The sequence below is a fragment of the Thamnophis sirtalis genome, unplaced genomic scaffold (genome assembly GCF_051295495.1).
Source record: "Thamnophis sirtalis isolate CommonGarterSnake01/CBP01778 unplaced genomic scaffold, rThaSir2_p1.2 scaffold_6, whole genome shotgun sequence".
Taxonomy (NCBI): Eukaryota; Metazoa; Chordata; class Lepidosauria; order Squamata; family Natricidae; genus Thamnophis; species Thamnophis sirtalis.
The window spans coordinates 68,687,791-68,740,638 of record NW_028261386.1 but is presented as its reverse complement, the minus strand read 5'-3'; the positions used below and the strand labels follow the sequence as shown (position 1 = coordinate 68,740,638).

Sequence of the window (52,848 nt, the reverse complement as noted above, 5' to 3'; positions counted from 1 at the left end):
AAAAATGTGGAAAAGTCATGCTATGGTTATTGGTCTCTTGTCACTTCACTGTGGTTTGTACCTGGAAAATGAGCTAGTCTTTGAAAGCTTTCCTTGGTAATAGTTCTGAATATTCATCAAAGATTTCTTTGCAATTGAGAATGAGGCTTCTGATTATTCAAGGCTGACAGTCTAGTTATAGTACAAGCTGTGCCATTAAAAACCTCTGCAAGTACAGCTACATTATTTATTCACCTACAGCCAAAATAGCTCTATAGTTAGTATATGATGTCAGTAGATTGTTTGGATCCCTGGAAAATAGGCCGGGAATCGCCTCTCACATGATACATGAAGTCAGTGATAAGTGCTTCTCTTCCGTGACTGAAAAACTAGAAATGGGCAAGGTTCAAGAGAGTCTGGGACGTGGAAAGTATTGCTCAGGATCTCAGAATAAAATCTGGCATTTGGCATGTTCAGGATGCTGCTTCACCCTCCACATATTCAAATCTTGGTGTGCTGCTTTGACCCAAATGATTCAAACAAACAAAACAACTGCATACAAGCATTCCAGAGATTTTGAACATGAAGGTTTGTTTTTGCCTTGTCTTTTTTTAAAAAAATATTAACTGAGTGAATTTAAAGTTAATCTGTAGTCGTTTATTTTTAGTAGCATTCTTGCAACAATTAGAACCTGCAAGAAAATGATTCTACAACACATGTATATATGTCCTGACTTTTTAACCATTTGCAATCTCAAAATTCAGGATTTAAAGAGTATTATTCTGAGCTGACCTTCATAAGAACGTTGATAAAATATAAGCATTTGTGAAAGTAACACACTTCCCAACCTGCTGTCCTCCATGTATGTTGTATTCCAAGTTCTCAAACTCACTTCCAGGATGGGCCAGCAAGAGTTGACATGCACTTTTGAGTGTGTGTATGTGTGTGCGTGCGTGCGTGTATGTGTGTGTGTGTGTATACACGCCCTGGGATTGTCTGGCGATCTTCCATCTGAACACTAACAGGCCTTATCCTACTTAGCTTTGGAGCCTATACATATTCAGCTATTTCTGCCATTTCCCAATTTTATGGCTGACTGCAATGCAAAGAATTCATAACTAACCAGCACTCTTGTTCTTGGGCCAAAAGCTAAACTATATATTGATAATTCTCCTCAAGGAAAATATCTAGTTACTAAAAAATGAGTCTTACAAATTTCATCTTTTAAAAATTTCCTCAGAGCAAGCAGTCCAGGAAGAAAGAAAGCTGCACCAAAAGGTTTTATATGCCAGTCAGTCATGATTAACTGTGATGGATTTACATATATAAAACGCAACCTTGATTTAACAAGCAACACTGCACCATTTTGTTCCAATATTTTGGCACTGGGTCAGTCAATGATTGTTTCATCATTTTTAGATGTTACCTGTACAGATGAATATAAACATTTGAATACACAACGTTCCATTATCAGAATGTATGTTTATGCTTAGTGAGAGTGAAGCAAATGAGATAAGGTGCATTTAAACCCTAGGAGGAGAGGGGATTTAAAAAGACAAGGGGAAATGCAATCAGTAAGTTGAATAGACTTCTTTAGTAAGAATGATAAATGAGGGAAAGCTACAGAACCCTGCAGAACCAGAAATAAATATTTAGTTGTTGATTTCTGGAATCTCCTGCACTGCAAAGTTAGTTCTCTATCTCATTTACTTTATAGTTCCTTTTCAGATGGATTAAAAATGATAGCCTAATTCAATCACCTCTCTTTAGGTCACAAAAGGATATATATCTCAGGACATCTATGGGGAAGAACTGGCACTCTTCTTTCAAAGCACCACTCCAGCTGCCAACTGCCTCCTCACAAGATTTTGAGAGGCATTGCCTCAGGAGTCCACCTCCAGAGAATTTCAAAGTTAAAAGCATTGAGAAATTATCTAGATAATTGCAGATCGAAAGCAATATACTTTATGAGGAATTTTCCACTGTGGCCACCTGAAGGTAGAACCTGCTATTTCTAATTCTAAAGCCAGCATAGACTTTATCACACAGGAGGACCTTCATTCAACTTTCAGGTTTCAAAGGCATGAAGTCTTTAGGCATTTTAAAGGTTAATCAAAATTCAGGATTCATGGGGTTTCTTCTGATGACTCAGAGGAACAGACAAATTAGTCTGCTGAAGAACATAAAAATAAAAGTATCCATGAAAGCTAATTCTTATTCTTGTGTCTACCTCTCCAACTCATATTTATTTCCACCATTGCATATGTTTTCACAGCGAGCTCAGTATGACTCTGCATGTGCAACTATCTGCCTCTAACCCAGGACAAAATAAGTGGTGCTGCAATATCTCTCGTCCAGTGGGATAACTCAATTAGACCATGCTTTCTTTGGACCTATCAACCCCATATTGAGGTGATTTCAAATGACCTATTCTTCTCCATGGAGAGACTCGTCCCATTAATGCCTAGGTCATCCTTTGCAAGGCTTTTAGCTGTATCTGCCATAGTTCCATATTAGCAGAAGCCTGTCTAATATTTACTGCTTTTCATTGTCATAAAAAAAGGTTTTGTTTGATCTGCACTGTGTTTGGGCAAAAATTCTGTTTACCTGGAAGAACTTTGCTTGATTTCAGTACCATAAGAACTTGTGAATGCCTCCATATCTAAGGTATTTTGTTTGCTTATGAAAGCTAATGATGATACAGAACTTGAATTATCGCTTCTTAAAATCAGTTTTACATGCATTCATTTACTTTTAGCCTTGGGTATATCTTCAAGGTATTACAAGATGCTTTAAACAAAGAGTATTTGTCTACATAAAAGGGATTCCCTTTATAAGAACAGAGGAACATACACAGTGTCTTTTATTAAAAGAAATTGTTCACTGAAATTGATGCATGGTATGCTTAACCGTGACTATCCACCTTCTTGAGTCTGCAAAATACACTGAACCATAAAGTAACCCAATGTACTGGCTTTGCATACAACCAGTTCAAATGTCATTGCATCGTGAGTGATTCAGTGACTATGTAAACCCAGCCACTGAGAAAGTACAGCATTCCCATCACAGAGGTTTCCCAGAATAGGATGAGCAGGATGGCCCTTAGCCAGTCCTTTCGAAGCCAAACAGGGCGGGGAGGGGACCTCATAAGGAGATATGCACCAATGGCATTTCTTCCACCAGAGCCCTTGAATAGCAATCCCCAATTAGTATCAACCAGCGCAGGGTTGGTTCCTGTACCAGTTGGTACTGGTTCTCTTCATGTGCACTTTGCTTCGGCATGCATTGCTCACGCATGTGCAGTTGACTGAAAATTGTTCTGCGCACGTGCAGAAACATGCCAGCAATGGCATAAGAGACTGAGGAACCGGTTTGGGGGTGTCGCCAGCCTGGGTCACTGCTGATTCTGCGACCCAGGCCAGATCACCACTACCGGTTCAGCTGAACCGGGAGCAACCCACCTCTGAACCAGTGGGGCTGGACTAGAACTTCCGTATTCTCTAGCCAGCATAGCCGTTGAGTAGGAGGAGGAGAATTGGTAGTTTGGGCAAGCTCTGTACATGATCCATATAAATAATTTTCCTGAGAACTGCACTCAAAGCCAGGAATCATTCCCTTTTCCTTAGTTTTTCAGAGGTCATGTAAACTAGCATTTAAGTTATCAGGTCATCGTAATTCTCTAAGTCACATTTCCCTCCTTTCAAGGAAGATCCCATTCTCTTCCTCTTCCCCCACACCTGCCCCGGAAAGGAGTCCCAAACATGATGGCCTGCTCCAAGCTGCCCCAGGATCAAGCCACGTGTATGATAACAGCACCTATTAAATGGGATGTTTGCCCAGGGAAAAAAAGGTTCACTTCTTGCAGAACCACTTTTCAAAAGGATGGAATGAATTGCTTTAAAGTCACCTCATGCAATTATTTCAGGACAGCCAGCTTTAACAAACATTTTATTTTTTTTATTTTTTAAATATTTTTATTAAGCTTTTTTAAAACATTAAAAAACAAAACACAAATTTCCACTCATTACAGCGACTTCATATCAGTATCGTCAATATTATTCATATTTGCATAAGCTCCATTTCTATATGCTCTAATGTTTATGTTTGTTTATGTTTATTTAATTTGTATGCTGCCCCACTCCCGAGGGACTAGGTGGGGGCTAACAACCAAAGGAGGGGGGGGATACAAATAGGACAAAAGACAGACAGAATAAAAACAACAACAGTCATAACGATTCAAGTGGGGCTGGAAATTCATCATATATTATATAATATATTCTATGTTGTATAATATCATATAATAACTTAAAACATACTAATATTTACAGATTTATACAGTGTTATCATATTTGTTGTAAATACTACTTAGTTTTTATACAGTATCTCACATCTATTGTCCAACCATTTATACCATCTGTTCCACACTTTATAGTACTCTGATTCTTCTCTATCCTTCAGTTCCATGGTCAACCTATCCATCTCTGGACACTCAATTAAAAAGCATTTTAAATGATTTTGTGGCATAACATTCTACCCATAAAATCTGAAGAAGGATCAGGAAGAATACGGAAACATGTGCTTCCCCACTCCCCATCCCCATACCGAAGGCACTATGCAGGGCAGACAGGGTCAGACCAACTGGGAATGGAACAAATTACAGCAGAAAATAAGAGGAGAATACACCATCAGAGTTGTCACAAGAATCCACATGAATCCTTTTCTTCTACTGTCTTAAATATAATAGAGCCAGTTGCTATAGAAACTAGTGTAAAAGCTCCCTCACAGCAAAGCAGGGAGGCAAGGTCGAGAAATGAAAGGGACTATAGTATTTTAAAGCCATTTATAAGGGATACTAAAGAATGAGATTAACAAAATTCATCATTTGTACCCAGGCTCTATCACATTGTGATTTATATCACAGGGAGTGAAATGAAGAGGTACAAGTCATACTGGTGAATTATAAGTTTGCAGTAGAGTGAATTTAACACAAGGTTAGACATTTTCGGCAATCGACTGTTTACTACAATCCGGCTATTAAGCACTTGTTTTTCAGAACTGTGCACTGTCATGGTCAGAAAGTAATAATAATTTATTTCCCACTACTCTGAAAAAATGGATTGTTTTCTACATCTTTAGAAGTTAGTAGAGATTTAACTTCAGTCTTCAATGTACACCCATATCTTCAGAAGATATATATCTTCCTTAGGCACTGAAGGTGGCTGGGTGACTTTGAGCCAGTCGCTCTGTCTCAGCCCTGAACTGGGTAATTGAAAAACTTATATTTGCCAACTTGCCTGGAACTAGCATTGTAGATTACAGTCTGTAATTTTCACTGAATAGGCCTTTCAGTGGATTGCTTAAGGATGATGAAGACGATGATATGTTATAGATGAGATGCTTCTTTGTTTGACATTCTACAGTAGGGGTGGGGAATCATGGCCCATGCTGGCTCAGGAATTCTGGGAGTTGAAGTCCACAAGTCAAAAAAGGCCATGGTTCCCTGCCCCTGTTCTACAGTGAAAGTTATTAGGTTCTCATGTGCGTTGGGAGAGAACACTAGTGGTATTCAGCCAGTTCTGACCAGTTCTGGCAAAACGATAGCAGAAATTTTGAGTAGTTCGGGGAACTGGCAAATACCATCTCTGGCTGGCTCTGCCCTCATCTATTCACAGAGTCCCAGCTGATTGGCTGGGTCTTCCTCTGTTGCCCTGAATGGAGCTGGAAAGCAGGTTAGTGGGGTGGGGAGGGAATAGAGATTTTACAGTATCCTTGCCCTGGAGTGGGGTGGAAATGGAGATATTACAGTATCCTTGCCCTGCCACATCCACCAAGCCTTGCCCACCAAGCCATGCCATGCCCACAGAACCAGTAGTAAATTTTGAATCCTACCACTGGGAGAGTTATCCTTTGAGTTACACATGCTGTCCTAACTCATCAACCGTGATTGCTGCGCATAAGCTTAAGGACAATCTACTTATCAACAGAAGTGTTGGACATGGCTATAAGCAAAGGCATCCCACAAGGCAACCAGTCAGTGTATCATTATAAATATATTAAGTAATCTATCAGAATACAGTGTACCTCATTGTCAGTCATTGTCAGAAATTGAAAATAGAGAAAAGTTAATTAATTTCCAGCTGAAGCTATACATGTAGCTTTCATTGTTACTCTATCCAATTTAAGAGGGTTAATCCAGGAAGATGGAACTTTTCAGTTTAACATATCCAGAAGGCATCTACATGCAGAAGGATGAACTAGATTTTAATACCATTTTTAATACAAAAAAATCAACATGTTTACAAATTTGTTTGGATTGACACTTTGCTCTCCCAATACATATGAAATATGATAGGTAAGAATCCATATTGTCTTTATCCACAAAGGGAGGCAGAAGAAAGAGCAGAAAAAAGTAGTTTCTAGCAAGAATAAGACAGATACTAATCTAGCCTTCTTTGGCATGCACCACACTGCTGGCACATTGAGCCTGCTGTGCTACACTTGAGAGACCCAAATTGCTATTCAAGTCACAGTGCCAGCGATAAAAGTTAGAAGGATAAAGCCCAAAGGAACATGTATCTTCTGACAGGGAAACTTTGAGTCTGCTCACCCCACCAGAATAATGATTAGCGCCTGTCATGCTCAGCCAGAGCAACTATAGTTGTTGTCACTTCTGCTGAAGCTTTTGAAAAGCAAAGGCTGGAGCCCCCAATTTGCAGTCTCCAAAGTATCTGAAATCATGAGCATCTTTAATATGATTGTCAAAAGCTTGCAATCACTTTGAACTTCACCCTTCCAAAACAAATGGACAAACAACTACAACCATATTGGCAAAATTTATTTGTTGCATGCAAGACTGCAAATATGTCAGTCAAGTTCTCTGTTGTGTATCTATAAAGCTGTGCATCTCCTGAATGGCTGAACCAAAGAGTTAGGATGCTGTGCTACATTTCATTCAACAATTCATTGGCTACTGATAGTCATTGCTCAACATAGTCCAACCTGTCTTAATATGCACAACACAAGATATGTAAAAATATGGTTATGGAATGATATGGAGAAAACTAGAGATTTGTTATACTCCATTACTTTAAAACTGTCTCAAGATTTGCATGTCAACCACACACACACACACACCCAATTGCAGGTCATTTCATATGCAGTATTCATTCAAAGCACATGGAAATCAGCTTTCCCCAACCAGATAACCTCTAAATATATTGGCAGCACCCAAAATTTCAAGTCAGAGTGTTGAATGGCTTTGGAAAGTCTTAGACTTGTAATCCAACATATCTAGTAGATATTAGATTGGACTGGCACAAAGCAAATATCTTTCTCTGAATAAAGTTGAAATTTGGTTAATGTAGTTTCCTGCTTTTTCCCGTCACATTTCTCTCTTTTCAAAGCATTAAAGAATCATAGAGCTGAAGCTATGCTGGCCACCAAATCCATCTCCTCCCAAGGTCAGAAATTTAAATGAAAGCATCCCTGACAGATGGCTATCCTGCTGCTGCTTAAAATCAGCCTCCTGCCTTCCTTTCCTTTTTTGTGGTCTATTATTTATACAAATGTTACCCTGCCTTTCTGCCTGAAGAGAACTCAAGGCCATGAGTATACCAATAAAAAAGCAGATTTTTTTTTTAAATGATAAACAGTTGTAACAACTATTAACCTATTCAAACTACAAAGATCCATCCAAAGAAGTCTTTATTTCTTTCTTGAAAACAGAAATATTACTTTCTGTGGAATTGTGCTGAGGCTCCAAACAACTTTGGAGAACCAAACTTGGAAGATAAAGGCACTGAATTAGGGCCTCTTCTGTTGATCTTATGGATCTGGATGTGCATAGCAAGGTAAGTAGATTCTAATCTATTTAAGAAATTAAAATATTAAAAAACAAATTCAATACAGAATACATAAAACAATATGCTTTTGCTTTCCCTGTGCATTTAGATATTCTTCAAGGAAGCCTCGTGTAGAATGCATTGCAGCAGTTAAGCTGGGAAGTAATCAAGGCAAAGATAACTGCTGCCAGGTCAAGAAACATAACAAAAATATATATTACAGAAATATAAATGGGCAAATGCATTCCTAATCATATGGAAATGCAGAGATTTGCTTAGCACTACCAAACTATTAGTTGAATGTACACAGGAAGTGGAAAGTCCTTCCAGAACAAACTGAACCAAACCCCAGAACCTCATTTCCCATTGATCTACAAACCTCTGCGTTGCTTGTACTCATATGGATCAATGGCAGCTAGCCTTGATGGCAATGTGACTGCCTCTGAAGGCCATCTGCTCGGAGACAGATGGACTTCATTGTGCCATTGTTTGGCCAATATAAGAAAAGTCTGCAAGTTAGATGGGCCAGAGTTCCAATCCGGCAGGGGCAATGGTAGGGGTGGGCTGCTGGGTGTTGCATGGGTTCAGGCGATCCTCTAACTAGGATTCTGCCCAGTTTGGTGAACCCCCAAATGCAATCCCTGGCTGGCCACACCTATCCTGTCCCTCTCAGGAGTTGCCAGGCGGCCCGTTCATCATGCCAGGTAAGTGTAGGGCCCGCACGGAGGCTCGGGGATGGGGGAAAACGGGCCTACCGGAGGTTCCAGAAATCTGGAAACGGGCCTGTTTCTAGTCTCCAGAGCCTGGGAGAAGCAGTTTGTGTCCTCCTGGAGACTCGAGGAAAGCCTCCAGAGCCTAGGGAGGGCAAAAAACATCTCCCCACACACCGTGGTGCAGGAGGCTGACTAGCCACACCCACTATGGCCACGCCCACCCAGCAACAGGGCAGTGAACCCATTGCTGCAATTTTTGAAGCCCACCTCTGGGCAATGCTTATGTTTTTATGTTCCCATTCAGCCCTCATCAAACTTACACACAGAAGGGAATTAATTAACTGCTTCCTTGGAGATAGAACAGAGTTTAATACAGGATCACTGACATTTTGGGTATGCTTGTTCAATCAGTTCTGTATCCAGCAAACAGCAACATAATCTAAGCTACATTTTGATAACATTCTCTACCAAAACCTCATGGAAGACTTTGTCAAAAGTTTGGCTAGAGTCACAGTATACTATGTCCACCGCATTCCTCTAGTCAATTAAAAGGTCACTCTTTCAAACAAGGAGATCAGGCTAGTTGCCATGGTTTGGAATCAAGAACCAAGCAATGTGGGTTTTTTTTAATGATTTAATGATTACAGACTGACAAGTTAACACTGTTTCAGAATTTTGCCTGTACTGATATGTTTAGTTATCCAGCACATACCTACCTATCAGAGGTGGGTTGCTCCTGGTTCAGCCTGGTTTGGCCGAACCGGTAGTGGAATTCATGCCTGGGTCGCAAAACCAACAGTGACCCAGGCCTGCACGTCCCCAAACCAGTTCCCTCACCGCTGCTGGGCCACCACCATTTTGGTTTTTAGTGACTGCGTGTGTGCAGTTCACTGCAAATTGTTCTGTGCATGCACAAAGAACAATTTACATTGAACAGTGCACACACATGCATTGCACACAGGTTGCAAACTGGTAGTAAAACCAGCAGCAACCCACTCCTGCTACTTACTTACTTACCTATTTATTAGTTTGTTTATATCCAGTCTTTATTATTTTTATAAATAACTCAAGGAAAAACCTGGGTTGGTGTCTGAAGGCTCTTGGGTGTGGACAGGACAAAAGAGTCTTTTGCCGAACCCAAGTTGATGTTTGCTGAGAAGGGTGCTCTATTAGTTCCAGTTATATCTCTGGATTGGGTGGCATTGCCCCTAAAGGGGGGTCTAAAATTTGGAGTTTCTCCTGAACTCACAACTCACACCAGAGGTACTTTGCCCAATTTTGTAGTGGCCGATTTGCTGGCAAATTAGAGTCATCATGTATTTATTTAACAAATTTAGACACTGCCATCTCACTAAATGACTCTGGGCGGTCAGACACCATGTAACAGCTGTGTCAAGAGGTTTCCAAATACAATTTGAATTACCAATTCTAACCTATAAAGTCCAATACGAGTTGGCTCCGAAGTGCCGTCAGAACAGCCTTCTCTACACAGAATCAACTCATTCAATGTGTGCTCCCTAACACAATCTTTAAATAGTCTCCCATTACCAAGAAATTAAGGGAACTCCTGGAGGACTAGAACTCACAGTCCATCCGTCCCCCAAGTTAATCAACTAGACCTTTCAACCTTTGCATTCCACTCATCCCACCAGGGTTCAGTAAAGCCTGCAAAATTGTAATTGCTTTCCTGCATTGGGACTTCTAATTCTTGCTGTTTGTACCCTAAACACTGCACATTAATATAAAGACATTGGAATTTTTGAGCCTTGCAAACTGATTTATCCTTTCCTAGATTTACTATACTGTTCATTAGTGGGTGCCTCAGCAGCCTGTATATCCCACCGGTCCTATTCTTAGGACTTGATGTCACACTATTTTCTAGGTTGTCTTCTCCCTCTACCACAAGATACAATTTAAAGGCTCTGGAGTCAGGTCTGAAAGATGTCTTCAATTCTTCCTAATTTTCACGAGGTGCGGATGATCTCATGCTGGTAGTACTATGCTTATTTGTTTGGTCATCTCGAGCACTATGTCTTTTCTGTTGTAACTACTTACATGCTTACTTATTTGTTGCAGAATGCAGGCATAAGCTAGGACACACTCAGTTGTGTGGCTGGCAAATCTTCCCTGATTCTGAGAGAGCCTCTTTTAGGAATTAAGATCTGGATTGTGCCTTTTGCACTATAGGAAAATGAGGTCATATTTAAGGCAGCTGCAGATGAGCTATTTCTGGCTTGGGACACTTGGAATCAACACTGCTGTTAACTCCAGATGGACATCAAGTGAAGTCCATCTGTGTGATTTCTAAGTTCTTTGAGTCTCTGAGCTGGGGACTTTGTCAAAAAGAGATGTGCTGTGTGATGAATCAGTCAGCTTTTGTTGTCTGGAGCTGGACTCTATGACGAGTGGCAAGACTCATCTTCTTGGGAATATCTCAAACTTTAAAGGGCAGTTGAATGCAGCTGAAAAGGGCAGAAACATAATTTTCAGAAATACTTGTTTCTGGATCTATAATTATATGCATGAAGGGTTCACACTGTCCATTTAACTAATTAATAAGTAGTCAGATATATCAGTGAAAGCGTTATGATCTTTGAGCAATCATGAACAGATATTATAAACCAGAACTCCTTGTTCATGATTCAGTCTGATCTAAAGGTGCATCAAAAATGTATGCGAAAATAATCTATGTTGCAATTATATATTTAAAGCCTTTAATTTCTTAGTGACAAAACAATGAAAAAAACCCAAACTGTAGACTGGAAGAAATTATTCTGTAATTAACACCAAAGCTAGCACATATAATGTGAAAAGGAATTTAAAAACATCAGTATGTTTTCAACCATAGTTGCATCTAGACATTGAATGCATTGGGAGAAATCATAGTATGAATTGCCTACAATGTTCAGGATAAAGCCTTATGTGTTGCTTTATGTGGCTAATTTGTAAAGAATAAGAAAATATTTGTTAAATATTTGATGATACAATTAAGTCTTATTAATGTAGTGGCCTTTATTTTGCAAATTAAAATGCACAAGAATTCATTTTTATCACAACAGGTCTTTATTTGTCATTTTACTTTGCTAAGTATTTGATTAATATTAATATGGAAGAGCTGCTTTTTAAAAAAACAACAACCGCCAGTTAATACTTTAGACGGAGTAGCTATGTGGAAATAGTATTAATGGGTTTCTATTTATGATACATACTAGTGCTAAATATTATTTTTGATATTTTTATTGCCACCCAGGACAAATACAGTTCATTATAGATGAGGAATTGTTTAATCTTCCAGCTACATGCAATAATCAGCAGAACAAATTGTTTTTAGTGCAACTCTGGTATTGGTCTCCCTCTGCCTTCTTCATCCCACTCAAAATGCCTAATATCAGCTTTTGTTTCCTTTTGGTTATTTTTCATGTCTTTTTAATGTTGCTCCCACTAGGCCAGGTTGCTAAAAGAATGCTAACAATAAAAGCTCTGTGTATCAAGTTGGAGTGAGGAATGGACTGAACTGAAGAGACAATGGCTTTTTCATGGGCTCCTTGTAGAAAAGCCAGCAAGTTGGATTCTGAATTATGATTGCCATGGCTTCTACACTTTGCAAGCAAGTGACATATCAAACACAGCAACAGGAAAGAGCACTGTGATTGTCGACTCGTTGATATTGCAGGGATAGATCTTAGAACTGGAAAATCACCCTAAAATTGACAATTGACCAAGAGAAAACAGAGAAGACTGAGTGCAGGTGCACATTATATTCAAAACTGAACTGCAAGTTTAAACATTGCCCTTCCCACTGTCTAAGGAAGAATTTAATATATCAAAACCTACTATTTCAAGGGACAAAAGAGTTCCAGATGTTACGTACAGTTCAGAGAGCCAGTTTGGTGCAATGGTTAACGTACCAGGCCAGAAACCAGGACTAAATTCTAGTTCCCTTTCTGGCACAAAACCAGGTGGGTAACTTTAGGCCAGTCACTCTCCCACAGCCCTAGGAAGAAGGCAAGGGCAACCCAATTCTGAAATCTTGCTAGGAAAACTATAGGGACATGTTCAGGCAGTTGACAGGAATGAGAAGACTCAAAGGCAGCAAATATAGACATATACACACATTACCATTATGGCTGAAGTGGAAATCACACTCAGACAAAGGATAAAGAGTAGTACTCTTGTCCATCAAGCAGTGATTTGATCATTACTGAAAAAAAGATATTTATCCACCAGAAACCTCATTAGGATCACATGCAATGTAAAACCAAAATTGCACTCATGGAGATTCATCATCCTTGTAGAACAGGCATGTCCAACCTGAAGCCCATGGGCCACATGCAGCCCCTAGACAGATAATAAAAATAAAAAAATGGGTGTCAAAGTCACAGCCTACAGGCTGGATGGGTCACATGCTGGCCACCCCCACCCCAGGAAGATGGGGTGAAGGAGGAAAAGTTGCAATATGTCACATGACAACATGACGCCATGAGTTTGACACCTCTGTATTAAAAGATAAAGAAAGTTTGTTATTTATATGCATTGATATATAAATATATAATATATTTTATATGGATCCCAAGACAATTCCTTTTCACTCAATGGGGCCCAAACAAGCCAGAAGGTTAGACAACAAAGAATACTATAGAGCACTGCACACTAGAACAACTAGACACAAGAACAGTTTTTTCCTGAACTCTGTTACTCTGCTAAACAAATAATTCCCTCAACACTGTCAAACTATTTACTAAGTTTGCATTACTATTACTATTAATCTTCTCATTGTTCCTATCACACATCTCCTCCCACTTATGACTGCATGACTGTAACTTTATTGCTTGTATCCTTACAATTTATATTTATTGTTTCCTAGTATGTTTCCTAGTATGATTTGATTGTTTACTTGTACCCTATGACTATTATGTAGTGTTGTACTTTCTGATTCGTGATGAATGAATCTTTTCTTTTATGTTCACTGAAAGCATATGCATCAAAGACAAATTCTTTGTGTGTCCAATCACACTTGGCCAATGAAGAATTATATTCTATTGTGGAGATTACTGGAGAGCCGTATTCAAAAAAGAGTCTGGTGATCTCTTTGCCTTCCACGGATGAAATATGAAATTATGCCTCCTCTAAATTTTTGTGCAATATATTTCTTCTCTCTGCTATGGCCTGTTTCATTGCTAAGAATTTTTAGTCTAGGTCTAGACTAAGAAGCCCTTTGAATCTGCAACCTAGCAGCTGCCCAGCGCATCTTTAGTAGAAGGAGGGAGAGAAAGGTGGGAAAGAAAGATGAAGGTTGAATATGCAATAATGATTCATGCACTGCATTTATCATTTGTCTCTCATAGTTTTCCATCACTGTAGCCCCGAGTACTGTAATTACTTCCATTAATGGTTTCTTCTGTCAATAGAGTAGTAAGGCCCTCCCCAAATAACCATTACCTCAGAAAAATATATATCTCTCTCTTTCTCTCTCTCTCTCCCCTCCCTCTCCCTCCCTTCCCCTCTCCCTCTCCCCCCACTCTCTGCCTTAGCCACCATGATATCCTTGCAGATTCAGGTTATTCTTGATATAATATCCTATGTTATATACTCCTTTTCCATTTTTTAAACTTGTCCTTTTTGTTTCATATATTCATTTCAGAAACAGTACCTGAAAATTTTTGTTCTGTTTGTCAAAATAAATTTGGTGGGACCATGTTGTCTGTCCATTTTTTCCCTGTTTGGTGTTGCTTGTATTTGGTTCGTAATTAGCATATTTTTATAATTTTATAATTTTACATTCTTATAATTACTCTTTTGAATCATTTTTAAATATCTCTATTCATGGAATGGATAGAATTCCTCCTACATTTTTTCTTAGCCTTTTGAAGTCCTCCCTCTTCAAATTTAGGTTTCATACTTACCTCTTACCTACCTAACTAACTACTTAACATATCATACATTACCTACTATCTCTCTACCAACATTTGTACATCTGATCATTTCTCCAAAACTGCCCTCACTTTTCAGAACTCTAAAGATAATTTCTTTTCTTTTCCTTCCCTTCTTTCTTTCTCTTTCTTTTTTCTTTCTCCTTCTAAGTTATGTAGCTGCTATCTTGTGTGTGTGTGTGTCTGTCTGTCTGTCTGTCTCTGTCTGTGACTGTATGTATGCATATTTGTATATGCATATCTATATGTGATACACATAGATACACAAAAATCTGTGCATCTTGCAAGGAATTAAAAATAATAAGAAAACTTTGACACATACGCAAACTTGGCCTGATACAGTTAATTTCCCAAAACAAATGTTGCAAGGGGAAGAATGCTATTTTCCATGCCCTCCAATTGGTGCATTGATGGAGCACTGAGCAGCTGAACAAAAAGACAGAGTGAGGCAGTGAGGATCTTTCCATGCCCACAAAAGTGGAATTTCAACAAATGTGCTTTAAAGAAGTAAAAAAAAAATGCCAAAGGAACAAGAGACTCTAAAGAAAAAGAAAGTAGTATAAAAGCAGACTAGAAAGAGTATTGATGCTTTTGAACTGTGGGGTGGTCTTTGTGTCTCTGTGTCAAATTCTCTGTGGTCAAGTTCCAGAGAATACCAAGGAGAACCATAAAAACAAACATAAGGATCATTGAAAAATTGAACCCAAGAGTTCTCCCTCCAGGCATAAATAACCAGACTCAGATTACCATATTTTAGACACATTAAGTGACAACAGAGCTGGGATTCACTTACCTTCCCTACCGGTTTGCAAATGTGAGCGCGTGCATGCGCAGTGCTCATGCATTATATTCGGCCGGGGAGGCAGAGCCTCCTGCAGCAGCCGCTACCAGAAAGAACCAGCTGAATACTACCTCTGGGTGACGACCTAGCTCTTTGGATCTATACTGCAAGATGAAAAGAAAGAAAAGATGAGGATAATTAACAGCAAAGTGGATGGTCTCAATTACAATGGGGACAGGTACACTATTGGAAGACATGAAGGACCAGACTTGGGACAGATCATCTATGTGGTCACTTGGAAGTAATATTGATGTAATGGCACTTTATCATCAAGGGAATGGAGACAAGGCAGCAGTCTTAACATACTCCAAATGTTTTAGATTATTATATTGACAAATATTTTGGTCTGTCCTGAATAAAGCAATCCAGAATTATGGAAGTTATATTCTGAAATTCTAAAGTTGTATTAAGAAACGTAGGAAGAAACCCAAAACAATCCAGAGAAAACTCAAAATGTTCCATTTGGATAGGATGCTAGCTAACCTCGAAAAAGCTATCAGAAATTGAGAGTGGGGGAGAGAGAGAAGTAGCAGTATGAAATATACTAAAAGAGGAAAGCCTAAATAGCAGTAGCGCTTAGATTTACCATATTTTTGGAGTATAAGACACACTTTTCCCACTTAAAAGAGGGTGAAAATTTGAGTGTGTCTTATACACTGAATGTAGTCCCGCCTACCTGCCGGTCCCCACCCTTTGGCCTCTGCCTCCCAGCAATTTGCCTCCTTGCAGCAAACAGCCAGTTTCAGTTTTGATTAGCACAAGTAGCTAATTGTCAGTTAGATCAGCCTCCCGACCATCAGTGTTTCAGGCTGCAGGGATTGCCATTGCTATTGTCGCCGCTGTACATCCCGTTTTTGGCTTCCCTTTTTCCACCCATTCTGATCCCCACTGTCCGGAACGGGTATAAAAAGGGGCGCACAGAGGCCGAAAATGGGATGTGTGGAGGCTGAAAACGGGGCGCGTGGAGGCGGCAATAGGCTGTGGCAATCCCTGCAGCCTGAAACAGCTGATCATTGGGAGGCCGATCCAACCAACAATCAGCTGTTTGTGCTAATCAGGCTGTGCTGAAATTGAAACTGAAACACTCTGTTTGCTGCAAGGAGGCAAATTGCTGGGAGGCAGAGGCAGATTTCTTTTCCTTGTTTTCCTCCCCAAAAGCTAGGTGTGTCTTATATTCTGAAAAATATGGTATATAGCAATAGCACTTAGACATATACTGCTTCACAGTGCTTTACAGCCAAGTCAGCTATTGCCTCCAACAATCTGGGTCCTCATTTTATCGACCTTGGAAGGCTGGAAGGCCGAGTCAACCTTGAGCCTGGTGAGATTTGAACTGCCAAATTGCAGTCAGCCAGCAGTCATATGCCACTTCATAGTGCTTTACACCCCTTCTAAGCAATTTATAGAGCCTGCATATTGCCCTCAACAATCTGAGTCCTCAGTTTACCGACCTCAGAAGGATGGAAGGCTGAGTCAACCTTGAGCTGGTGAGATTCAAACTGCCCAACTGCTGTCAATAGGCAGTCAGCGGAATTAGTCTGCAATACTGCATTCTAACCAGTGTGCCAAATAGATAATACCATAATATAGTATATCCCTTTGAAAGATTACTGTCATGTTTAAATGTACTTGCTGCAGCCTTGAGAAATAAGGGGTCATCTTTGGCTTTATTTAGGTTACATGACAAAGCATTAATAAATAATTTCCTAGCAAGGCAGGGAGGCACCAGAAATGTCACCTAGGCACAAATAAGCAAGGAGCCAAACAACAGGCAAGTCCAGGCATTTAATTGGGGTGTGTGCTTGGGGGGAGGAGTTGTGTGTGAAATATCATCATCTGTAAACCACAGGAAAATTCAATCTATAAATCAAATATAAACCTTCCAAAGGTTTTTAATTACAGACATTACTGATTTGGAGCAGAATCCTATACGTCTAGTGAGTAATGAGCTTTACCAAGTTTGAGGGTGCTTACTTCCTGGTGAGGATAGGACTGCAGTTTAAAATTAAAGGTTTTGTAACAAATACTAAACATGATTGTCCATTTACATAATTGCAAAAGAAATATGAGTTGTTCCTACCATGTACCTTACAGACACTCTCAGGTCAGACTTGGGCTACTGTAGTTTTCTCTTTAAATTAATGGTGAACTCCACCCATCAGCTGTGAACCAGTTTACATGATTACTCATTCTTGACTCTAAAACAGGTCTATCTGACAAGAATTAGGTAGATCCTGTGATGTAGATGCAGAGAAGTAAACACATAGGACAGTAGAAGCCAATAATGTAAACTTCGTAGGGTGACAAGATAAACATATATTGGCAGGATTCATGCAATCTACATCATAGCTTGGTTAACTACAATTTACTGAGTAGATTAGAATTGTTCTGCTTCAAACACATTCTAAGCCCATATGAGGAACCTATGGCACATGTGCCAGAGGTGGCATGCAGAGCTCTCTCTGTGGCCATGCACACCATCGCCAGCTGGTCTGCTGGTTTTCAGTGTGTATATGAACGCCAGCCAGCTGGTCTTCATGGGTGCCAGAGTGACGGAAAACTGCCTGAAAATGGCCCAAAACGGGCAAAAAAACAGGCCGTTTTCTGGGCTGTTGTTTGGACCATATTCAAGCTGTTTTTCGCGCCATTTTCAGGCCAAAAATGGCCTTAACAATGGCCTGAAAAGGAGCCTGAAAACGGCCCCAAAAACGCCCCCAAAATAGGCATGCGTGCGCCAGCCAGCTGGTCTTTGAGTTTCTGGCACTCCGGTGCACACATGCACGTGCATGCATGTTCGTTCCGGTTTGGGAACTTGGTGCCGAAAAGGTTAACAATCACTGTTCTAAACCAAAGCCAAATAAAACCACACACTAATTTAGCACGATGTGTTATTCATCTGCTAGAACTTGGCCACAGAGAGGTAAGAAGATCAGAAATGGGAGAAAGAAAGATTGCTTTTCCCCATGAGTCTACTGAAGAGAACCTTCAGCCAACTCTGAACATTTGTGTGTCCTCATTGCCAATTTCTACCTTTCCTCTATAGTTCTGGCTTAACATGGCCTTGTAATATGCAAGGCTTATTAAGCAAAGCCACTGCTTATACTTGTTCTTTTGCCTTCCCACTTTCTAAAGGTCATCAGCCAGCAGGAAACCATTCGCCATTCACAGATGGGGAGATATAGATTTAACCATCTGTCAAATTTCATCAACTGGTTTGTGTAGGTGGGGAGTTTTGAAAGAATGCTAAGCTGATAGATGCAACCATTTGTAAAACTCCAGTATTCATTCTATCTTGTTAGGCAGGCAGTGAGTTTCAAAGAGCCTATCCTGGTGAATTTACTATCTCTCAGAACCCATCATCTCTTAAAAATGGGCATCAGGAAATGGTGGATATAAGGGAACGTTCTAGTTTGAAACAGTGGGACTCTCCGGCTACCCAAAAGCTAACACAGCTGCCCTGGAGGAGAGCATTTAGGGATCAGCAACAAAAGAGTTGGACACCAGTTTGAAATGACTAATGAATATCAGGGTCATCCTCTCCCCTAGAGTCACCCGACTGTGCCACTGGAAGCAACCCATATAATATTTTGAGAGTTTGCTGCCAGTTTAAAGACTGAAACATCCCCGACATTGGAACATATAAGGCTGCTTCAGGATTGGAATGGGGCTACGTTACCATAGTGTTATGGGGACTTGGTGGGGAAAAAAGAGATTGCCAGGGCATTTCTGTCCTGTGCTTAGATGCAAGTGAGAAAAACTCTGAGAATGTATGGCTCGCTGAGAATATTGGCTGAATGTATTTGGGGGACAGAATAAAATATGTTTTAATCAGATTATAATGGTAATTGATCTCTGAAGTGTTACAATGAATCCTTTTCTCCTTTAATATAAAGCATTTATGGCCTAATTCCATCAAAAGTGGCTCCTAGAAAAATATGCAAGAATGTCATTTTTCTGAAGTACTATCTTTGTTAAACATAGGCTATACAGATAACAAATGTTCATTATTGAACGAAATAAGAACCACTCATCACTTTTACCCACCATGCTTAAATCTTTTTTTCTCTTATATTTATTCTATCTCCACAAATCATATGATTTTATTAGTTTCCTCTAATATTTTGCTTATCATGCAAATGTTTGTAAATTCTGACAATTCTTGCTACTCTATCCCTCTCTAAAAATAATGACAACAAGATGTATAATTTTCCAACATTAAAAATAGCTGAATTTATTCCAAATGATTTAGATATCAATACAAATACTGAAACAAAAACCTAATGAAATTAATGAAAAATTGCCCAATTAACTAGAAAACATTCATAATTATTTTTTTAAAACACAAATACAGTAAAAAGGCCAACTCTAGATAATTTGATTGTGCATTTTTAGATTATAATTTAGCAATCTTAAACAAAAATAGCATTAAAAATGTCTTGCTTTGCATGATTAATTTTTATTAATGTCCCAGCTCTCTTTTATTGATGTTACCCCTGTGTTTTTTAGCAGCAGCTAGACAAATTCATATTATTATTGTTATATTTCATCCTAACAATCTTTTACTTCTAGGCCAGGATTTCTCAACCTTAAAAACTTTTAAGGTGTGTGGACTTTAAACTTCTAGAATTCCCCAGGCAGCTTTGAGCAAACTGCTGAATCCTGCAAACATCTGAAGAGATGCTAATGGTACCTTCAATAGGCACAAGAAACATGGGGATTTCCAGCTGTTATGAACTGCCTCAGTTTGAACTGCAGCCTTAACAGCAACAAACGATAATTTTGTGGAACTCAAATTACTGCTGTGTAATTATTAATGCAAGAGGGTAGGCTTTTGCCCAGGACATGGGAAAGATATTTACCTAGGAAATGGATCATGTACTCCCAGTGTTGCTCATCTGCAATTCCCAGTAGTCCTACCCAACATGCCTTGTGTGAGAAAGGCTGGGAATTAAGCTGTAAACTCTGAAGGATTCTGAATTCTCCACCCTTAGCTAGAACAATGGAAAGACATTACTTTAGGAGTTTAACACAGTTCTTGTAAAGAAACTTCCTGGCTGCTTTCCAGTTACAAAAGTCTTAAGCAATGTGAGGCCTACCAGGTTTAGATTAAACGATGTGGCTTTCTCAGACAGCAGCTTTCAAATGCTATTAGAAAGGAGCACTATTTTGATTTTCCACCTCAGGCACCATATATCTTAGGTTAACCCTGCACTTAAAAACCACTGCCCCAGCAGATGGCTCAGGGAGAAAACCCCTAAACGTTTCATACTGCTTTTAAACAAACTGATTATGCCAAAAGAATTTCATTATATTTTTAAAGTCAGGATACATCCATGGTGACAGTAAAGAAATATAAATTTATGGTTAATGTTGAACTCTAGACTGTAGATAGATAAACAACTTCTGCCTTTCAAACTGTCCCTCTGGCGCTTTCCACCACCTCTAAGCTCATATACAAAATTATTTTAAAACCCAAAATCCATTATTCTTCCTTCTTTGGAGAAGTGGCACAAGGCCAAGGCACTAACATTCATGCAAGTGCAGAAATACTCTGCCAGGAACATCTTACTGCTATTGAGTAAGACAAGATCAAAGAGAAAGCAGCACTAAGAGATTAGTTATTATTTGTATTGGCTTGAACAGCAGTCGGGCAACTTGGATTCTGTCTGGTAAATCCACTGTAATCTCAATAAATTTTTAGACACAATAATACATAAAATAACCCCTCAACAGCAAAGAGAAAAAAATAATTAGGGCATGACATGATTATTGTTTCCTTGAGGGAAATAGTCAATAACTTTTTAAAAGTTGAAAGTAATTTTAAAATCTGATTTAAGAGAGGAGTAGACCTATACTTTTTTTTTGTTGGCCCTTGATGAAAGAGATTTTGTAGGTTGTTCAACAATAAAAATAAAGCTGATATAGTCCATGTAGTTATCTAGGGAACAATCTTTAAGCTGTTTCCTACTGTCTTCTTCTGGGATTTCTTTTCTTAACTTCCAAATCTAACCTTTAACCCTAGAATTTGCTGGTGGTCTTCCATCTAAGTCCGATCCTGCTTTGATTTTTGACAACAACCAATACTAGCTTGGTGCTGCTACCTAGCTAGGAATTCAAAGACTACCACTCCCTACTTATCATACCTACCTAGAAAGAGATTACAGAAAAACAATTTCCCTAAAACTATGATTAATAACTAGTGTATGTGATGTCATCAAGGTTATCCACCCTATGATACACGAAACCCACTGTGGTGAAGTAATAAAGTGTTTGACTGGGACCAGTAAGATCCTGCTTGACCACAAAGCTCTCTGGAGGAATCATTGTTCCCTCAGGCCAATGTGTCTCACTGTGGGATAATTGTAGAGATAATATGGGCTTTAACAGAAAACAGAGCTATAAAGGCAGTTGATAAATAAATAATTTAATGCCTTCCTATTACAAACTGTTATCCTTTTTATTTTTTGTAGAGGCTTCCATTGTTGGACAGTATAGAAATGTGATGAACTGCCAACATGCTCATCTTTTCCAATATTTGAATATGCTAAAAACAAAGAAACAGAAGATTGTTCTCACATATAAACAATAAGCATCTTCCACTCATTTGGAGAATGAACTACCATTTATTATTTTTCTATCCTGTTTTCATTATTAAAATAAACCCCACAGTGAAGTTGCTACTTGGGTGGACAGCAATGGTAATAGTTTAAAAGAAATAATGTTATAGGACAAAGTTTTATGTGGAATACCTGTTACAGATCTTGATGGAATGACATCTTTAATCATTTTCATCTTCTTTAAGAAAAATAAGTTCTGGTTGTTTCTCCAGGTGTTGTTTCTAAACCCTTTTCTACATTACTTTCTCCATATCTAAAAATCAACATTAAAGGCAAATATCCATTTTATGAGGGTAATGTAAGAAATATTTGTAAACCACACCATTTCAAATGACAAATGATGGTGTAGTGCAAACCTCATCACAAAAATAGTGCATATTATTGTTAAAATAATCTTGTTTTCTCCAATCTGATACTATCAAAGTCTTTTTGGAAGTGGAAGTCCAGAATACAAGGAAAACAACTCTTCATGGAAAGCTGAAGTTTTCTTTCTCCTACTGAGATTTTGAAAATATTTGAGGCTCTCATTAACTAGATAGCAATTCAGGTTATAAATGAGTTTAGGTAAATAACAACATATATCATCCAAGACTGCATTCTGTATATCTTCCATTTCAGTAAATAGTGTGGTTCTATGATTCTTGGGTTGGATTCACTTCTTCGTGCCCACTAATTCTTGTAGTTATGTTCCAATTTTGTAGGTTGCAGAAACTGGCTATAGCAGATATCTAGCTGAAAACTCTCCGAGATCAAATCTTGAGTTGTTCCACTAGACAAATCGATTCAAATATTTATTATTAGGAAACTCAATGTCCTGAGGTCATCTGAACCTACACAAGAGTCATCACTCCATATAATGTGGTGAAGTTACGAACCTCTAGAGTGTGATCTATCTACAATCACTTACCACTCATGCACGTGGGGATGCGCACACACATGCGTTCACCTGCCACTTCCATGGTCCAGTTCTGAACAGCTGACGGCCCAGTAGTGGGCCACAGGCCCGGGGCTTGGGGACGCCTGGGTTGGATACTCTGACTAGGCCTAATTTCTTTCCATTGATGAATAGCTATTGCAAAGTCAATATGAACATTTTGCTGAATTAAAATAACTACATTTTATTTAATACAATATTCCACTGCTTCCCTTATGTATTTATAACTCCATCAATGTTTAAAGCATGCTTCTCATCTTTTCCAAAAAGTATTTCACTATAGTGGTGTAGTTAAAAAATTCCTCATAAAATGCATTTTAAAATATAAGAAATATGTAAGAAAAAATGGTGGGGGGGGGGGACTGCAATATTTGTATTTTTTATTTTTGTATTTATATTTATATGTATTATGTTTGTATTATTTGTATTCAAAATAAAAATAATTTGAAAAATCATATGTTTAAAAAGTGCATTTTAAGGACAGAATGGAGTTGAACTGAACTTGAATGGAATGGGACTTATTAATGGCTTTGACATGAAAATAAGAAATATTTACCTTTCATTCCAAAGAACCTGAATAATGTTTTGGGGGATGGGGGATCAATTGGAAGTGACAGTAGGAACTACTATATGACTCTTCAGAAAACAAGCCTCTGCTGCGCGTAGTTTATTTTTACTTATTAATGTAAAACATTTATATAACCACCTACCTTATATCGAACTCTAGGGACCGAGTTAGGTTCTAAACAGAATGTGGGAGGGATCGGCGTAAAGGATACATACATGTCGTATCTCTAAATGATTCTACGCATTTTATTTAAAAAAAAACATTGGACTATTTGAGCAATGCAGATTCTGCTGAAGAAGCAACAATTTACTCTCAACAATTCGGCGAATGAGTCAGCGGCCTCAAGGGACTTGTAGGCAACGAATCGCAAGCAAAAGCAGGAAGGGGGAAACAAGGCAACCCTGGTCCATTGCCCGCCCAGCGGGTGGCTGCGCGACACGTCACCGTTTGCGCAAGGCCGCCACATTCTTCCTCTTTGCCGAGGGCTCAGCTAGCCTCTGCCGTTGACTATATTTGGTTCAGCACGAGGTGACCCTGGTTCGAACAAAAAGGCTGGAGTCAGCAGCTATAAAGCCTTTCTTGGTACGGCTCAGTTTTGGACACACAGGGAGGCCCGAAACCGATCTCGCCTGCGAGGAAACACTGAGCCTGCGCCTGCCCCGCTGGCTCTAATTATAGCGGGGGCCGTTTCCTTGCTAGGCGGGGTTTGCTCGAGTTGAGGCAGCGGCTTCCGCAGCTTGTGGCTTTGCCCTCCGTGCCCTGCAGCGGTACGTGATGAGCTAGCATTTTTTTTTTTTTTGCAGGCAGCTCAGGGAGGGAAGGGAGGGAAAACGAGGCTGTCGGGAAGGCTGAATAATAAAAAGTGCTTCATTTCTCTGAATTCCCTAAAATGTACCTTTCGAAATTGCCCGGATCGGGTTTTTTTTTTTTTAATTGCAAACTCTTCCATGTTTCTTAGGTCAAGGTTTAAGAGAGGAACTGGGAGGAATGCGTAGTAATGAACTTTAGCCTTGCTGGTTTGTGTGTAATTTTTTTTTACAACTTCCTCTTAAAAATGAGTTAGGTTTCTCAGAACTTGTATAGCAGAGGAAAGCGAGTCAGAGACTCAATGTATCTGCCTTTTGAAATAAGCGAGGCTGTGTCTGGGGAGGCTGAGCTCTTGAGTGGCGGGAAATAGGATGACTTTTTTTTTTTACTTTTATGGACATTTATGTTGACTTGTATTAAAGTCTTTGCATATTTAGAGCTAAGTTTTTGTTTCAAAATATAGCAGAGTGTGGTTGGTTTTGCCTTTGTGTGCAACCCAGAAATACCAAACACAATTCAGGTAAGACCTGCTCCTGAGGTCTACTCTTGAGGATTTGGCCTCTATGATGCTTCAGTGTTATGAGTAAGGCTACCAAATACAGTGTATTTAGCTAGATTCATTAGATAGCTTTTCAGGGAACCAAGGTTTTTTTTCCCCCTGGGAAAGCTGTTTTAAGTCCAGCTTTTCCAGACTGGTAAGATTCGATGGAAGAGTCACCTGCTGATTACCTGCTATGAACTGTTAAAAACACAAGGATTTTGTGGTGGTCACACCCTGAATTACAGTTTTCTCTACATGCTGAATTATGATACAATATATTAGTTTGGCACTTGTCCCAGCCCAAGAGTTTGTAACACATTTCAGGCCTATAGATTAACATGAACATCAAAACACATGGTTCCCTGTACACCCCACAAATCAGTTTTTTTCCGCCACTTCCAACCATTCCAAAAAAACATTCCTTGTAGTAACAAGTTTTAAACGGTGCAGGGCTGAGCTGTAGGATAGGAGGAAAGCTTGCCAGTTGATATTGGCAGGGGTGAAGAAATAATACTCAAGATTATAGTCTTTGAAGGCGAAGGTGAATATGGCTGTGTAAATATTAGTATTTGGACTTAGGACTTTGCTTGGAGCAATGTGCACCTTGAACAAACCTTAATGACAGAGACCACATGGCTAGATGGCAGTTCAAGTGCTTGGTAAACAAGTTAATTATTTACTAGCATAGAGTCACTTCATTTTTAACCCCTTTAAAATAACAAGGCTGATGTTTTGTAAAAACCCTGGTGCTACAGAAGTTATTTCTGATTTGGTTGTGTGATTTTTCTCAGTAACTGAAAATATGTGTGCATTAAAAGAAATAGCTTCTCTATCTGTGTGAATACAAGAGAATGCCAGCTATGAAGTTGACTCTCCATGATTTCCCCAAGATGTAGTTTTTCTTGCAAACAATATACTGCAAGCAATCTTTGTACATCAACTCAGGCAAAAGGAAATATTTAAATCAGAGGTGGTATTCAGCCAGTTCTGACAGGTTCTGGAGAGTCGGTAGCAGAAATTTTGAGTAATTCGGAGAAGAGGCAAATAGGCTGGCCCCGCCCCTGCTGCCTCCCAGCCTCTCAGCTGATCTTCAGTTGCCGTGAACAGGAGAACGGAGCTGGAAAGTAGATTAGTGGGGTAGGGAGGGAATGGGGATTTTGCAGTATCCTTTCCCCTGCCACGCCCACCAAGCCACACCCACAGAACCGGTAGTAAAATATTTTGAATCCCACCACTGATTTAGATGCACTCTTTTAAGCATTTTAGATGGAAATAAGTCCCACTGATTTGTAGATGGCTTGCAATATTTTAGGATTATGATTCCTATTGCAAGAGGTTTCATTAAGTTAAAATTTAGATGGGATTCCTTGGATAGAATCATGGTGTTTCACTCATAGCTTCTCATCTTCAGTATCGGAGAGGCAAGAATAATTTATCCTTTCCTCCCACCCCATCCAAATCCCTCATGCACAATTATCACTATTCTCTGCCAATTTGATAATAAACTTTAAAATAGGAATGGCCAAGGTTTATCATTCAGATGACACAAGCGTTATCACTCAAAGCTTAAAACAGTTTCCCAGGGAAAAAAACTCAGTTCCCTGAAAAGCTATCTAATTGATCTTGCTAAGTACGCTGTACTTGATAACAAGATAGTAAGAGAAACATGTATGCAAAACAAAAAACAAAAACTAGAAAAGGACTCAAAATTAGCTGAGTCAATATAAGGTAGTTTTCCATTCTCCTATGAGTAGTTTCTAAATATTTCCTAAGGGAACTTGCTAATATAGTTTTCTTTGTCAAAGACACCATCTGCCAGTAGCACAGTATTTCCTATCTCATTTACCATTCATCATATAACAAAGGGACAGGCTCCAACATATACTGCTGGTAATCAGATGATTCATCTCCAAGATTCCCAGAAACCACTTAAGGATCACTTTCTCACCTTGAAGCTAATCTCAGCCAAAAGGAAGCATTGTGGAGAATAGTAGAATCACAAACATGGTAGTACCCAAAAGGGAAATCCTTGGTACTCTAGGGTAAATCATTTCTTGTCTTGACAACCTGGATCCAGAAGCAGGGACCTTTCTTTCTGCAGTGCTGTCAAAGTGCTTTCTTCCTATGTGAAATTGGTGCTTCAACCTGTGATGATTAATAGCAAATCCTACTTTTATTTATTTACAGCTCAGCAGATCTATAATTTCTTCAGCCACATTGCTTTCTAAAATTGGTTCTGAAATTGCACACATGAAACGATAATTCTGAAAAGCAATTCATGTTTCTTCTGTGAGGGATCTTCCTTGGCAAACAAACCTCAATGTTTTGATTTTCACTAGTAAACATTGAGTCAAACCTTGGCTAGCTTACTTGTGTGCATGTGCCTGGGTTAGTGATCTCGTTAAAATGAACAACAGTCTTTGAGATTTGAGAAAGCCAGAATAAACGGGTCATCTTGCTAGATCAGATAAAAGCCTACTAAGACATGCTTACCCTCCTCCCCACCCCTTAATTAGTCAGTCTTATGACTCTGGGAAGCTCACCAGCACAACAGGAAGATTATAGCTTTCAAAATATGACTTCTGATCTTTATATCAGTCTTTTACACTGATCTAAAGTGCTATCTGTTCCATTCCACTTAAGCTAGCACAAACCAATCTTGTCATACAATTTGTTGTCCTCATTGCCAATTCCTATGCTGTCTTTGATCTGTCTTCCTGGAGTCACTGCCAAATAGCATTATTGGGTTGTGAATGTGCTAGTTATGATGAGTAAACTAGTCACGATGAACAAGGTACCCTTTATCTTTGCTGCAGGTTCCTTTTAGCACACCAGCAAGCAGCGAGACCATCTGCTAGTCAAGGCACCACAACAAGCACTGGAATGGATATGACTTCAAGGCTCTGGTTGGAGTTTTCTAGGCTGGTTTGTCTTCCCTTTCTGCCACACTTCATTTGGGTATCTCTCAAACTAAAATAACATAAAATAAAAAGCATATAATGCAAAAATGACCTAGGAAAGAAGGAAATAGACTCTGCCATAATTGTTCAGTCAGTCTTGTCCAACCTGCAGCCCATGGGCTGGAAAGCTAGCAATGCAGCCCCACAAGATCGTAAACTTTAATGTTATGTGATTGGTGTGTGTGTGTGTGTGTGTGTGTTGTATGTATATATGTATGTATGTATGTATGTATGTATGTATGTATGTATATGTGTATATTTTATATGCAGTGCAAGAAAATTCCTCTTCTCTCAGTGTGGCCCAGACAAGCCAAAAGGTTGGACACCCATGAACTAAATCCTTTAGAGCAGTATTTCTCAACCTCGGAAATTTTAAGATCTATGGACTTCACATTCTCCAGCTGTCCATATATCTTAAAGTTGCCAAGATTGAGAAACATTGCTCCAGAGTGAGATAATGGGAAACTGGCTAGTTGCAGGACAATTAGATCTCATATAGAGAGGAATGGATATGGTTGAAATGGACATTCCCTAACTGGCTGAATTTGACTATAGCAAATTTTAACAGTTGATTTTTTTTATCTTATCCCTGTTCCCCAGGAACTGAAGGCAATGGCATGCCTACCATTTCCCCTTCATTTTTTTGCCATAACAGGAACTAGGATAAGTTGAGCAAAGAGTTAATTAACTAGCATAATATCTGGAAGAGAGTGCCTCTCTCTAGATTATTGAAGTCATCTGCAGGATTTTGAAGTTGGTCTTTCTCAGTCACTGTCCCTTTTCTCTGGAACAAAATGGTCTCAGAGATCCATTGTTCATTGTCTAATGTCCATTGTCAACATTAGACAGGTTTCAGCTCTTTCTGACTTTCCATAAAGCTATTAAGACATGTCTGTTTCAGCAGATGTTTGGGACCTGTGGAATTGGCTTTATTCATTTGTTCATTTTCTCCCAGAGAATGCTTTCTATATGTGAAATTCCTTGGAGTTGAGAAATTTATCTTGGTAGTTTTAACCTTCACACTGTTCGTAAGTCTGTAAGCTGCTGTAAGTTATGATTGCATGGTGTTTAAGTCAAATAGTAAGTAGGAACGTAGGGAGGCAAGTAAATAAATAAATAAATAAAATGACCCATTTAGCTTGCATGACTTCTTGGGCTGTAGTTCAGGGTCTTAATCATACTAGGGTAAGGTATGATTGCCAGTTTTGTAAGTTAATGTAGTGTATGAACCTTGGCAAATGGGTTAGGTCAGCAAACTTTGAAAGTGTCCGTCTTAAAATAGGGGCTTCTTTGAGTAAAACTTAGCTCCTGCTGATACCTAAACATTTCTGTGCTGTTTTCTTGACAACAGAAATAGTTTGATATTGTCTTCTTTCAGGATGTTTTTGATGTGCTTTTGAAGGAGATGTCTGTCCATATTTATCTGTCTGTCTGTCTAATCTATCCTCCATCTGTCCAATCATCCTGTATTTTTACCCTACCATTCAGGCTGGATTTAGGTTGCTGAATTATTATGTTCTAGCATCCATTAATATTACTAATCCTATTACTTTTCAACTAGTGAGAATCTGTTATCAGCATGACTGAACTGGACATTTCACCTTTTTGTTTCCCTTCTCTTTGAGCACTTCTGCTTATAAAAGGAACATAAGGCCAGGTCCCTTAAGGACATTGGAGAGTTCCCAGCACCTTTATCAATCCTTGTTGATCAAGATCAACACTACAAAACAATTCTGTTAGTGCCATTCTGTTATCTTTTAGGGTACAAGAAGATTGCAATATATGCTATAGGATCTATAGTTCTATAGATCATATTACATGAATGGGTAAAATAGTAAGCAAACAAAAGTCTAAAACTCCTATCATTGTCTATGTTTTTGTGTAGAAACAGACGGTAACACAATCCTGACAACTAGGAAATAATGTCCATATTTAAAAGAATCCATTTGTGTCCTTTTAATTGTAACATAATCATCCTGAGATAAATATAATTTATAATACTTCGATAGAAAACTGGGAAATCTGTTCACCAATGCACATAGAGCTATAGCTAGAAAAATAAATTTTCATCAACCTAAACTTACTATGTGAATATAAGTTCTGTGCAACTGAGTAGAATGTATTTCTAAATTGTATTATTTAGGCCTGGAATTACATATATCAGGCTACAATTTGCAGACAGTTATTTCTAATTTTAATATAAGTAGCTGTTACATTTACTTGAAAGTAGTTTCAGTTGAAATCACGTACATACAAAGAGTTCAGCACTGGATTTTTGCCTGAAAGTGTTAGAAAAGTTAATAACCTTTATAGAAGTGAGAAAGAACATCTGGGATAGTTCAGCTTAAAAAATATTATATGTGCCCTTAATGCATTTTACTTATGCAACTACTGTGGTAACCTAAATTAAAATAAGGATACATCAGTTATTTATATTATAAAGCAATAGCATACAAGTATCAGTTAATTAAGAGTTAACTTTAAGAATTTCTTCAAATGTAATTAACATTATAGACCTACACACCTTTATTTAGAAGACTGTTCTACTCACCTTTAGTCCATAAGCATTCATAGGATAGAACATTGAGAGTAAATTATCATTGCAAAATGAAAGCCTTTATAAGGATTTATGATCATTTCCTCTTAGTCAAAGACATTGAATGAGTAGCTGAGCATCCCAGCTACAAAGTCTGGAATGATGCAATTGGTAAATATACATTCCATTTATCTGTTAGTACAGTCTGACCTTCATCTATGATAAAGGAGAGGCGTTTCTTCTCATTCTGTATTTTTTGAGCACAGGCAAGTAAATGATAGTGAGTCAGAATTTTGTGTGGCCTACCTAGATTTGGCAGAACATTTTTTGAATTATTTGTCTAAAGAAATCAGAGCAAGAGGAACTTTGCTCTGCTTGGGTTATAATAGTTGATCTGCACTTTTGACAACAGATTTACCTTAAAGATATATGTGGGAGAGGAAGAGATTTTTAAAAAATAAAAATCAGTTATGTTTATGTAAAATGAAGAATTCCCTTTGGTCATTCCATGTTTTTAAGAAATCCAATTACCTTGTTAGTTTCATGTACATTATAGTTATTAACATTTTTAAGTCCAGTATGATCCTTAAGCAAAAGTAGAGATTGCTTTTAACTGACTACATTTTATGATCACATTAGATGTCCTCATAACCAATCAATCCACTGATTAATTTGTCTTATTTCCAATATATGGGAGTGATTTTAGAGTTTTTGTGTTTGTAAAAATGTAAAAAAGTTTGCAGAAATTAGTGTAATATAATTAAATGCACTATCTGGTTATATACATTACTTTTACAATTTGATTCCTACCCCATCTCCTCAAATACAAATGTGTATATGTTCCATAAGCTGGAAACTTTCAGCAAAATTGAAGGGCCAAATTTTAATGGCATTGATTAGATAGTGTAGTCCTTTATAGCTCAGTTCAGCATTCAACTAATCTTGATTCCAAAAAAAAATGGCTCTGGTGGGTCTATTGAACTCATTGGTTAAATATATTTATTAATGGTAATCCTTGTAAAATCCTTGCTTTAATAGTACAATTTTCACTACTAAGCTAATGGCAAGAGCAGCGCTCTTAAAATCTTTGCATTGAACTTGTAAAACCCCATGTAAGTCATTGCATTGTATCTTTGAAATGGCAATGTTTGTAAAATTTATATAAATATATTATAATCTCCAATTCTTCTCCAGCACCGAGTCTGATCAAGACTCATTATGCATACATCATTAGAATTTCAACTACAGCACCTTCTCTGTATTTTGACTGGACATCTAAGCTGCATTGGTGCATGTTTTCTACTGTTTTTCCCTGTAGTGAACATTTTTAGAAGTGTTTCTTTCAATTCTAAACATATTTACTTAAGATTATGTCCAAGGAACCTTTCTTCTGCCTAAATATAGTAAGTGCAGCATTTTTATGATTCATATGAGTGTTCTGTCTTCAACTCAAAAAATGCTTCCACAAAACTGCAACATCAGATCTCTCCTCAATGGCTCCCTCTCATGTCAGCAGAACACTGTATCTATTCTCCCTGGAAGTAAAGTGAGAAGTTCTGGCTGGGGTACAGAAGAAATTTCTCAGGATCCTGTTGCCATAAAAAGCCATTGGGAGAACTCCACAAATAAACCTTTTCCTAAGTATGATTTCATAGTGTATTTAGCTCAAATATACCATAACTAGTATCCAGTTGTATGTTTTCCTTTCCCTTCCCAATTGCTTGGATTCTGTGCACCTTGAGATAAAAGGGAAGAGTTCTCCTTATTAAGAAGAAAAAATATTTTCTGATGACATTTTGTTCTATTCTTCCCTATCACCTAATTAAAGAAAATAATCTAAAAAAAAGTTGCTTTGGCTACTAGGTTATGTCAGTAGCTGCAGGATTATTTTTTGTTTAAATAAAATGATAAAAAAGGACTACATTCACAGAAAGTGTTTAAATGCCTGATTTCACTTTATTTAATGCAAAAGATTAAAAAAATAGGAAAAAATAGTAATGTGTTAGTTCAGCAACTATAAACAATGAAAGCATAGTGCAGGTGGCATTTTAATAATGGTAACTTAAAAGTATAACGAAGGTGAGATTGTGACAATCACACTCTCCATTAAACAACATTTTGCTTTATTGCTATACAAAGAATCACCATTAAAAACTGGAAAAAAATGTAAGGGTGCAACATCTGACTCCATTGAAATAAGCAATTAAGTTCACATTAGCTGCAATGGAATCAAGTTTTTTGTTTTGTTTATTGGATAGTAACTGTAGTATTGTTGTAGCTAAAGCATTTGAAAAAAATTTGTAGCCAGGGAAGCATATTGTGTGCATCAATGTATATGTATATATGTGGATATATGCTTATCTGCTGAAACCGATTTTAAAAAGCAAACAAAATTACATTAGGCCAATTGAAGTCACAGAAATGTGTTTTTTTTAAAAAAAAATCATATCACAATTTTATGTCATTTCTGTAGTATAAATTTATAAAATATATGAGAACTTGTTACCTTAACAGAGGTTTGGAAGAAACTGGCTGAACAGATAAAAGTCTTGAAATATGCTCCAGCTGTGTTCATGGCAAGCTTTAAACATCCCACTCATTGAACTACTTTAAAGAACATACAGTGATATTACTGAGCTACAGTAGGAAGACTGTAACTAATGAAATGCCTCTCCATAATCTGTCATGCTTGAATAGCATTTTGAAGAAAGAAGTTACTGTCATCCCACCTCGGATTAAGAAACTCAAATCTGAACTTTCATCCCTCCTTTGATTAAGAAGTTCAAATCTGAACTACGTGCCAAGATGTCACAATGAAAATTTTAGTAGGGGTATTTTTTTAACATAAAAATGCAAACTGTTCATACAAATTAGTTTAATACATGAGGTATTATGTCAAAAAGATTCTTAAGAACTTATCCTCTATTAATTCGAAATCCAATTTTTAATAAAGTGCCTACATTCTTATTTCCACAATTATAGTGGCTCCAAAGAATCCTTACAGTTGTACATATGTGCGTTTCCCATCTCAAACTTTCTAAACGTGTTTACATAAGACACCAGTCTGATCTATATGTATTTCTATAATTTCAAATATTGGTTTATCATGCAAAAATTGTTATTTAATATTACACTGACCTGTAATATGGAACACAACGCTAGTGGGTGTGCTTATTAAGATGTTTTTTAAAAAAAGAATTGCCCATGTGCAGGTTAGGTTTTCAAATGTGTTGACCACTAAAAAAGGACCCTATCAAAATCTATCCAGCATTAAATAGAAGACTGAAGATGAACACCTAAAAACAGTCTGACCCAATAGTATAAAATGATTAAATGTAGCTAAAGAGAATATATTGTTACGTGCTAACAACATGAGGGGCAAACTGTTGTTTGAAATAATCATTTATGACCATATGCTAAAGTGGTCACCAATAATGAATGCAAGTGGTTGTACAGCAATGTTGGTAACACAACAGTGAACAGCACAGCAACACTACAATGAGTCTTGTCTATTTCTAGCAGTTGATGTTTGTCTAAAATGTCTGTCTTCTGATGCAAAAAGAAGCATGATGAAAATACTAGCTATGCAAAATAATGGTTGAAGTTAGTCCAGAAGGCATGGGATGCCTGCATAAAAATTCAAGATTTAAATCCTAGGTTGTTTCCTTTAAATACGATTTGGTTGTTTTGCCTCCAACACATGGATTAGGAAATTTCAGACAGAAATCCCCGTTAATCTCTCTGCTGACAATGCAGACATGCCAAGCAAAACCTTCTCTGCTGCTGTCATTACCACTCTGCTTTTGCTCTACTCAATTAGGTGACATCAGCAACAATAACAATAGCAACAGTTCTAAACATTTCAGTGTTAAGAAGAAAGTTCTTCTGCACTACTGTAAAAATCCTTAAAACCTACCTCAGTGTTTTTCCATACAAGTACGAAGGGTATAGCAACGGTCAATTCGTTGATGCTGAAAAGTTGTGAGTTTGTTAAGATGGCAGTGCTGTTCTGTTCTAATGCACGGCTAGTCAATAATTAAATTTATCACAAAAGAACTGCAGGAACCTTAAGCAATTCATGACAAAAACGGTTTTGCAATCTTACTACCAACTATTACAACTGTGGTTATTTTGCCTTTAACCCAAAAAAAAAAAAAAACCCTCCTCAGCCTCACAATAGCACCTCACTTTAAGCTGAATAGTCTAAAAACAATTTCCTTCTACAAGCAAAAATTACTGTAAGAATCTGGCCAGTTTTTGCAGCAGCAGCGAAGGAATAATGTTTCCACACAAACCCCTATTGCTTCAGGTCTTTGGACTGGACTGAATAGCAACCTTGCTGGAATCCTATGATCTCTTTAATGCCATAATTTCTCTAAAACCTAAAATGCCTTCAATATGAATAAGGGCAAAAAAGAAAAGGGGGAAAAAAGGAACCACAGACAATAAGGCAATCTTTACAATGTTGAAAGATGTATTTGGCATTTTTTAAAAAAAGTGGGGGGGGGGGGGGAGAAACCAAGTGCATACAATTTACAGCTAGAAGCATTTCTGGTTTGCCAAGTGCTCTCTAAAAAAAGCAGCGCAAGTCACAGCCTACACTGAACAGTAACTGTCACCAAGGAAGCACAACAAATAGTTGCTATAACAACAACAAAAAAGAGCATTTATAAGTACATACCTTTGTCTTCAAAAAATATAGAAACACAATGTATTCAAAAAAGAAATCAAAATTATACAGCCATGTTTTATGAAGTCTACATTTCCCTTGTCTTGGATATATATATATATATATAATATATATATAGATATTTATAGTATTTATAGGTATATACAGTTCAAGCCGTTTTTGACGTTGCAAAGAAAAACTGGAAAAGTCATGAGTCTCTCTCTTTTTTCACTTTGACATCTCCTGCAAGAATGGTTGCAATCTCCCCTTGCATGAAGGCCCAAGGGACATTGGATCCCACTAGGGGGCACTTCTCCCCACTGGGACAATACACTTCGCCATTAGCTCCTTGCTGTTTGATGCTCTGTCTAGAGCAAGGGAAGCAAAACTTATGAGACGGAACTGAGGGACACTGCACAAAGTGGGTGTCTTCCAATCGCTCGTGACACAGGGTGCAGCAGAGGGGGACACTTGCTGCCAGAGAAGAGTCTGGGAGGCTGACAGGGTGCACTGGTTCCATCCCTCCAGGATTTGCCCCTTGGCTCGGCACTTCCCTGGCCAGCCTTCTTTGGTTCATAGGGGATGGAGAAGGGGGGCTACTGCTATTCCTCCTGGTGGTGGAGTGAACCTGGTTGGCATCTTTGGAAGCATGGTTGCCCCCAGCGTTGTCTGCAACCAAAATGAGCGCAGCCATAGGGGACTGACCATTCTGAACTGCCTCCGGTGGTGTGGTCCGATTTGAATGAGGCGAAGCAGTTGGTGGCGGTGGGGACATGAAAGATGCAGCTGCCATTGGTATTTTCATCCCTTCTGATGAGGTGGGTAACCATGACTGTGCCTCGCCATTGATTTTTGGAGGTCCAACTTCACCTTCGGGTTCTGGAGAAGTCTTTCTCTTCCTCGCAGCCCGAGCCCCTAGAAAGAAGCAGTGGGAGATGAGATCATGTTGCAGAGAGCATGGTGTGTCCTATATCACTCTAGTCAGTTGAAGCAGCTGGACCTCAGCCAAATTACTCACTAGATACAAATGGGGAAGACCAGCTTAAAACCAATAAAAGTTCACTTTATCTGGGTTTGTGAATCAGCTTCTGCAAGATAGACCAAGGGCTCATATTATTATGGTACACACTGCAGTCAAATGTAACTACATTGTGCCTCCCTCCTCCCACATTAGTGGCCATGAGCCAAAGAAACAAGTGCATGCTTGTAATTTTCCACTGGCTGGAAACATTCACAGTCATTGTGCACCCAATGCGTCATAATCCACTCACATAGAGAAGAGCCCTACATTTATCCATACACATCCAGTCTCTGGCTAACTTCCGCATGTTTGTTAATTTGCACACTCTGACTTCTAGCCTGGTGCAGGAGGAGGAAGGCAAAACGTTTCCCAGCCCCGCCTGCCCCAGAGCTCCCCTCGCAAGAGAAAGTGGCCAGGAGTAGGGAGGGGAAACCTCCCCGCGGCAGATGTTGCTTCCGCGCGCGGAGCACGCTGCCACAGCCAGGCACAGGAGGTTGAAAAAGGGCCCCTGACCCGGTTTTTCAGGGAGGAAGGGCGAAACGGTTCTCCCTCCACAAGAACCTCAACTGGCCGCGCCAAACGCCCGCCTTTCTCACCTGATTTGGCCGCAGCCCCGTTGCTATCGTAGCCCAAGAGCCTCCCTCCCGCCATGCCGGGCTCCTTCTTGAACTTGCTCTCGAAGGGCGCCGCATGGCCGCTGTGCTGCAAAGCCAGCAGGGTGTCACGCACGGTCTTGGGTTTGCCCAACCACTCTTGCTCCGAGCCCGCCGCTGCCCCCCGGGCTTTGCTCTCCACGCCGAGTGGGTCCAGAGGGTCCGCCGAACCCCGCGCCGCTTGCGGTTGCCCCTTTTCCTTGCCCTCCTGGTCGCTGGCACCGCCGCCGCCGCCGCCCCCAGACGAGGAGGAAGACACCGAGCCGGGCCGCTTGTGCCCACCCCCTTCCCCGGGCTGCTGCTGGCTCTGCTGCGCCTGGGAGACCGAGACCTGCAGCGAGGTTGGCGGCGCTCCGGAGATAGCCGCCAAGGAGGCTGCTGCAGCCGCCGCCGCCCGGCTGCTGATGCTGATGGAGGCTGGCAGGGAGGCTCCGTTCATGAGGGGCACCAAAGTGGGGGCCACGGCGTGAGTCCGGCGCGGGTTGGGACTCTGACGGTTCAGTTCGGGCGGCTCCTCGGGCTTGGAGAAACCGTTGGGGACGAGGATGCCGTTGACCTGCCTGCTCCCGCCGTACTCGGGTCCCAGGCGGGGAGGCGGCCGCTCGGAGGACGCCAGCGCTGCAGCCAGAGAGTAGCGCTCGTGGGGCTGCGGTGGAGCGCGGGATGCCGCCTCGGCCGTGGCCACCGCCGCCGAGTGCAGGTCTTTGGCGCTAAGCGGCGGAGGTTGTTGCTTGGTGTGCGGAGGTGGCGGAGCCCGGCCTTCCTGGAAGCTGTGCGCCCGCTTGAGCTGCCGAGCCGTGTCGATGACGAACTCCACACGGTCGGCCCCTTCGTAGTTGACGCAGCCTCTGCAGACGGGCTCGGTGAAATCCCAGATCATGGCCCAGGGCATGCGAGGTAGATCGCACAAGTAACAGGACTGCCTGCGGGAGGCAGCGGCCACCGCCACCGCCGCGGACGACATGGCCGAGTCCAGGGGCAGCGAGCGCCCCGCGCCTTGTCCCCTACCTCCTCTTCCCCACCGCTGCTCGGCTTGCCACCGGGGAGGCTCGGCGTGTTGCAACTGGTGCTGCAGCCTTTTGCCCTGAATGCCAGCTCCTTGGGCGAACGAGCGCGGCTCCGAGGCGAGGGAAGCGCCTCCGCTTTCGGCCAGGCTCTCCTATTTCCTGGACTCCGGGGACGTGGCGATATGCATCGCCCGAGCAAGGCTCCCTCCGACCCCCCAGTACGACACACCGCTCGCTCTGCCCGCACCGCGCTCTTGCTACTCCAGCACTGCCCGCCGGCTGCCGGCCGCCCAGACACTCACACTGGGCGGGGACTCCAGAAGCAGTCGCCGCCGCTTGGGCGCTCTGCTCCAGTGACTCGATTCTTCGACAGTGCCCAGGAGCGCCTGCGTGTTAGGCTCTCCCCTTCCTCCTCCTGCTGCTCATTGAACTCCTGCCAAGACAACAAGAGCTGCAAGAATAACCAGCTCTCTCTAGTCAGCACGCGGAGGGAGGGAAGGAGGGAGGGAACGGCAGCTCATTCGTGTGTGAATGGATGCAAATAGAAGGACTGGGGTGCCTTTCGCTTCTCCTCCTTCCGGGCAAGAACGCTTTACTAGTAATGCGCGGGGAGTGTAGTTTTGCAATAAAAAATAATTAATAGCCACCCTGTACACATAGCTTCGCCCGTTGCAGAAGGTCACCGCACCTTGTGGATGTGTTCTAATGTTGGATTCTGCAATGGCCAAGTTTTAAAATGTAGGTTACCCGAAGAATCGTTTCAATTTTCGATATTGGCTATGGGCGCATTGACCTTCGGCAAATCCTTTACACTTAAAACTGCCTCTTAAATTGAAGTCATTAACCGTCCTTGAAATTTCCAACCCCGCTCCCCGAGCACTGCATCGATTTGGGGGGGGGGGAGCATAATTATAGGTCAGGAAAGGATTTTGGATGATTATCTAGCCTTCAAGAGCGCTGCCACCCCTACGATTGCCAGTAGGAATTGCTATTATTATTAGCAATTCCTAGTGGTTTTCACGAATTTACCACCAGCTAATACTCACAGGCACGTTTCTTCAGGAATAAATCTCTCTGGATGTAATAGGCTGCCTAGAAGAAAGTAGGCGTAGGATTGTATTCTAAAAGTATTCTAGACTTTATTTCTGAGTCGAATTCGTTGGGTATATTGGCGGGGAATGATGGGAGTTGTGGTCAAGATATGTGAATGTTAGTGAAATGGGAAAGTATATTACATGGCCAAGTAACCAAAGGCAAGGATTCTAAATTCACTTGCTTTACCAAAAATTACATGTAACATCCGTGTAAGATTTTCTTCCTGAAACCTGAAATTGCATGTTCAAAGTACAGTACAGTAACACAGACTGCCGCATTAAAAAAAACCTTAAGGCGCACAGCAGTATACAGTAACGAGAAGCCGGGGAGTCCTGGATATATGCATGGAAAGCGCATAGAAATTATCAAGTTGATAGTTCTATATTGCCACCAAATGACCAAATCGTTTAAACGTATTGTGCGTGAGCCTGCTCGTTACACTAAAGGCTGCCAAGCTTTTTCATGAATGTGTTATTTTTGCAATGTCTTTTAAAGTCCTTTCAAATCCAATATTGGGACAGCCGTATTTCCTTTCCTCAGGCACCAGCGCAGAGCTGGGCATATTCAGCACACCCACCCACCCAGATTCACAGCGCTCCTTTCCCACCCCACCAAAAAAAAAAAAAAAAGCCGCGCAGCTTCTTTCGGTACAAAATAGAGAGAACCTATTGTCACTGAAGTAAAAGCGTAATCCTACTGTATATATATGTAAGTGTCACGCTGCGTGCCTATGGGATCGTGCCGGGTAAACAAAATGGCAGCGTTTTCCTAAAATTCTGGCGTCTAGGTCACCATTCCCACAGTGCTGCCGCAGCTGCTGAGTTATGTAGGTTACAAAGGGAAACGGGGGAGGGAGGGCAAGAGAGCGCTCTGACGTCTGCATTTTGTTCAAGGGCTTTGGCCGCACTCTCCGTGCGCAGCCGCAGTCCAAGACGTGACTCTCCGCTATTGGCACTTGAAAGGCTTGTTAAGCGAATTGCACATTCCAGAGGCGGAGAGCTTCTTATTGCTGCGCCGTCACGGCCGCACGTCCCGCCCCCTTTGCTGCTATTTCTGGGCGCCTCACGCTCCCTTCCTCCCAGGTGCAAAGCTCGCCCAATGTGGTAGCTGACGGGTGTAAAAGCTACGATGTGTACTCCCTTGCTCGCTCTCATCATTAATCTGTGCGGCTCCTTTTGGAGGCATACAGTGCTATCATTCATTCAGACCTGTTGGGGTTATAGGAGAACGAATGTAAATCCGGGTGCTGTAGGGTAATTTGCTTGCACGTATGGTTTCCTATAACACGATCCTGCGTTACTTTCTAGTCCTTGCTGACGCTTTTTTATTTACCAAATTTTAAAACCGCCCATCTCCCTCACAGAGGGATCTTTCACGTTCCTTCTCTGGGAACAAACTCAATTTCTGGAGTAGTCAAGTTTCCGATCGCCATTTTTTAAAAATGGAAACAGGACACTCGAGCCGATTTTTTTTACAACCTCTTCACTTTGAACTGGAATGAACTGGTTGTGAGTTGGAAGAGCAGAGTGTAGATTATTATCTCCAACTGGATTAGCAAAGAGAAGGCAGGGAGGGAAATATGGTGTTGACATTGTCTAGCTTGTTGCTCTTCGAAATGCGGTTGATTCGTTTGAACGTTTCCCCCTTAATGAAGCGGAAAGGTTTGGTTTTGTTTAAAATCCACCCTCGATTTTATTGATCTTGCTTGGATCACATGAATAAACTTGTCCTCAAATTACATGGTTGTTTAATCTCATATTAACATGTTCAGTATTCCTTCCACGATCCTCCCGCGTGGGGATTTCCGCTGTCAAATGCCCTGCTTGTTACGCTTGCGCTTTTCAATGTTGCCAGCTATTCCCGCTAGTGTACAAAAAAACCGGGGGGCTTGGTGCAGGCTTCTGTCTCACAAAATCTTGTGCGCCCCCACCCAAAATGGTGCAGTGCCCCCTCCCACCGTTTCTCACAGATCCAGCAAGTCACCACCCCTTTCTCAAAGTTCCCATCCTGGTTTAAAATGGAGGACTGCAATTGTTGATACATTCAGGAAAATCCTATTGTCCTTTCGGTGCAATGCAGCTTAATCGCTTCCTGCCTTCTCATGCCTGCGCGGTGAAGCCGCATCAGACATAAACAGTGCCCTTCCTTCACCCAGTCAACTCTCCCACGCAGCACAAAGCCAATCATCCTCTGCTCGCCATTTGCTCCCCCCCTTCCTCTGCAAACATTGCACTCGTTAAATGGAAAGTCTTGATTTCTATGTGTCCGAACTGAAACCCGCTGATTCTTAAAGATAATCGAGGTTTTTATTTTTTTAAAAAAAATATTAAGTTCGTTCTGTTTTCATTCTTCCTTCCAGCCCCAGAAAATTCGCATTTCCCAGCTGCAGATCCCTCTCTGGGTTTTTTTTTTAAGAAGCATCTACCACCGCCCCTTGCTGCCCTTCAGTTTTGTCCGAGTTGGCAAGAGTTAACGTGTGTTGTTTTCTAATCCACAGCCGCCATGCCTTTTATGTTCTGTTCTATCGAATTCTTTGTCAGCAGCTCTCACGGAACTTCCAACACCCCCACCCCACCCCCACCGAATGCTGTATACTTTCAGTAAACAGATCTTTGTTTTCGCCTTCCATCCACCGCTTTCTCCAAAAAAGAAGCTGGATCCCTTCCAAGCTGGCTGCAATAACTACTTGCCTACACTAAAAAAGAGGGAGGGAGGGAGGGAGGGAAGGCGGGACGGGTTTCTAGGGTGAGGCAATGTGTCTGCAATTCACAGAGACAAGGCTGGAATTGTAATTGCTTCCATCATGTGATGGCTTATGAAAGAGGAAGTTTGGATGTTTTAGTCACGTAGTTCTTTACCCTCTTGCTTAGCTCCAGGAAAGGAAGGAAAGTTGCATATATTGCCTACATCAAAAGAAAGCCAAGAACTAGTGTACTTAACAGAAAAGTATAACCAGTGTGAACTGCTTGTTAATAATAACATTTTTTTAAAGAAATAAACCAAAGAGAGGAAAAAATTACTGCATTACTGTTTTTGTTTTTAATGATTCCTGTAGCTGTACTAGCTCCCAGAATATATCCCTTTATACAACCCAGGAGTGAAACTGGGGCTTTTTTACGGTTTTTGAAGTCTGTTCTCATTTTATTTAAAAGAAAACTGAATTAAAATCTGGGAATTTAACCCATTCATGGTTTCTATTGTTACATGGTAATATTATTATATTTAGAAATAGTTATAGCTAGGGGACACCTAATGGTGATTGGCTGTAATACCTCTGTGAAAAAAAAGTACTTGCATAACTACTGAAAAAGACAAAATAAAGGATTTCAGGTTATGCTTTGAATAGAATAATATTGATTTGATTATGGAGCATAAATGGTGTTCTGGAGGAATGGAACAGAATAAGAGGATAAGTAATAAACTTAAATTAATTAAGTGTTTAGAATCCAAAGGAAGTGATCAAGATGGAATGGTTACGGTTATTTTTTTAGGAGGGGTTTAATACTCAACCCAGATTCTTTTTTTAGAATCACAATCCAGTCATAAAGATTACTGGAAAAGTAGAAAATTCATACCTGCTCTCTTACATCAAAGACAGAGAGGCCTGTGGCACCTTAAAAGCTAAGAGATTTATTATGGCATAAGCTTTTATGAAGGTCAAGAAATGAGTATCATAGTGGAACATGCTCTATCATAAGCTTATTTATTGGAAAGTGAAACCTAATGAATTCAGTGGGACTTTTAAATAAATAAATAAATAAATAAATAAATAGGTAGTAATTTGTCCTAAGTTCAAAAAAAGGAAATTCATCTGATGGATTGTTTATATAATACCTCCCCCCAAAATATATTCAAATAAAAGCAATGGTGGGATTCATTTTTTTTACTACTGGTTCTGTGGGTGTGGCTTGGTGAGCGTGGCAGGGGAAGGATACTGTAAAATCTCCGTTCCCTCATCACTCCGGGAGAGGTTACTGTAAAATTCCCATTCCCTCCCGATCAGCTGGGTCTCAGGAGGCAGAGAATAGATGGAGGCAGAGGCCAGTCAGAGGTGGTATTTACCAGTTCTCCAAACTACTCAAAATTTCCGCTACCGGTTCTCCAGAACTGCTCAGAACCTGCTGAATACCACCTCTGAATAAAAGTAAGGAGTAAACCAATCACAGAACCCCAATCCTGGAGTTTCTGTAACTGAAACTTAATTAACTGGTTTCAAAAAGATTCTAGGGATATGGCCATCTTTTTCTATTCAAGATTGCATAGACGCAGAAGTCATGCTGGGGCACATTCATGCTTATTGTGGGCCAGAACCAATTGAAGATACGCCCATTGAATATCTTTCTGGCCCTTTTGGTTTTTTATTTTTCTCTCTCTTTTTATTCCTTCTCTGGTAGCTACCTACTGATTCTGAGACGGATTGTTCTTGCCACAGGCTGACATTCATCACTTGCTAATAGCTTTGGAAATTAGGTGGAAAGCTGTATGAAAACAGGCCAAGAACTAAGCTGGATAGGAGGTGTATGTTGTCCATCTTTGGTGAAGAAGATGGGGCAATAGTTCTAATTTGCATTCTTTGTGAACTTGAATAGTATATAGGATGAGCTATTGTATATATTATCTTGAAGGTTTTGATTAAACTACTTCCTATCCCAAGTATTATGGGATTGATCCAAATCATACCACTTTGAAAAAGAAAACAACTGTTCTAGCTGTGCATTCACTAGAACAGTGGTGGTGAACCTTTTAGACACCAAGTGCCCAAACTGCGTGTGCATGCATGCCCAAACTAAAAGGTGCACACGCACGGGCATGCACATGCGCACAAACATAAGCATGCATAAACATGTGCATGCACAGACATGCGCACATGCTGACATGCATGTGCGGACATGCACAGCAGAGACCCAACGACCAGCTGACTAGCGAGAGACGGGCATCCCAACACAGGCAGCACGACAAGAGGTAAGATTTTTTTTACTTTCGTGAGCTTCTGTTTCATTGTTTGCAGGGAAACAGAAGCTCACGAAAGAAACACCACAGAGATCCGACCTGAGGCGACAGCATGTGTGCCAGCAAAGAGGAATCTGCGTGCCACCTCTAGCATGTGTGCCATAGGTTTAGAGCAATAGCAGTAGACTTATATACCGCTTCATAGGCCTTTCAGGCCTCTCTAAGCGGTTTACAGAGAGTCAGCATATTGCCCCCAACAATCTGGGTCCTCATTTTACCCACCTCGGAAGGATGGAAGGCTGAGTCAACCCTGAGCCGGTGAGATTTGAACCGCTGACCTGCTGATCTAGCAGTAGCCTGCAGTGCTGCATTTAACCACTGCGCCACCTTGGCTCTTGGCTCTGGTTTGCCATAATGGCTCTAGAAGAACATGTAGAGAAGCCTAAAGTTAAAATAGCTTTCCCCCCCCCCCCCCCAAAAAAAAAAAATTGAAAGGATATAACAATTAAGGAAGCAGACTGTGGAAACAAGTTTGCAAAGTGATTTATCAAAACATCAGTGCTGATCTTGATCCAATTCTACTAAACTTCAAACTGTGAATCCCATTATTTTTTTGTTATCTAAGGACGATAGAATTGTAGCGGTGACATAATTCACTGCAGAAAATAGCCAATCCAAAGCTACATAGCAGCACTTATTTTGAAAATATGAACAATTAGTACATGGAGAGAAGACCACCAGGAAGCGTAGGCTAGGCTGGGAGGTTAAATACAAACAAATTCCATTTGACAGGGGATTCTCTCTCCCTCCCTCTCTCTCCCTCCCTCCCTCTCTCTCTGTGTGAGTTTCCTGTAAGTTCAGGATCCATTTTTAAAATTCATATCAACCATGTATTGATCCATTGGCTACACAAAGCTTCTTATTTTATAATCTCCTTCTCAGGATAACTGACACATCTGGGGTCACTGAAGATGGCATGGTTTCCTACTCCATAGTTCTTTATCCTCAACAGTCTTCCTCAGCTTCCTGGCTGAAAAAAAACGTTTCTTCAGGAGGCTTCCTTCTGAGGCACAGCAGGGAAAGTCAGGAGACTGCAGAGCAGGGAGCAGGTAATGGTCCAGTGGAAAATAAATGGACTTTCCTCCAATGAACTGGCACCAAAGTATGCCAGCATAATTTGCTGTGTCTTCCATTCTGCCTCAGTAATGAGGCTGGCGGGTGATACTGTCCTAACAGTTTCAGTGGGACACAAGCGAAGGAAAACAATTTGTAAAATATTCTGCCAGTGCCTAATCTCTTTTCCTACCCACGCCGGGGGAGGGGGAGTGATGGGTGCCTCCAGCAACTAAAGCAGCTAAGAAGATCTGGGCAAATCCCAGCTTGCCGTCACTGGGGTTGCTGCTGAAACACTGCAAATCACGCATACAGCAAGTCTTGTTTGGCAGAAAGCAGAAAATGCCATTTTAACATAACCACAAGGTTGGGCAGCCACAATTGTGGGCCAGGAATAGAATGAGGGCTGCATCACGAAGGCCTTGTCCTTAAAGGACAGATAGCAAGACGTCTTCAAGGAGTGTTAGGGAGATGCATCTCTCAGCCACCTGGCAATAACACTTACAAATGGTTACAAATATAGATCCGCTCAGTCAGTCCCACATTTCTTCATGATAAATTTGCCTGCTTTAACCATCAGCAAGGAAATAGCGGAGCCTCCAGGAGGAGTATGTTCTGTAATCCGGCTGCTGCAAAAAAGCTGGAATGACAATGGCTTAAGTGCCGGGTTTCTCAACTTTGGGAAGCTTTAAATGTGTGGACTTCAACTCCCAGAAGTCCTCAGCCAGCCATGATTGTGTAGTGGGTGACTTTGGCTCAGTCTCTCCCTCTCAGCTCAATTCAATTCACAAGGATGGTTGTTGTGAGAGAAAAAAACCAAACAGGTTGAGGAAACTCTAAATCTTGTCTTGAGTTTCCCATATGAAAGGCAGGGTATAAATCTAACAAAGAAACAAAAGGTTTTCTTGAATCTCTGCCAAATATGCATCAGAGATTGGCAAAACAAACCTTGCTTTTTAAATTTCCTCATAGTACATTAGTATGTTTCTAATTTGCCAGGTGTCCTCCAGCACAGTCCCTACCCGGATCTCTGCTGCTGATGGGTTTAAAGAATTGTTGAATTTAATGTTACTAGAAATACAGGTAGTTCTTGACTTAGGATCATAATTGAGCCCCAAATTTCCAATGGATAAGCAAGGCAGTTGTTAAATGAGTTGCGCTCTATTTTTTGACCTCTTGTGACACAGTTGCTAAATGAATCACTGCAGTTGTTAAGTGAGCCATGTAATCGTTAAGCATATCTAGCTTCCCCCATTGACTTTGCTTATTGGAAGCTGGGTGGGAAGGTTACTGTTGGAAGAAATGACCAGGTCCAGGTTCAAGCCGGGAGAAAGGCACTGGAGACAAAATGGAGGCTGGAGACTGATTGGAAAGAGATTCAATTAATTGATGAAGCAGAACCACCAGGCATGTGCAATTCTGGGCAGCTGACCACATGGAGTTGAGAGTGAAGGGTTTTTATACCTTCTCTTGGGCATTGCACTTGAACTTCCTGTTCCTGTGCAAGAACATATGTTCTATTGGCTGTTGTAGGAGTTATGTAGGGGTCATAACTGGCTCTATAGGTTGCCTGAGCTAAGTTTGGTTGAAGTTTCTGAAGATGATGCAATAATTAATGGCTTTGCCCTGTTTTGGCTCTTGATTGAGGACTAATTTGCCTTTGTTCGGACTTTGCTACAGGGAGTAATGGATTAACAAAGCTGCATTTCTAAAAGTTGGCCCAGCTCAGTATCTGCTTGTGGGCGGGGAGCTGGAGCTCTGAGTTTCTGGCTCCCTTAAGATTTTTATTTCTCTGTTAGGGGAAATATTTTATCCTGTCCTTTTCAAAATATTTCATTCTTCTAGTAGAGGGGTGTGTTCTAAACTTTCTATAATACAAATGGAGGTCACATGATGCAGGGACTGCAACTGTCATAAACACAAGTCAGTTACCAAGCACCTGAATTCTGATCACGTGGCCGGCCATGGAGATACTGCAACGGTGGTAAGAGTGAGATCCGGTCATTTTTCAGTGCTGTTGTAACTTTGAATGGTCACTCATGGAATGGTTGTAAATTGAGGAGTAAAATGTCCTAAAAAGCCTTGCAATCTTTTTAAAAAAATATAATTTACTGCAAAAGTAAGCAGCTTGCAGCTTACTGCCCATGCATAGCCCTGCAATTCCCAGACCTCCCTGAAATTGATGGGGCTGAAAATGTCCTCTTATTAAGGGAGCATTTTATCGGGTCCTTATATTTACTTTGCCCAGGTGATTGAAAAGAAGCCGATCCTTACACAGAGAAATAGTTTAACTTTAGCAAATACTATTTCTGAAATAATATATTTTGATTATTAACAACATTTGCTCAAACTGGTCTAGTTACTGAAACACAAAGTGTCTGTATGTTAGTTGTTAGACCAAATTCTAGGAAGTACTACAATATATATTATGGATTTTTTAAATTTAAAAACAGTTTATATAGCCAGCCACATCACCACACATGAGGTCCCGGAGCACACCCAGGTTTTCTAAGTTTTTTCAGTGGCCAGCAGGGCACAGTAACATTTTACTTAATTCCTAATACTTACCTTTCATATTTACTTGCTGGCCCTTCAGTCAACAGTTTTTTAAAAATTTAGGCAAATGAATGATTTTTTCTTGGTAGAATATTTGAAATGTTATATATTGCTTTGGAAGTTAAAAAAAAGATACAAAGTAATTCAGAAAATTATACTAATAAAGGATGTCCTTCAATAAGGTTCCAATAATTATGTGATGAAATGTCCATGTTTTTTCTTCGGGTTCTCATTCACCTAGTCTGAACTGAACTGAAAAGCATACATTATTTCAGTATAAAATGTAAATTCAGGTATGCAAACCTTATTTAACAGAATGGGAGCAGTGTGTAGGTGTACCATTCTCATTTCTGTCCCTGAGACTTCCAGAAATAATTTGGGGAGCTTTGTATCCCAATCATCTGTTATAGTAGTAGCTTATTTATGATTGGATGTCCCAGCCTCCCCAATTATCTACAGTTCATTTGATGTCTAAGTCAGTGACCCCCAACCTCTTGGGTGCCAGGGACCAGTTCCATGGAGAGAGTTTTTTTCCATGGACCGGAGGGCATTTGGTTTCATGTGCTGTCTGCATCCCATAGATGGGGCTTCTCTTGTTTGTGTAGCCCAGTTTCTGGCATGCCATGGACCAGTGCCAGTCCATGGACTGGGAGGTTGGGGACCCTGGTCTAAGTCGTTTCCAATGCTACCAGAGAATTCTGGGAATTGTAGTTACAGTATATGTGGAGGAACCATGTTCAAGAACTCTGGGATCTATTTTTGGCATTTCTATTTGGAGTCAGTTCAAGCTTTGTTTGAAATCTGTGAGGAAATTTCTATGAGAAATAAGTTCAATGACCACATTGTTACGAGTCTGTAGTTGGCAATTAAAGCAGAACTCATTATTTTAAATATTATTTGTAACTTTGGGATATAAAACAGCAGACTCTTCCCATTTTAGATTTGTTGATATCTGAAAAGTGGCTACATTTTCTTTTTCTAGTGAGAGTCTGGGAATAACTTCTACAAACCCTTACAAATAAACAGGAAGCCCTGGAATCTGTGACCCTGATGTGATGTGGTTCTGTCTCTATTTATAACATTAAACACATTAGTTCAATTGGCCAAATAATGCCCTACAGAACATGGGGACAAGCCAAGAATTTATCAGGAAGTATGTTGCAAACTAAGAGGAAAACAAGTGGCTAAGAATATCGCTTGGCAGATGTGTTGATTTTGTAAGCTCTTTGATTAAGCTGTACCAGATAAAACAGGCTTTTTTCCTCAGATGGTAATGAATAAAACAGCATGCCATTATTATTATTTTTTAAAAGACAAATTGTTGAGGTTTACAAGAGGCAAGTTTAAAGTATCTATAATGAGAGGTTTTTGCCAACATCAGCCTCTGGAGAGCCCAAACTCTGAAGTCTTTTATTCTGGAACTGAAAGCTTGAAGAAAGGGCTGCATTCTATCACATAGTTTTAGGTTGTGCATGCCAAAGACAAAACTTTCTCAGGGACTGTGCCAGAAGGGGTTGACCTTCTTCCAGTATACATGTACTGTATTACTAATTTGTTTTCCCAACTGTAGCTGAAGTAAGTCTAGGTCTGTTCCATATAAGCAGCATTGAAATAATGGATATATTATGGGAGATAAATGTTAAGGGATAATTTTTTTTGACAAACTGAATGCTCACATAAATCTTGAATTCCAGTAAATGTAAAGGTAAGCAAACAAACAATTAAGAACTAACACAACAACTAGCCGCTTATGTTTGTTCGTTTGTTTTTCCTTCCTTCCCTGTCTTCTTTCCTTCTTTCTTTCTTTCTTTCTTTCTTTCTTTCTTTCTTTCTTTCTTTCTTTCTTTCTTTCTTTCTTTCTTTCTTTCTTTCTGTCTCTTCCTTCTCTCCATCCCCTTTTCTCTCTTTCTCTCTTTCTCTCTCTCTCTCTTTCTCTCTCCTTTTTTCTAAAATATACACATTGAATAATTCATGGGATTTATCAAAACATCTTAACTTTAAAGTGTTTTTAGCTTCAAGCAAATAAAAATGATTTTGTCCTTAAGTGCTTTGCAAACAAGTCCACATAATCATCTTCTCATCCATCATTGCTCAAGAGTCTGGGTCATCTTAAATAAATCCACTGGATGGCACTCTGCAGGTGCAATAAGGTCAGAGAAGTAAGGTTACTATGCCACCCTTACTACCACGCTACTACTTACTACTTACTTCACGCTACTACTTACTACTTACTTCATTTTCTATCATTGGTATTCTAAGCATCTCTTCTATTATTTCATTTCCTGGAACTCCTCCATTAACCATAGAGTTCACTGGGATCTCCATTAATCATAGTGTTCCCTATGTGTAGGGTTGCTTGGGAACATTCCTTGTCAATTTTATGTTTCAATGCTCAGTAAGAACTGTGGTGCTAGTGCCCAAAGGATTACTAAGAAACTCTCCAAGCCTCTATTGAAAAGCCATAAAATCTGTATGATATCTGGAGTGGACCAGCCTAACAGGCCCTTCCTTGCTTCCTGCAGCAAGCTTCAGAATGACCAGAAAATGATCTGTCCATGACAAACTTTAACAAAAATGTCCTCATATAGAGATCAGAAAGTCTTGCAAATTAAAAACCAGATGATGCATATGGCCAGCTTTATGAATCAGGCTAGTGTCAGTTAGTCAGTGATCATCTGGCAACAATGAAATCCTCAGCCATGCCTGATATATTTGTTCTTCCACAAATCTCTTCCTAGTAACTTACTCTTAATGTTTCAGCAGTTTATGCTTGCATATCACAGAGTGTATTGTTAATCTAGGCACAAAATTGAATATATAACTATGCCATTTATAGATTAAGCAAAATTAAGAGCATACTTACTCCAAACAGAATAATTTTAGATGGATAAATAGGACTGAAGTCAAAACACATATTTACAGGACTCAAAAGTCAATACATAAGTACAAAAGAATTATTACCCAGAAAAAAAAGATAGCTCAGTTGAAAAGAACTGGGAATTGCTTTTGAATCCAAATATTGAGTTGTAACTATATCTCTGCTACAAAGATTGGCCATGTTGGTTGGCTGTACCAGCATTAAATCCCAAACCTAGAATTTCCAACTCTTTAAACTTATTCTGATCTTCAAAAAATTGTTAGATTTTGATTAAGGGGGCCTTTGCTCAAACTTATTCATTCTCCCTCTGCCATGCCAAAGGAACAAAAATACTTTTCATATCAGGAATAAAAATCCTGGCCCATGCTGACATTAGATCTATTTCTTTCCAATATAATGCTCTACAAAAAATAATAATATTAAAAAGCATGTCTAAATCGATTTAGTGAAAGCTGAACTGAAGGCATGTTGGTGCAATGAACCAATATTTTCATGAAATGTTCATATAAGTGGAAACATTACACACTTCAAATGAATAGATTGATAGCTTGTCTAGCCTTCCTGTATGCATGAATTTGCAGTTTCTCTTTATGCAGAATTTCTACACTCACCCTCTCCCCAGTTGTAGTCAAAATGTAATCCAAAATGAAATTGGGTGGTGCAGAAATGTGTTAAATACATAAATCTGCAAGATGTCAGTTGGAACTAGTCCTAACTTGTTCAAAAAAGCAAGCACTGGAGGGGATTCTTTTTTTTTTTTTAAAGATGCTTGACAAAAATTATTCAAGTTCCAGCTGGTAACTGGTTTATCAGTAAAATATATTAAATATCAAAAATTGATGAACACGCTGCTTTTTTCGGTTCCCAAAAGATGTACTGTACATTATTTAAAAATTGTATTAGATTTGAAATCTGGTTCAAGGATAAATGTCTACAAATTTCAGATTTCTTTTCATACACAAAAATAACAGAGGGAACCAGAACATGTTACTGATTTATACAAACCCAATTCCCTTGTTTTAGCAATGAAGAACGGAAGAATCTTTGCAGACAATTCCAAGAGGCAAGCATGTTGCTGAGGTATGCTGATCAATAGAAGCTGGGACCAGACTATTTGAAATGACAATCTCCAAAATGAATTCTGAGGGAAAAGAAAACCCATCAAAGCTGTTGATTCTTCCAAGAGAAACTCTGCCATGTTTAAGAATATAGACAAAATTGTTCTCTGGCAACTTTCTAAATTTTACCTTTGCAACTGACATTAGAGAAAGAGCAAATAGTAGAGATACACACAAAAATACGTACCATTTAATGAAGAATGATAGTTAAAATGCTTAATAGTAGAATACCAGCCAGGACATGCTTATTTCAGAAATAACACCTTTCATATTTTACATGTACTTCCTGAGTTCTATTTGGTTTTACAGTTTTTCAGTTAACCTCCCCTTTGGCACCTATTTAGAGACATTATGCTCTTGTAGATCCTACACCTAACTAACGGCTACTTTTTTCATGAGTCATAATTACAGTGTAAACACAGACTCATACTGGGACAACAGAAATCAAGGTAATAGCTAGACACTCTGGTGCTTTTACTCTATTGTTTGACTAAGTGTCTTTTGAAGCTTTTCTACAGGACTAGCTAGTCACTTGACTAGATTTCATCCATTGTTAAAGTTAATGCAATGTATTGAAATGCAGAATGCGGTCCTGGGGTCATAAATATCTTACCCTGTGCAAGGTGAGCCACATCCTACTCTAAATGAAGCAGGTTTCCTACTGGATCCTTCTATGCCATCATTCAGTTGGAGAGAGTTATGAATAAATCCAAATTCTTTGTATAACTACTAAGCAATTATATTAAAATGACATAAGGATACGCAGATGTGGTTTAAATTAAAAAGAATATAAAGATTAAAAGTTTGGTCATTTTTATCACATTTGCTTTATATCTTGACAGGCCTGGGAACAAGATGATTTTCAGTAATATCAGACATGAATGAATTGAATTAAAACAAAAAGGAAGGGAAAAGAAAATATTTTAAATTAAAAGGCATGGCTTTAGCAATGTAAATGACAAAGAAAATTACTTCTTCTAATTTCTGCATGCTTCCAATGGCAATGATAAACATGATGTGCCTAGTAGTACTGAAGTGCATTATCGGAAACAATGCAGAGATTAGTTATCTAAACATTTATTAAAGTCCCTTTCAAGTCAGAAGATTTCTCCAGGTCATTTACAAGTTGAAAGCTTACATCAGTTAAAAAAAAAGTTCATGAAAGTCACAAAAGACCTTACCTAGTCAACAATGAAGTCCATCTAGATTTCAATGGAGAAATTAAACTCATTTCCCATTTTTCTCCTCTCAGAGAGAGGGGAAAAATCTGAAAATGTTGAAAAGAATGGAAACACACTTGCTAATTCATCTTCCTTCCCTTTCTGTTCTTAGAAACCATTTCAGAATCTCCCCCAAACAGCTCAACTTTGCAATATTGAAGCAAATTGCTTTGGAAGGATTGCAAGATTTTAAATATTTCAGGAGACAAGGGCATGTATAATTGAATTTAAGGCAAAAGGTAAATTAAAAACATCTCATGATCAATAGCCTCTCTGTTCTATCTGATATAAACTATGAAAC

At 39.8% G+C, this 52,848-nt stretch overlaps 1 protein-coding gene and 2 long non-coding RNA genes across 3 annotated transcripts in view; 2 read left to right on the top strand and 1 right to left on the bottom strand.

Moving 5' to 3' along the window:
* Nucleotides 1–8,308, top strand: part of LOC106543363 (uncharacterized) — a 15,736-nt gene extending 7,428 nt beyond the window's left edge. Inside the window, exons 3-5 of the long non-coding RNA XR_015697159.1 lie at nt 1,750–2,391; nt 7,705–7,829; nt 7,930–8,308. This is a non-coding gene — a long non-coding RNA (uncharacterized LOC106543363). The remainder of the gene's footprint in view (nt 1–1,749; nt 2,392–7,704; nt 7,830–7,929) is intronic.
* Nucleotides 8,309–32,200: 23,892 nt separating this feature from the next.
* On the bottom strand, nt 32,201–37,867 carry IRF2BP2 (interferon regulatory factor 2 binding protein 2). Its single transcript, XM_014059372.2, has 2 exons — nt 36,554–37,867; nt 32,201–35,851 (listed from the first exon to the last, which is right to left on the bottom strand). The coding sequence occupies exons 1-2, from the start codon at nt 37,572–37,574 to the stop codon at nt 35,145–35,147; spliced, it is 1,728 nt and encodes a 575-aa protein (XP_013914847.2). The 5' UTR covers nt 37,575–37,867; the 3' UTR covers nt 32,201–35,144.
* Nucleotides 37,868–37,877: 10 nt separating this feature from the next.
* LOC148045009 (uncharacterized) lies at nt 37,878–52,646 on the top strand. The gene is made up of 4 exons (XR_015696994.1): nt 37,878–38,355; nt 43,107–43,262; nt 44,605–44,771; nt 51,233–52,646. It is a non-coding gene; the product is annotated as an uncharacterized LOC148045009 (long non-coding RNA).
* The last annotated feature ends 202 nt before the right edge of the window (nt 52,647–52,848 follow it).

What these genes read in the sequence shown, in the direction of transcription:
- IRF2BP2 (XM_014059372.2), bottom strand. Translation starts at nt 37,574, where the DNA reads ATGTCGTCCGCGGCGGTGGCGGTGGCCGCTGCCTCCCGCAGGCAGTCC. An exon ending in CGGGGCTGCGGCCAAATCAG is followed by an intron (nt 35,852 to 36,553) that starts GTGAGAAAGGCG and finishes GCTTCTTTCTAG; the next exon opens with GGGCTCGGGCTGCGAGGAAG.